This window comes from Daldinia loculata, assembly GCF_022478755.1.
Source record: "Daldinia loculata strain CBS 113971 unplaced genomic scaffold F4817scaffold_77, whole genome shotgun sequence".
NCBI classification, from domain to species: Eukaryota; Fungi; Ascomycota; class Sordariomycetes; order Xylariales; family Hypoxylaceae; genus Daldinia; species Daldinia loculata.
The window spans coordinates 3,193-69,613 of NW_026054931.1; the positions used below are offsets into that span (position 1 = coordinate 3,193).

The following is a 66,421-nucleotide window of genomic DNA, read 5'->3' on the forward strand; positions in this document are numbered from 1 at the left end:
AACAATAAGTTTAAAATTTATAAAAAATTAATATTTATTAATTTAATAATAATATTATATTATATAATTATATAAGATTTTATTATTAAATTATTAAAAATATTATTAAAAAATATAATATAATTTATTAAAAAATTTAATTATTTTAATATAATAATAATTATTACTTATAAATTTAATAAAAAAATAATATTTATTTTAAATTATATAATTTATAAAATAAATTAATAAGTATTATTAATATTATAATTTTTTTTATTTTATAATTAAAAATTATTTATAAAAATAATATTTAATAAAAATTTAAAATTTATATTAAAATTTTAACAAACTTTATTTATAAAATTAAAAATAAAATTGGTAATATTAATTAATTATTATTTATAAACGGATAAATAAATTAAAAAAAAAAATTAAAATATTAAAATAATTATAAAATATTATTATATTATATTTTAAAAATTATAAATTAATATTATTTTAATTTTATAATATAATTTTAATAATACAAAATTATTAATATTATAATATAATTTAAATAAAATTATATACGGATTTAAATTAAAAATTATAATTTTAATAATAAAATTATTAAATAATTTTATTAATTTTAATATTTTAAAAAAATTATATTAAAAAAAAATAAAAGTTATAATAAATTTTATTACGGTTAATATAAAAATAAAATATCATAAAATTTACAAATTAATTAATTAAAAGGTTAAAAATATGGTATATTTTAAATTATATAAAAAATATAATCTTTTAAAAAAACCTTTAAAAAAATAATTTATTTAATAAGTTAATTTGTTAATAATATTAAAATGTATTAAAAATTTAATATATAAATTAAATATTTTTAATTATTAAAAAATATATAAGGTTATATTAATAATTTAATTTTATAAAGTTTTGTAAAAAACGGATTTATATAATAAATAAAAACCTTAAATTAAATATATTATAGTTAAAAATAATAATAATAAATAGTTATTTTATAAAATTAAAATTTTTTTAAAAAAATAAATAAATAAATAAAATATATTAATATTAAAATATTTTATGCAATAAAAAAAATACGTTCCAATATACGATTAATAATATATTAAAAAATTATTAATATAAAATATAATAAAATTAATCGATTAATTTAATAAAATAAATAAATTAATATTAAAAAAATTAAAATTATGTAAAAAAATTAATAAAAATGAAAATAAAAAATAAAAATTAATAAAAAAAATATTAAAAATAAACGTTAAGGTAAAATTAAATATTAAACCAATAATATTATTATTAATATAATTATTAACTATACCGTTATAATTATTAATTATATTATTTCAATTAATTATATTAATAATAATATCTTTAATTTTAAAAATTAAAATAATATAATTTTTAAAATTAAGTTTAAATGCGGATAAATAGAATAAAATTAATTTTAATATAAATAAACGGAATAAAATTAAATTTGATATAAATAAATAAAATAAAATTAAATTTAATATAAATAAACAAAATAAAATTAATTTTAATATTTAATTAATTTAAAATTTAAAATTTAAATTAAAATATTAATTTAAAATTTAATTTCTAAATTAAAATAAAAGCGGTTATATAATTAATTTAAAAAATTAAAATTTATTAAATAATTATAAAAGAAATTTTTTTTATTAATATTATTAAAAATATATTTTTTTTTTATATTAACTTTTAAATTTTATATAATAAAATTATTATTTAAAAAATATTAATATTATTAATATTATAATTTTAAAAATATAATCTTTATATTATAAATTTATATATTTTTTTTCAATTATATTTTAAATTTTAATAATAAAATTATTATATTTATAATTATATTTTAACCATATTATTAATTAATATAAATTTTAAAATTAAAATATTTAAAATTAAAATATTTTAAAAATTTAATTGGGATAAATATTAGTTTAATTTAATAATAATTTAAAATATTATTAATTTAAATAATATTAAAATATTAAAATAATATAAAGAATTATTATCTAAAAAAATACGCCATTAAAAGCAAATAATTATATTGTTAAAATAAACAATTTTTAATTAAAATACTTATTTTATAAATGCTTTTATTTTAAAAGAAAATAAATTAAAGACTTGGAAATATATTAAATTAAAATAATATATATTATAAAACCAAAAAAATGGTTTAATTTAAAAAAAGTTATTAATATATTAATAAAATTTAATTTTTACAGTTAATTAAATAATAATTTACTGTACTGTAAAATAATGTTAAAATTGTAAAAAATTTACACAATTAAATTAAAAAATAATTAAAATTTTAAATAATATAAAAAAATCTTATTATATATTCCAATTAAAAAATATTTTAAAATTATATAAATAAATAAGAATTTTTTATTAAAATTTAATAAATTATTAAATAATATTATAAAAATATTACTAATATTAAAATTAATATAAATTATATAATTTTTAAAATATTAAAAAATTCTTACATTTTAATAATAAATAAAAAAATGGAAAAAAATATTAAAAATATAATTATATAAAAACGCGGTAAAATTTATATTTAATATTTATAATTTTAATACCTTTATATTTATTATTAAAAACAATAAAAAAATTAATAATAAAAATATTATAATAAATAATAAAAATAATAAAATTAAAAATGTAAAAACGTAAATAAAAAATATTAAAAACATTATTAATAATATATTAAAAAAGATTTTATAAAATTAATAATAAATAAAATAAATATATATAAATTAAACCAAAAAATTAAATAAATTTAAAAAAGTTTTTAATTTTTTACGTAAATAATTAAATAGTTTAAAATATAAAATTTTTTAATAAAAAAAAATATTTAATAATTTATAAAAATTATATAATTAATAAAAACATTAAATAAAATATAAAAATATAATTAATTAAAATAAATAATATATAACTTAAAAAAATTAAAAAAAATAAAATATTAATTATATTTATAATTATATCGAAAAAGTTAAAATTATTATTAAAAAAATTTAAAAATTATAAATTAATAATTAAAAAAAATAAAATTAAAAATGTTAAAATATAAATAACATTTATAAATACATTAAAAAAACAGTTATAAATCTTTTTATAACAATTTTAATTTAATAAAAAACTTTAAAATATAATAAATTAACATAATAAAATATAATAAATTAACATAATAAAATATAATAAATTAATAATGTAATAAATATAATAAATTAATAATATAATAAAAAAATATAATATATTTATAATAAATTAAATTAATAAAAACGTTAAAAATTTTTTTATAAAAAAATTATTAATAAATATTATTATTATAATAATTTATATAAATTATTAAATAAATTACCATATTTATTTTATTTATACGTTAATTATATCATTAAAATAATTTACGAAAAAAATTTTTTTTTTTTTTTTTAATTTATTAAATTTTATATTAAATAAAACCTTACATTAATTATGTTTTTTTTAAAAGATTTAAATAAAAGTTTATAATATTATTAAAGTAAACGTTAAAAAGGGTAAAGTATTACCGGATACGTACCCCGTTTTTGCAATATTAGCCCTAACCTTATTTGTATAAACGAAATGTTCAATTGGCGCGTTATACACGAGCCATTTTTCGACCTTACCCTCCCTGTATCCCTATTGATTTTTTGGTTTTGCTACAGTCACCGCTCTGGTCAACCGTAGTACTACCGTAATTCGTACAAACAATTTAGCTCCCAGTGCACTGGGTCCGTTTTCAGTTTCCTGAGTTTTGTTGAACGGATTCCTCCGCCGTCTTACTTCATTTTTGGACTGAGATCTTATCATGTAGAAGAGACTACCGATATTCTTTTTCGGAACGTTTTACCATGGCGGCCATCAAATTCTAACTCGGCCCGTTTTGTTTTGTATGTATTATCGTCAACCCCGTCGCATTCTATCGCATTCTACCGCGTCCCGAGGCTACCGAGGCTCGTCTCTTGTTACATACCAGCTACCTAGGCTGTCTACTACTTTATATACATACATACATACCCACCTCCGGACACGGTAGACTTTGCGCGAACATAAGACAACGCAAACCTAATATGTTAACGGTTACTAGCAAACGGAGACGAGTCCCTTAGGAGAACTCTAAACAAAACCCACAATACATAATAGAATTTGACTCTAAAGTGACGATACGCAAACCGCCTTTGCCATTTCTACTTGTCCACATAGAGGTATGTTCTATTTTGAGTTTAGTTAACGACGGGAGCGATACTCGGACGTTATATCACCAGTCATGGCGGACAGCAAGCCTGAAAGCCCTCGGCCTCAGGAGCCTCACAGCAGCCCTCGCAGCTCCAAGCTGCCGCGCCTGGGACAGAGGCGCCATCAAGATCAAACTCAAACAGCAGATTCTGATCCTAAGCTAGGTTACGAGAGGAATAACCCAACAAACGGTCCTACGCACGATTTTAAATCTGCATACAGTAAAGAGCGGAAACCTAGAAGAATTTCTGCTTCATCGAGCATTGTATGTCCGCCCCTGCCGTTAGATATACTACCGAGAGAAGGTATTAATCGAGATTCCTTCCCTCTTAGCCGATCCACGACTGCCTTAACTTCTCCAGTCCTCGTACTCCACCTCTCACGACCAAGACTACAACCGGCAAAGTCCACACACCTCGTGTAGCCAGCGACAGTACCCCTCACCCATCTTCTTCGGGCAATTCGAGCTCTTCATATAAGGATTCACTTAGCGCCGCTGGAGCTGTCTTGCCTGGTCCAAGCCCTGCCACATCTCATATTCCTAGGGCCTTCGCTTCTCAGGCGAGCCCGCCACACCAGGTCTCGAGAGGTAAAGATCCCAAAGCGAGAAACATTCCCAATATGGATAACACTTTGAAGAAAGAAAGGCCTGCCAACGGGAGGACCAGTACGAAGGACGACGCCCCGGGAGCCGAGCCGACTAGACTAGAGCCTCAGAAAGTAAATAGCGAAGACGAGGCGCAATCCGACAGTAAGGACGAGTCTGAGGAGAAATATAGTTCTTCAGGTGTTGATAGGAGTATTTATTCCACGGAAGAAGGCTACGAAACCCCAGTTAATGGCTTAGAAACTACCGCAGATGGAGATAAGACAGACGGAGCCAGTTATGCTTCTGCCCTTAAATTTGGGCTGAACGGGCAAGACATAGACATTGTACCACATGGGCGCGGTCTTAACCCGCAAGATGACGATGATTCGTATCCTGAGCTGGATGATCTAACGATGGACGAAATTTATCCGCCTCCAAGGCCAAGCGCCAACGGAGGGATCCGGTGGGCTCCGTGGAACGTTCCATGGAAACGCAGAATGCAGACACTTGTTGTGCTCATGCACTGCATGTGTATCGCCATAACGGTTTCCATCTTCTTCGCGCTGTGCGGTAATCCCTTTGCTTGGCCATTGCTGCTTGTATACCTTCTACATGTGTTGAGCTCGAAGGCTGCTACGGATGGATCGTTGAGATACCGATCCGAATGGTTCCGCAAAAGCTACATGTGGCATCTCTTCGCGGACTACTTCCCAGCCAAGCTTCATAAAACTCACGATCTACCGCCCACTCGGAAGTATATCTTTGGCTACCACCCACATGGTATTATCTCCCATGGCGCGATGGCGGCTTTCGGCACCGAGGCTCTAGGCTTCTCTAAGAAATTTCCCGGTATCACGAACAGTGTTCTAACATTGGACTCGAACTTCCGCATTCCACTGTATCGCGAGTATATCCTAGCCTTAGGGTTACGATCAGTTTCGAAAGAATCCATTGTCAACATCCTGACAAAAGGCGGCCCGAATGGAGAGGGCATGGGCCGCGCCGTCACCATTGTTATCGGTGGCGCTCGGGAGTCTCTTGAAGCGCAACCAGGTCAGATGCGTTTGATCCTAAAGGAGCGCAAGGGCTTCGTCAGGATTGCCGTTAGAACCGGCGCGGACCTGGTACCCGTGCTCGCATTTGGTGAAAACAACCTATACGACCAACTACATCCTAAGGAGCACCCACTCGTACACAAACTGCAGATGTTTGTCCTAAAGGTGTGGAAATTCACCCTGCCATTCTTACACGGACGAGGTATTTTCAATTATGATGTAGGCTTGATGCCGTACCGCCGCCCGTTGAACGTGGTGGTCGGAGCTCCGATCAAAGTTACGCAGTCGGCCGTTGTGGACCAGGCGGAGGTCGACCGACTGCATGATCAGTACATTACCGAGCTAGAGAAGCTGTGGGACCAATACAAGGACAGGTTTGCTCCCGATAGGAAGGAAGAGATGCAAATATTATCTTAGAGCAGTCTTACTATACTTCCATGGAACTTTTCTTTTTCTTTAGTTCCCTTTGTATTACATGTATGGTTAAACAAAGGCGTATAGGTCTACTCGTCGAGTAAAACTTAGGATGGTGGGGGAAGGATAATTATCATTGCTTTTAGGAGACTCGCCTTCGGTATACGAAGCAAGCGGGTTTAAGTGTAATTCTAACTATTAGATTACCTAAAATAGCGTTGTCTAATCCGTAGTTCTTCACAATATGAGGGGACTATACTTGTTTAGGTATTCTACGCTGTATTAACTACGCTAAGACCATACAATTTAAAATAGTTTACTAATAGAAGATGTTTGTATCATACGGATATTCGTTTAATCCTATGTATGACAGGTGTGACAATAGCACGTAAGGGCGTCTCGAGGTTGCGTCGGGAGTCATGGACGTATGCAAGCTAGGAGGTCACAATTTCAAGTTGGTGATCAATTACCTTAATTTTCTGGAATATCATGAGGGGTGCATGAGCATCGCGATGTTCACAGTCTATGTAATAGTCAAATACATGTCTAAGATCTTAAGCGTGGATGAGCAGGATGAGATCAAGATCGCGGGTGCCCTTTTAAGTTGGAATCGCCACGCGGATTGGAGGTTTACATAACCCCGGATTTGCTCGGCGCCCCACACACCGTGCATAGGTACATAAGATGTCGGTCCCCATATTTTTAACGGTGAGAGTTCAATTGCAAGGGTCGAAGCAATGCTGGCTTTTGGATGTTTACTTGGCGTTCCAACGTGGCGCCAGGGGAAATTGATCTGTCGTACGGGTTATGTATGAGCACGAGGGAGAAGATTTTGGTTTGAAGTAGTTGTTCAAACAGTCAATTGCTCTTTTAAATCGACGTGTAGGTAATAATATATGATTCATGATCATTTGAGTATATGAATTGTAAGATGTCAGAAATGAACACATAGGATCTAGACAGTATTATGTCTACCTAATATTTAGGTACAGTGTACACAAAGCATTGTACATCGTGTACCTAATATGTATATGAGCGACCCCCATATTTCACCTTTGAGGCTGCTGTGCATAATACATACATGTACACAATACCACGGATCCGATTTTAGGTAGTCGCTACATATAGCTCATCCCCAAAAGACTCCACGACTTGTTCAATCGCAACACCAACTGATCAACTTTCGGTTGCTTCTTCGTTTAGGTATTATTTGAGTCGCCAAGTCCTTGTCATTAGATATAAAATAAAAAAGGGGGGTTCAATTGGGGACCAATTCGAGTTTTATGCGTCCAAAGTTGGCCGACGCTAAGCAAAGTTGCGGTTAGCTTCACGAGACTAGGGGTCCCTTCCAGGGGGGGTTCCGCACAATGATGCTTGCAGTTGCTTGCTGCTTTTGGTTTAGGTATCTCTAATCTGAGGCGTATCACTTTCGAGTCTCTGCCGTACACTGACTTTATTATTGACTTTATTATTCACATCCACATAAAATATGTCTACTCCTTTGTCCAATAATCTTACTTCCCAAAGACGTATATCCAGTCTTCCTTCACCGTCTCATCCCGCCACCCTATCCGTTAAAAGCGTATTCACTCCTAATTCTACGAACCCCGACTTATCCAATCCCTCGTCAGCATCATCCGCTACCACTAGCTTTAAGGTAGACTGGTCGTCTGATGGTGCTAACCATTCTTCCTCCAACCCTACCGGTCGCCGTCTCGAGGATATCGAGATGGATTCCATAGCTCCCCAAGGCCATCGCCGCCGCCGAAGTACCCTTACCGCCAACCCTAACATCCCTCAGCCCTCTACTTCGCGAACTCCACGGACACGTTCCACCAGCGCTAAGAGACCAGGGGAGCTGGAAGGCAAAATCTCCGAAGAGGATCAACGTCGGGACGCGTCAAGATCGGATAGCAAGGAAGACGACAGTTTATCTGAAGAAGACCTGCACGATGACGAGGAAACGGGTCTAACAAAGAAAGATAAGCGGAGGAAACAAGCCAAGCGACGGCGCAATACGAGGTTAGACCAGAGAATTGCGCGGGACAAGATTACAGACGAGGAGCGAAAAGAGGCAGACCAGGACGTATTCAAGAAATTAGTCGTCAATGGTGTTCTAATTGGGCTCTGGTATCTATTCTCGCTTTCGATCTCTTTAGTAAGTCAATTGCTATTTTTCATAAGGTGTCTTCAGACTACGAATCGTATAATTGCTAACAGAGCTCTGTTTTATAGTACAACAAATGGATGTTCGATTCAGGCCAACTCAATTTTGCATTCCCCTTATTTACAACAGCAGTGCACATGCTCGTGCAATTTTCCCTTGCGAGTTTAGTATTATACTTTATACCTTCCCTACGACCTAACAATGGCCAACATAATTCCGACCTGGGCCGATCGAGACACGAGTCCGAGCCTGAACGTCCTATTATGACTAAAATGTTTTATTTGACGAGAATTGGGCCGTGTGGCGCGGCAACTGGGTTAGATATTGGACTTGGAAACACATCCCTAAAGTTCATTACCCTTACATTTTACAGTAGGTACTGATGTGTGTTTTATAATAAGAACCTCGAAGCTAATATACCTATAGCCATGTGCAAATCTTCTTCCCTAGCCTTCGTATTACTCTTCGCCTTTGTTTTCCGCCTCGAAAGTCCCACGTGGAAGCTAGTTGGTATCATCGCAACCATGACAGCCGGTGTGGTAATGATGGTAGCAGGAGAGATCGAGTTCCAACTAGGAGGATTTATCCTCGTAATATCCGCCGCCTTTTTCTCCGGCTTCCGCTGGGGTCTAACGCAGATCCTCCTACTTCGAAACCCCGCCACGTCAAACCCGTTCTCAAGCATCTTCTTCCTTGCGCCGGTCATGTTCGCCACGCTGATAGTAATCGCGGTACCGGTAGAAGGTTTCTTCGAGCTGATAGAGGGGTTGAAGGTGCTAGCCAATGAATGGGGTGCTCTCAGAACACCTCTTATCCTCCTCTTCCCAGGAACGATCGCTTTCTTGATGACTGCTAGCGAATTTGCTCTGCTGCAGCGAAGCAGCGTAGTTACGCTTTCTATTGCCGGTATCTTCAAAGAGGTGGTCACTATTTCGGCAGCAGCATTAGTTTTTGACGATAAGCTTACGCCCATAAACATCTCGGGTCTTGTCGTGACTATCTGTGCTATTGGCGCATACAACTGGATCAAGCTGTCCAAGATGCGCAACGACGCCCGAATGGAAGCACATAACCGAGGCTACCAGCAAGCGCAATCAGGTTCATCGAGCGAGTTTGAACGCGGAAGTGATTCCGACGAGGAAGAGACGGGACTTCTAGCTCATGAAGAAGCGAGCGGCATCGAAGATAGCCTACTTGCAGCCGACGGGGATATAATACCGAATGCAGGTCCCTCCAGCTCGACGGAACCCCATCGGACTGAACGTTCTCGGGAAGATTGATTATCGCATGCTACATTTCATTTGTATAAGGTTCATTAACAGAATAGAAGCATAGGAATTATGGCGCAACTTGTACATCTATGTGGGATTTAGCATGCTCGAATGCGGCGGTTAAACAGTAAGACTGTACGCACGAGAGAAGGGCCTGTGGGACAAGTGAGCCAGTCGCCTGAAAAGTAGGAGGCCGAACACTGCATTAGCAGGAGTAGCAATGGGCCCTTAGTAAAGGGGCAGGCTCGCGCATTTTTCTACTAAATAGGTAGAAATCAACCGATCAACCGACCAACCGATGGGCCAGTTGGGCAGAAGCAGGCAAATCTCCTACATTCAAAACTTGAAGAAGTAGGAGAAAAGGGGAGCAGAACAAGGCTAGTGTGAGCAATGAGCAGACATATTAACAAGATACCCCATTGCAAATATAGAGAAGAACGATACATCCTATTATATAGACACAGGCGCTTGTTTAGTAGGTTACAGAATGTGTAGAGATAAGTTTTATAGAAACATCACCTAGTTATACCTAATGTACGGATATATAAGTTGGCTTAGGCTGGCATCATAGGTGATTAATGTGTGGAATTGGGCACTAGCACAGGATCAAAATTGTAGCAAGACTCAATACTATATATCATATCACAACGTGCGAGGTACAACAAGTACGAATTGGTGTTCTATCATGTTTTATTAGTATAATATGCTCCTTGGTATCTAGAAACGAATTTTCTGATCCAGTCTGCGCGTCTTGAACGCCTGGTATTAAAGCATGCTAAGCGTGATAACATAATGATTACCTAGACACCCAATGCAGGTGTAGGCATCAGCAGGGTATATACATATTCCTCCCCTCACTCAACCCAATATCTTCAACCCGCCCTTCGTCTTCTGGCCCGGCTTATGCACACCGGTCGGCACGGGACCAAGATGGGTTTCGAGGCCGTCGTCGCGCTTCCCACCACCACCGCCACCAGAACCGTTACCGCCGCGGTTCTTATTCTTGTTCTTGTTCTTGCCGTTCTTGTTCCAGCGGTTGTTGTCCTTGGCGACGGTGGGCTTGATCTCGGTGGTGCTCTTGCGCACGACGACCGGGTGGCTCTGGATGTACTTGCCGTTCATCTCCTTGGCTGCTTGGAAGAACTCGTCTGGGTCGCTGAAGGATACGAAGCCGTATCCTTTGGATTTGGACGTTACTTTGTCACGGATTACGCGCGCTTTTTGCAGGGATTTCCACTGTGAGAATGCTTTGTAGAGAGATTCGTCGGTTGTCTCGCCTGCTAGGTTGCCGACGAAGAGGCGTAGGTGAGAGGGGTCCCATTCGAGGAGCGTGTCGTCAGACCATTTCTGTCCACCGCCTGATCGCACGACCGTCTTCTTCTTCTCGCCGTTCGTTGCTGAAGCAGCCGCTGCTGATGCGGCGGCGGCACTGGCACTCGGTTCCGCGGCGTACGTCGTCGTCGTCGCGCTGTTGGCGTAGCCTGCTCGTCCTCCAGACCCTGCTGCTGACGCTCCTGCCGTTGCTGGTGCACCAGCACCCCCTTCCTTGGTGGGATCTTTCACATATGCGCTCTGCCACTGCGCGATCTGCGCTGCCATATCCGGGTCATAGTCGTCGCTCTTCGCCTGGTTGGGAGCCGGGAAGGGGTTGCGGATCTGGGGGGCGGCGGCATACGAGGTCGCGGCGGTGGTGCCGGCGGCTACCTGCGGCGCGCTGTAGTAGCTCTGCTGGTAGCCCTGCTGCTGCTGCTGCTGCTGGTGCTGCTGGCCGGGGTACGAGTACGGATTCGCTGCTGCTGCTGCTGCTGGCTGCGATTGGTGTTGGTAGCCGCCGGTCACGGGGCCCGGGCGCGCGTACGGCTGGTACGAGGAGCCATACTGGCTTCTGGCGGGGGCGGGAGCGCTAGCATATGTCGGCGCGCTGGAGTATGCGGGAGGCGCGTAGGGGCCGGGGCTCGGGGAGTGGGTTGGCGCGGGCGAGAAGGCTGGCTTGAAGCCGGAGAAGCGCGAGGGGGGCGGACGCGGGGGGAGCGAATTGCTGGAGCCTGGAGGAGGCGGATAGGACATGATGAACTTTGCTGTGCGCCCGAGAGGTGTGGTGTGTGTGTGTGTTTCGGGTGCAACACGTACCTACGAGTCCGGATATAGCCTGGACTCTTCTTCCTGCTTCTTGGATACCGAGGTAACCTGGAGCTTTTACCGCTCTGGTTTCGTGGGTTGGGTTGGGTTGGGTTGGGGACGAGTGTCGAAGAGTTATAAATACGTGCGCGCTCGAATTATTAAAAGGGTGATGTGCGTTATGCGTGTGAACTTGACGCTGGTGTGGTGACGGTGTGAAAATTACGGGTTGATGGGATTCTATCGACGTGATTCTATGGAGTGCAGCCCGATTCGAAGTACTCGATCCCAGATTCCAAGGTTGAAGTCTCTTTGATTTGTGGCGCATTAAATGTGGCGGGGCACCGTTGTTTATACATAGTACACAGCCACGTACCTCTAGCTCCCATATCCACAGATCCACTTACATGGACCAGTCATTGGGTCTTGTCCCAACAGAATGCCGTGACTTTCTATTGTTGACATCTAATAGTTACATACCTACCTTGGTAGTTCATTCATAAGCAGAGCAGCTACAATAATACTTCTTACTGCTACCTATTATACTAAACCTTAGAGGCAGCTCTCCCAGAAATAGGTTTGAAGAACTAGGGCGGGAACAGATTATTGGTTCATACTTAGGTTCGTACACACATAAATGGTCCAAACAATAAGGTAACTTACACCTTGAGTTTGTTCAGCTAATAACCTACTCTTAACGTCTTGTCATGCCATCCCATGTTAGGTTTCACACAATATGTACCGAGGTATAGAAAGTAACATTTGGACTTTGAAGGAGATGGTCTAACCCGACTCTCGTTCAAAGCTGCTACCTAGAGACATTGATTTGTTATACTTTACCTAACTAGGTATTCTTTACATTCTACCTTCTCATTTCGACATTTATCATCAACACTATATTCATATTCCCTCCCGCCTTATCTCTCAACTTTCGGTCGAATGCCCTGACTGCCAAGATGGCAATTCACCTGATAAGGCCGCTAAGCATAATAATCAAGAGGGCCGGCAATCCGCATAAAGGGCCGAGAATTTAGAAGGTTCCCCTGATTGGCCCAAGGTCATTAATCTATTGCCCGATTCTCCCCCATGAGACATTTTGTTGTAGCCTCGCAGTCATGAGTGGGATTTGGTGTCAATCCTGGTTAACTCGTCTAGCCTGCGTTCCACCGCAACTACTCTCGGTCGTTTGTTGCGCCGCTTCGTAGACCATCCCCAAGCCCCGATAACTAAAAACCAATTAGTGAGATTGGGGACATATATACGAAATTGCCACAGCTTGGATTGACGTCTATTAAACAGCATGTCTTTACATTAAATTATTTCTTGGACCCGTCTCCGAGATCTCTGCAAAGGGGCATTATTTGCTATAAGTGACTGGGGCTATAATACCTTCCGGTACTCCCGTGTTTCGACATTGCCATTGTCTCATAATGATACAGAGTCAGCAGGCTGTTTTGTGAGTATTCGGTTGCTAAGCATTGTCATAAGCACAGGGGACCCATTATGGAATTCGATCTAGTAGTTTCTTATACATAGGTAGCTGACGATGGAGCGGCTATCCAAGAACAAGTACAAGCAAATTTCTCAACCTTGTTGGACCGAGAGTTCAGCCTGATAGACGGTCTTACACGAGGATGGCTCAACAAGTATATTGCCATCTAATCCATTATTGCATATAGATAGTATCGTACATACGTAGGTAGGTAGGTTAGTTCAATAAAACCCGATGTGGATCCAGGCTCATCAATGACCAAGCATTTGGTCCGTCCCCCGGTGGATTTACGAAACGGCGTTAAGGTCTCACGGGGGGGATCTGAATCAACCAAGATCGACATGAGGCGTATCCCATGTTAGAGAAGAACGAAGTGGCATGTTGTTGTTTTTTAATTGCCTCTAACTAGGTAGATTATTGCTGTCACAAAAAGCAAATCGGTAAGTATTACTGTGCAATATCTACTACATGCAAGTAATTCTCACGATCCGTAATCGGTGATAGGCGAGGGACAAACTATGCGAACCGACGGGTAGCGGATAATGGAAAAGAAGGGTCCTCAGTAAAAAACCCGTGCCTTCCGGGAATTCTTTGATTGATGGGATGCAAGTGCTGTCCTGTCATCTTCAGCTAACCTAGGCATTATGCAGTAGCTTAAACCTACATGTTGGCTAAGACGGGGTTATAGGCCGGTTGTAGATACCTACGTAAGGTATTTCAATAACAAAATTCCCTCCCCTCCTACCCTCTTTTCTCCTGGGCACCACTTTCTTACTTACCCCTCCATCACATCCACTTTCAAACCCACTTTTCCTGACGAACTCCATCATAGAAAAGTAACCTCCCTCCCGCGACCGCCTGTAGTTTACAGTTTACAATTAATTCTTTATATTCCCGCTTCTCCATCTGTGCTTTTAGCAAATAACTTCATCTCTCTACCATTGAGTTACCAATATCGCTGCAATCATGTCTGGTGCCGTGTAAGTCCAAAATATACCTCTCTGTCTTACCTTGGCGATGATGATTACTCTTTTACCCCGCCATCAAAAAATCATCACCCCGCCGACTCCCATCTTTCTTTCATCCCAACAAATTGAGTGCCTTCGCGACCTATGTAACTGAAATAACTCTTCGGGGCCTCTAGGGCTCGTCTTGCCAACATAACCAGTTCTCTGGGAGGCCCAAGGCGAGCTTCTTTCATTATATTATTATCTACGAATTCGTCGCAAATCGCTTCGTTGAAGCCATGCTAACCATTCTAAAAGCGCTGATTTGGGCCTCATTGGCTTGGCCGTCATGTACGTTTATCCCAATCCCCCCCACCCCTCAAACCCCTTAGTAAGCTCTGGAGATATTCATCTGTCATAGGGGTCAGAACTTGATTCTGAACATGGCCGACCACGGCTTCACCGTCTGCGCTTACAACCGAACCGTCTCCAAGGTAGATGCGTTCTTGGCAAACGAGGCCAAGGGCAAGTCTGTCGTTGGTGCTCACTCCAACGAGGAGTTCATCTCCAAGCTAAAGAAGCCCCGCCGTGTCATGCTGCTGGTACAGGCTGGCAAGCCTGTCGACGACTGGATCGAGACCCTACTCCCTCTCTTAGAGAAGGGAGACGTCATCATTGACGGCGGAAACTCTCACTTCCCCGACTCAAACCGACGAACTAAATACCTCGCAGCCAAGGGTATCCGATTCGTCGGTTCTGGTGTCTCCGGTGGCGAGGAAGGTGCCCGATATGGCCCTTCGCTGATGCCGGGTGGTAACGAGGAGGCGTGGCCCTACATCAAAGATATCTTCCAAAGCATTGCTGCTAAGAGCGACAACGAGGCATGCTGTGAGTGGGTTGGTGACGAGGGTGCTGGCCACTACGTCAAGATGGTGCACAATGGTATCGAGTATGGTGATATGCAACTGATTTGCGAGGTTTGTTGCCCTTATACCCATTGTCACCTATATTTCATGCATCTCGAAACAGCTAAACTAATTCCACTAGGCCTACGATATCATGAAGCGTGGTCTTGGATTAAGCAACAAGGAGATCGGTGATGTTTTGGCCAAGTGGAACAAGGGCGTTCTAGACTCGTTCTTGATCGAAATCACCCGTGACATCATGTACTTCAACGATGAGGACGGAACGCCGCTAGTTGAGAAGATCCTGGACCAGGCCGGTCAGAAGGGTACTGGCAAGTGGACTGCCATCAACGCTCTGGACCTCGGAATGCCCGTTACCCTGATCGCTGAGGCTGTGCTTGCCCGTTGTCTGTCTTCAATCAAGGCCGAGCGAGTCAAGGCTTCGACCAAGCTTCAATACGTCGGTCGCACAACCAAGTTCGAGGGCAGCAAGGAGCAATTCCTTGATGACCTTGAGCAGGCTCTGTACGCTTCCAAGATCATCTCATATGCTCAAGGTTTTATGCTGATGCAAGAGGTATGTCATATTATCCGTTTATATCCCTCCCTAAGCGTGCAGACGTTTCTGACTGTAATTAGGCCGCGAAAGAGTACAAGTGGAAGCTTAACAAGCCTTCGATTGCCTTGATGTGGAGAGGTGGTTGCATCATCCGCTCTGTCTTCCTGAAGGACATTACTGCTGCTTACCGAAACGACCCTGATCTCGAAAACCTGCTATTCGACGACTTCTTCAACAAGGCCATCCACAAGGCCCAGCCCGGCTGGAGAGACGTGGTTGCTAAGGCTGCCGTTCTCGGAATCCCAACCCCTGCCTTCTCTACTGCGCTATCGTGGTTTGACGGATACCGCACCAAGGACCTGCCCGCCAACCTTCTCCAGGCCCAGCGTGACTACTTCGGAGCACACACCTTCCAGGTTAAGCCTGAGTTTGCCAACGATAAGTACCCGGCAGGCCAATATATCCACGTTAACTGGACTGGTCGGGGAGGTAACGTGTCGGCTTCCACATACCAAGCATAAATGATGGTATCCATGTGAGCGAATATGAGCGCGCTTACCAATGGTAAGTATGGCGTATAGGCAAGGTCATTCTCAATGGATGGAAAAAGGAATGAATTAAACCGAGCATGCTATGACATGACATGACATAGTCAACCTACCAAGTTTAGAAGAATGAAATAAATATCTGAATTAATGGCAAATTCCAATTTCCATGTACTTGGAAAAATAAATATTTTAGACTATATGTCCGCAAAGCAACTTGTGGGAACGACTTATAGGTGACACCGTGAAATGCAGTTGATAACATGAGCTGTTGGGCTAGGTTAGGTACCCAGGTACCTACGTACATGTAGGCTAAATGCACGTGATTTTTAGATGTCGGAGATGGTTGGCTCGAGCCACATTTATTTGTAGCGCGTGTAGACCCACAAGCTACCACTCATCAAGCCTCAGGCGTACTTCGTACCTGTAACAAATTCCCCCCAAGGAAAGTCGAGCTCTTGTCGTCGCGCATCTTCGCGATCATCAAATCGAAACTTTCGCGCGCAGCCTTGTCATCGCGAATCCCCCCTTGCGCCTCGCGCTCTGCTATTCTTACCACAACTTCAAATAGATTATACCGGACCCATCTATTTACCTCCAATAATTCCGGTATTAATCAATTGAGTGTGATAGTCAAATTTATCTCGCTCAAACGACAATGTCAGCAATGGGTGACCCCAGTTACGGGGTCCATAGAGACTTGGTATTTTTTTATTTGCGATCGCGTATCGTTACAATTGCTTGCTAATATAGACATGTTTAGCTCCCACATGTGCATCTCATTTCGACATACAGATACACCCTCAAAGCCCGAGTTGAACCCTCCGAAGTGACCAGTTGGTTGATGCAAGCTCCCAAGATCGCCCGCGACACCGCACCGTTCTTTTGGACCTATCTCGATCGGCCCGAGAATGGAAATGTCTTCTTAACGTGGCAGCCGTTACAGCAGATGGGTGTAAACTTCGCCAGCGATGGTTTCATCTGGCCTCCCCAGGAACAATACTTACAGCAGGACGTGGGAAACGGTGTGGTATGACATATCTTGAATTCTGAGCTGTGAGCTCATGCTAACTAAGCTGTGTAGATCCTCGAGATGTATTATCACAAAGCCGGATTTGCCTATGGAGAGCCATACGCGTCACATTCGAGACGCCGCTTCCGCCTCATTCCTCCTAATATCCACAACCCGAATGCTCCTCAGGTTGATCCTAGTCTATGGATAGTTCACTACGGTCCCGTCGATAACAACGAGCGTATTCCCCATCAGATGATCCCGCGCGATCCTCGGGTTCAATCTATCCTAGAGACTCGCGCTTACCTGCAGCGATGTGGTCAGATTCAACGAAAGGAGTTCATCCTCAGCGACCGGGTGAACTGGCCTCAGATCGCCTGGCCAAGAGAACCGTCAAGGCAGCCCATGTTCGCAGGCCCCCGCGGGGTTCCGCAGGCAATGGCATATCCCGCTCACCCCCCTACGGCTGGCGCACCACCATCAAAACGAGCGCGGACTGGTCAAGCTGCACAAGGCCAAGTAGCTTCCGCCATACCTGCTATTTCCCAGCAAGAAGGCGTGTATGACGATGAAGAAGATACCTCTCGTGGCGACATGTTTGACCATCTTACACCACGTGAAGTTAGTTTAGCTCGCTATCGGCAGAACCACGAGTGGATGGAAGAGATACTGTCATCCCCATACAGAATGGGCCAGATTGGGTTTTCAGATCTTGGGCTAGGTCTCAAAGGAGAGCTTTCGGATTTAACTGATGGTATTTTTGAGGCTCATAGTTTTAATGCAACCACACAGACCCTTTCTAAGCCTACCGCAACTCAGTTCGATCCGGAGAAGGCTGCTGAGTTTCGCAAGCGAGTTAATGATCGGCTTCGTTCTACGCAGGCAGAGATTGAGAAGATGAAAGCAGACCACGCCAAAAAGGTGGCCAAGTTTAAGCACAACTCACTCCTTACCGTTGCCGAAAGGGAATTGCGATCAGCTCTAGATGAGCCGGGTTCTGATGTACTACAACTTGAGAGGAGAGTCGAAGAAGGCGAAGACGACTCAAATCGCTGGCCCTCTAAGCATAATAAGAAGGTTGATGAGATCGTATCTCAGGTTGAAGCGCACCTAGGCCGTCGAGCAGAGGTCATATACGAACTGAGGAGAATACAAGACGGTGGTTATCAAGAGCCAGCTCCGGAGCCGACGCCTCAGATAACCTCGGGTCCAGGTCCTGTTCTTGGAGAGCCTCAGAACGGCGGGACAAATGGTAGCGGTGCAATGTCTCGCCAACCATCACACGCAGGGTCTCAGCATAGTGGATTCACTATGGGAGATCATGATATCGACATGGGCGGCGGAACTGCTGCCGGCCTCCTTGACCAAATACATACTGGAACAGGAGTCTCGTCTACCTCCACGCCAATGAATAACTTCCCGACCCCCCAAGCTCAGGCCTCGGGCGTCCATTCCCGCGTTACTACACCAGCAAACCTGAACGCCCCTTCGCCTCTACACCCTAACCAGACGGACAGCACGGGGGATGTAAACATGAGCGGCGTCGTCGATCCGTCAACCGGAACCGCTCCTGACCAAGGTACAGGGAGTGGTGACTGGGTGGTAGTCCCCAAAGCCGGTGCTATTCCAGACGGCACCGCGGGTGCAACACCTACCAATAATCCACCGAGGACCGCAGGCGCTCTGAGTAAGCAAGCATCAGCAACAGGAACCCCTTCAGCAGGGTTCGATGGTGACCAGAACGACTTCAGCTCATTAGATGATTTGAATACGGCGGGAGATGCATTAGCAGGCTTTAGCGAGACGCCTGGGGACCTCGGTGAGGGTTTGGATATGGAAATGGAAGACTCAGCGTTTGGTGACGCTTTCCATGGCGTGGATACGCAGCAGGGGGGAGGCACGCCGGCTGAAGGTAACATCTAGGAAGTGCTGTACGGTGGTATTCCCTTTCCTCCTGAAGATGAAAACTATTGAGGATGAGAAAGAGAAAGAAGAATAGCCTGGCGTAATTCTAAGACGTTGTGGCAATTCGAAGCGAATTAATATTAGGCCCATTACCTCTGAAGGCCTCAAATTACGATAGCAAGAAGACTCCCGGGGGACAGATATGGTTTAAGGGCGTTGGACGGTCTCACTGGTAAATTTTTTGCTTATCAAAGGCTTAAATCCCAAAGGGGGGACTCAACCTAAGTGTAGTATTTTTTGATGTACGATTACATTCGTAAACTCGTCTTCCGCACTGGGGAATGAGTTTGAAAGAATATGGACTGCATCTTACTTTTTTTTGAGCTTAGTGACATCAATTCGAGCAAGTTGTATTGGAAATCATGGCTTATGAAGACTATTACAATAAGATGTTATAGTGATCTGGCATCGCAGCGCGTAACCTGTAAGATCTACTGGATATCGCATCGCGGTGGTCCTCTCAGCTCTGTAGGGTATGATGTAATTTAAAGGCAACTCCTATAAATGGCAATATATCTCTTAAAGATATCCATCCCGTATTAGAGGCTTCGGTAACCCCAAGCGAGACTTGAAGTTGATTTTAGGCTTACTTGCTTGGTGGTGCAGGTTTCAGAACCAGCAGGGTTTCGTCTCAAAGTCCCAGAGCTAAGACCTCGACGGAGACCCTTCTAACCCTCATTTGACATGATTTTATTTGCGGAAAAAGAAGCGTTAAGGCTGAAGTAGGCTATCGATTCCCGGATGCTCTCCAGTTCCGAGCTCCCGTCACTATCAGGGGCCCGTTGGGCACGGCCCCTTTTGAGCCGCGTTTCCTGGTATCGCATCGTCGGATCCCTCGTCCCATATCGAGCACTTCGATTGGTGAATGTCTTGCTTAATTAATGCTTTCCTTGTGTATACGGTATGTCGCATCGACTTGCTAACTTGATGTGTAGATGCTGGCAAGAAGTAACGGGTGGTTTCTACTTGACTCGTCTGGAATTTCTCTGCTTTCGTGCCGGTATCTCGATGTCGGACCTTAGTAGTCTTTCACCTCGTGGCTCTCCGTCGTAAGCTCTGACCTAAGTTCGGCCTAAGGGCGCCCCTGGGACGTGATTATAGTATACTATGCTTGAATTAGGTTCACTGCTATAATTAATATGCCTATACCTCGGCTTAAACGAGGTGCCGTGATGACTACTAGTGTTATTAGGGTATATGCCAAGACATGTCAAGCTATGGGATGATGTCTCAAGCTCAGGCAACTATCTGAAAATCACGGAGGGTTGCGTGGTATGTCATGGCATTATATAGCTACATATCGTCTAACCACATGGTAAATGGTGCTCACCTCCCATCCAGATCTCTGTTCATAGTTCTCTTTCCTTCTCGCCTGTTATCCTTTCCTTCCCTTCCTATAGTCACTCCTTAATGCTTCGCCTGCTGGTCAGCTTGTACTGTTGAGCAGTATTTACGTTCTTTTTACATAGTTAGTTTATTCTTCGTACATATAATACGCGGCTAGAGGTAATAGGAAATGAGGAAATCAGATCTAGTCACAGCTCTTGCTGTTATACTTGGTGCTGCCTTCAATGGAGTACTTGCTACCCCAGCCCCTATTTTTCAGCAGGATCAAAATTTCCCTACTTCTAACCACCCAAGTACGGTGCCATCTTCCTCCAGTGGCCAACTTCAACAATTGCCAAATGTTAGAGGGGATAAGGGATCCGGCACGAATGCCGATGTGAAAGGTGGTTATGGGCCTGAAGCAGTATCCTCCGAGGGATTAGTACAGATCCCTGGCGCACCAGTGACTGCTGGTCAGTTAGTCGCTCTCCCCGGGCTAGAAGAGTCAACAGCTGCCGGTGAGACCGCTACGAGTAGTGCGGCTGTTGAGTCCTTAGCAGCCGGAACTACTTCTAGTACCACACTTGGGACAACGACGGATGCTGGGGTAGAGATATCCTCAAGTACAGCGGTACTTGAGACGTCAAAGGTGAGTCCTTTACTCATAGCCAGACACTCCAAGCTGCAGCCCCTAACCTTTTATAGGTCATCGTGGCTTCATCTTCGTCAAGCTCCGCAGTGCTAGTCGGAAGCGTCCAGAGCTTTCAAATCATGCCTACCGCAACTGCTACTTCTTCCGCGGCTATCAACGTCGGGGTCGTAGCAAACTCGAGCACGCTAGCGGTAGTTTTCAGCTCTGCTTCTATCCAAAGCTTTCGCATCATTAGTGCCGATGTGTCGGCGACAGTTACATCACCGATCTTCGCGAATGTGTCTACTTCGGCCCTTGTGGTCAATGTTCCTGGAGCTGTTGCCACTTCGAGGTTCGGGGGTTTCTCTAACACCACTGTCACTGCGGCTACTACTGGGGCAGTAGCCACGAATATAGATCTTCCTCCTGGATCTGTACCAACTGGGCTCGTCGCATTGCCTACCGGCGGTGCAGTAACATCTGGAAGTCTCCAGTCTCTGTTGGGATCTGAAGGCACCGAAACCGCCGGGGTCCAGCAGTCGCTTTCCGGCGCCTTGGGCAGTTCGAGCGGCCTCAGCTCTAGCGTTACTGCTATCGAAGCACGTCCTACCGAAGCGACGAGCGAATTGCGAGAGCTCCCTAGTGTGCAAACCACGCTGGGCTCACTGGTGCCAATAACCTCTGAGGTTGCGAGCTCCACGGCGGTAGCAGCAGCTAGTGGTGTATCAACGAATAACACTTTACCATCATTCAGTCTAAGCGCCGCAGCGGTACCGAAGGCGGATGCGATAACTGCGATGCTGGTTGTGGGAGTTACGGAGATGTTGGCTGTGCTCTTTATGTAAGTAGCGTAAGATGTAGTAGATTAATATATTACGGTATTTCTCTGCAGCATTAAGATTTCAGTGAAGAAATCATGTGCGGGCTTACACGTAAGATTATTGCACTCACCCAGCGCCTGATGTGCTTATTTGGCTGCAGGGTGAGAATTCGCCTTGGGTCTCAATAGGAGGCCTAGCTTGGGCTGAGTAGCCTGCAGCTTTCGTGTAACCCAAGTGCACACAATACCAACATCTAAGCCCCTAGCCCTCTTTCCCTCTTATTCTATGAGTGTCGTTATGTAAATATCATTTAGTCTATTTTTCGTTCAAGAATGGTTCGTTTTCTTATAGTCCCGAGAAGGATATGATGAGACATGAGCAACATGGTAGAAGACAACGATGACACTTACATTGGTTCTTCTGTTTCGGGGACCAAGCGCTCCTCGGAAGCCGTAGGTCAATGGGGAGAATCTAGCGTTGACTCGACTACGACAGTTCTATATCCCCATAAGAAAACACGACCGACTCACGGACCGGGCGTACCAGGGACCGTCTCAAATCAACATATTTATGCTAATAGTGTAGATAACAACATCGGTGCGGAAATCTACGGGATTAATGGCTTCGGGGATGAAAGGCAGATACAACTGGAAATCGAGACTCGAGACAGTACCTTTTCCACAACATGCTCCACCGTACCTTGCGATGTTACCAAAGGTGATCTTGTCGTGATTGGGAAAAGCCTCGAGGTAGCCTCGTATGACACTTGCTTTGGAATGGTAGGTAAGACAGCCACGTTGAACAGACCATGCATTAACGAGAACGTCAGGTTATCCTTGAAGGTTTCCAACTTAAGGATAAATTTATCACGGGGAAAGAATCAAAAGACGTGAAACTTGAAGTAAGCGGTACTATGGTAATAGTTCGAGACGAGAATTCGAACTCGTATGGAGGGCTTCTCGATCAGATATCGGCCCAAATCTTGGTTAACCTGGTGAAGAGTTACGATGTGAAACTCAAAGCATCATTGAAAACCTCCAAAACCATCGAGGTACTTATATACGGGCAATTTGAACAAGGTGACGCAATCGGGAATATGCTCCTAGAGCAGGATTGCTTCCTTCAACAACCGGATTCGTATGATATCTTTCGACCATACCATAATCCCCAATGCTTTTCGTACTCCAAGAAAGAAGATAATCATTTTCAAGGAGACCCCGAAACGTCCCCATCGCGATATACCATTCTGGACAAAAGCGACAAAAGTAAAGCCACCGAGTTGCTAGACTGCGCGACTGGGCCCACCAACTTCAGGAGGGTACAAACCTCAAGGGTTATTACTACAGAACTAAAGCCGTAAGTATTCGAATATATTTGGAATAATGGCGTGAACTGAGAAGCAGCCAGGTATCAAAGTAAAGCGCTCGCTATGATGATGGAGAAGGAGTCGGGAGATATTCGTAATGCGGAGTTCCCTTCTGTTTGGGTTGAAAAGACTGATGCGACGTCTTCTTCCTTTAGGTTTGGAAGCTAACTAGCACCCGTTTGGCATGTTACTTATTCTGCACAGATTCTATAATACGGTGACTCAAAGACACGCTACCGGAGAGCCGAAGCTCTGCCTTGGCGGTCTTCTTGCAGATGTGAGAACTCACTCCGTAGCTTGTTGAGCTTTACTGATATACTTCAAGGAAATGGGGCTCGGAAAAACGCTTACGACCCTAGCCCTCATCGCAACATCTCTAAATAATGAAAACAGGAATGACCATTGTCAGGGGCCCTGTATAAATCTGATAGTTTGCCCCGTGTCAAGTAAGTACTAGCAGTTACAGCTCGTTAGACTGCTTTTACTAAAGTAGCCTAGCTATTACTTGTTGGCAAGGCCAGATAGAAAGGTATGCATCGCGCTGATAGTTGCTATCAACTCCGATCTAACTATATCAAAGACATTTTAAGAAAGGGTCCCTAAGCTATAGCATCTATCATGGGTCGTCGAGAGACAAGGTTGCCGCAACTCTCAAAAGAGTCGATATCGTCTTTACGACATATGAGACTCTCAGGGCCGAATTGCCAGGTGGAAATGCCTCGATTGGGCGGTCTGGGCTTCTCTATGGCATTGACTGGCATCGTGTTGTTCTCGATGAGGGTAAGCAGCGATTGCCACCACTAATTTTGTTTTACTGAAAGGCTTTATAGCACATATCGTGAGAAACCGTGCTTCAAAGATATTTCAGGCGGTGAGGATGCTCAAAGCCAAACATCGTTGGTGTTTGACGGGCACGCCTATCCAGAATCGCTTAGAGGACCTAGGTGCTCTTGTCGAATTTCTAAGGGTCGATCCGTTCAATGATCCCGATATATTTAAACACACATTCTTGGCCCCGATCTATAAAGAACAACAAGGTGGATGGGGGCGACTTAGGTCACTAATAAAATCAATCGCCCTCCGCCGAACGAAAGCAGCAGTTTACACCGATCTTAGTCTCCCTCCACGGAGAGATCTCATCCATTATGTTCACTTGAATGATGAAGAGCAAACACTCTACAACTTGGTCAAAAGGGGGTTCGCGCTAGCCATTGAGTCAGGAGGAGCAATCATGAATACATTTCAATTTATTCTCCGGCTTCGGCAGATTTGTAACCACGGTAGCGACTTGCTTCCTGGAGATCTGCAAGATTGGCTTAAAGATGCTACCTATCCTCAATCTCAGGGGTGCGAAATTTGTGGCAAGATTTTTGACCATGAAGACGAATCGTCTTATCATGTATTTTCATGTTTCCATCAGGTATGTCAGGTATGCCACCAAAGCAGCAGTGTCTACGATGATAGTAGTTATTTCACCTGCCCTCTGTGCAATGACACTACCATAGAGGGAGATGATAACATAAGATCGGCGAAAGGCTCTAAAATTCAACCACCGAGATATCACCCTTCATCAAAAGTGAAGGCTCTGCTGCAAAACCTGCAAAACGATCATACAGTAGCAATTGCATCTAACCAGCGACCAGCGAAGAGGTAAGCTACCTTCAAATATATTTCCAGTTTAACGGAGTTGACCAAACATAGCATCATATTCTCGACATGGACAGGCATGTTGGATCTTATTGGCAGAGCGCTATCGTTGAACTCTTTTACGTACCAAAGGCTTGATGGCAGTAAGAGTCTGGCGCAGAGACGCTATGCACTTGAAGAGTTCCGCACCAATCAGAAGTGCACTATATTGCTCGCTTCACTGGGAAGTGCTGCGGTCGGGTAGGCTACATATAAGAACTTGACCCCTATACAAATATATAATAGGTCTCGCGATTAACTAACTTACCGATAGACTTGATCTAACTATGGCTATCCGCGTGCACATAATGGAACCTGGATGGAATCCCTTGATAGAACAGCAAGCCATGGACCGCGTCTATCGTTTAGGACAAGAGAACGAAGTTATAACCACGCGCTATATTGTGTCTGGCTCGGATTCGGTCGAACAGGCAAGTCTGAAATGGACAAAGATGGACCTTGCTAATAGAGGCTACATAGTATATTCTACAAAGGCAGTCATGGAAGACGAATCTCATTGCCTCTTCCCTAGACGATTCTGCGGCTAACCGGGACGAGGCGAGAACCATACTACAGGTCAGTTATGGAAAAATATAGGAAATCTTCCGGGCTTTACAAGCAAGACTAACAGATGTAGGATATCAAATGTACAATTCTATCTAAGAGCGATTAAATTATCTTCTAGTTGGCGTCAATGCCTAACTAATACATGTATAATATAATATAGTCCAAAATAACAGAAGGGAGTTACATCCGCCCAAAATCAAATTATTACTTCCATTACTTCGTTAAACCCTCAGACCTTACGCTCGCTTTTTCCTTCCAGACGGGGTTATAGCAAGGTCCTCACCTGCCTGGATTCTGCGAACAACTTCTTTATCCAAAGCATTTCTCGATCGTCGCCATCTTTCTGCCCACCCCTTTCATGTGAAGATCTAGCCCTTCTACCGTTGCACCGTGCTTTAAAAGTAGCTTCACTAACTCGGCACCGTTTTCGTTTCCTATATAAATTGCGTGAAACAATAGGCTCCTTCCCTTCTTACTATGACTTTCTATAAGGTGGCTTGCATTCGGGTTACCTCCGTTTTCCAGACAGATCCTAACAGCAACAGCGCACCCACTCTCTACGGCTTGCCTAACACCTCGAACATATGCTTCGGGCCAAATGATGTGCTGTTTTATTTCGTTAAAACGCCCCATCGCTTCATCGGGGGTATATAAACCAATTCGAGGACTACTGAAGATCATTCCTGGTTCATCAATTTGCTCAGGGAACTCAACCTGACATTCGTGGATTAAACAAGTTATCAGTTTTGGATTCCAAGTTCTTAACGCATGAACGTATCCGGAAAGTTTCGGCTGTCTCGCGAGTGGTTTTCTGACGGACTCGAATGCATCTACCTCATATAAACTAGGTGAGGTTTCTGACATATTTAGTCCATGAGAGAGCAAGAGCTTGATGTTTGGGACGTTTTCTGCCTCTAATGCCGCTGTCAATGCCAACGGATATTTCGACAAATCGAGCCACGGCTGGTCAAGTAGACAGGAGAAAGTATTTGAGGAAGCTTTCGAGGAAGCTTCACATATAAGCCGGTCCCATGTATATTTCGAGAAAGTAGTTTCTTGTACTCCAATCAGCATCTCTTCGAATATTTGCCGCTGATCTAGTATCACTGCACTCCAAAGGATATTGAATAGATCATCTGACGGTTGAATGGGTAACGCGCCAGGGCCTGCGTGATTCCTCTCGAGGGTCCCTGAGGGATGTGCTGCGCGCGTGTGCCTATCAAACTCTGTTGCGTCATGGAAACCTATCTCTGAAAATAGACAGTTTTCCACAGGGCATTTGTGTGAGCGTTTGTGAATTTCCAAGTGTCGATCTCTGGCTTGTTTCGACTCAAATCCACTTTGGTATGCGTAGCAAAAATATTGATCACAATGATATATCTTCGTCCCGTAAAGATGATTTAGATGATCGCAACGACAGTCGGGTATATGGTTCGGCCCCTGACATATCATGCTTTCTATGGCTTGCCGAAGTCTTCGCCGAGCTAAGAAGATCTGGAGAGGATCGCTGATTGAGAAACCTATAATGTTTAGGGGATAATATTAGCATCGCTAATATAAGCTTTATACCATATCCTTACCATCTCGGTTAGTTAACCCAAGCCGGGCTTGTGTATGAGAGTACGCTACGGTTGAGAGAAAGACATGAAGCTCGGGTACATCGGCTAAATCCTTGAATGTGCGAATAAAACGGGTTGGGATATGGTCACTATTGGTGGGAGCGGTGCCTCGGACCTTGTGGAGTTGTCTTAGAGTTGTGACGAGAGAAATTTCTATATCTAGATCCCGACTCTGTAAGTATGTCTTAAGATGCTCTAGAAACGCCACCGACGTGTATTCAAACATAACATAATCGCCGCTCATAATTCGCCTCTGGATATCGTTCTGTACTTCCGGCCGAGAATAGAATAACGGATCCAACGACGAGAATGACAGGTACGTTGCGCAGAGTAGAGTGGCATTGAGATGTGCTTCAGTGAGGTTCAGGTAAATACCGCTTTGTTCGTGGAGAAGGTATCTAAATCAAATTAACAATCTTGTAAAGCAGGGACCTAAGATGTGACCCTTACTCTTTAGCGGAAAAGTGAACAAACCGAATAAACCCTCCATGAACCTCAATAATCGGACCGCATGCCCTACAAATATCGCGGAATTCCTTGCGCCCCTTGGTGAAATCAGGCTTTCCGGGCTCTACAGCTAGTATCTGTAGTATCTCCTCTTCTCTCAGGGGCCTTTGGGCGCAAGCTATCCATTGTAATATAGCACGCACAACATCACGGAGAGCCTGTGTAAGTCCACTCTTAATCCTATCAAGGAGGCGGCCATAACTATAAGACCATTAGCAGTCCGTGAGTGTCCGTGAAACTATGCCGAGTTCTTCCCACTTACGCTTGGTCTAGCCCATCTGGGAGACTTTCCATCTGCATCTCGATGTCGTAGAGAGTCCCCTGATCTTTCACCATCTGCAGGACTAATTTAGCGTAGATGAACATTCCTAGTATCTGTTAGTACTAAATATCATTTCGTCTCAAAGAGAAACTTTCCATCTGATTTCTCCGTAATGGTTTCTAATGCTTCTCTGATTCTGATGCACGTTTGATCGTCTGCTCCATATCTCTTCTTCTCATCAATAATGCAACTAGTAAGCCTACGAGTCTCTTCGAACTGATAAGTTTTTATACCAACTATTTACCCTGTAATTACCTCAGAAATAAGCTACCCCATCATATACTATTAGGTATATGCTGCGTTTAGATAGATAATAAGATTAGCTATGTATGTAGCAAACATATACCTTCAGTATCTCTTAGGGTGAGGAATAGGGGAAATAGGGGTAATAGGTACTTAGATACTTGGGTACTTGCGATAAGATAAGAGAAAAGAATATTGACTTTCCACTCTAACCATTAAATGCCCATAACGTGATTTATCCTATCGTGTTCTTCAACACTTATCATCTATATCATAGGATTAATGAGTGTAGCATGGTTGGGAGCAACGCGGCCACGCTCTCTGGCGCCGGTATTGGCCCGTCTTAGCCCTCCAACAGAAAACCTATCATGGTATACCCGCCGTTTCTCAGGGTCGCAGCGACGCCCGCTATCTTCCCGGCCTCTCCTCACACTCGCCATTGAGTCCTCATGCGATGACACGTGTGTCACATTGCTGGAGAAAGACCATGGCGCTGGCCGTGGAGCAGCGCGCCTCCTCTTCGACAAGAAGATCACGTCTGATAACCGGCAGTTTCGAGGCGTGCGCCCTATAACGGCTGTTGCGTCGCATACCCAACACCTTGCGGGGATGGTGAGGGAAGCTATGCGCGCGCTTCCTGACGCAGGTGTGATGGAAACGAGAGACGAGGCTACGAGCGGAGACGTAGTTTGGGTCGATGGTCGGCCGCGCAGGAAACCCGATTTTGTCACGGTCACACGCGGCCCGGGCATGATGTCGAACCTATCGACGGGTCTCAACACGGCTAAGGGACTCGCCGTCGCTTGGGGTGTACCGCTGCTAGCCGTTCACCATATGCAGGCGCACGCGCTGACGCCGCGACTAGTCAGCGCTCTCGAGGCTGGAAAGCGGAAAAGAGCGCAGAAGGAGGGGCAGACACAAATAGGAGAACAGGATAAACCGCCAAGTCGAGATCAAACCCCTGAGCAAGTCTTAACTCCAGCCTTCCCCTTCCTCTCCCTCCTAGTCTCAGGCGGCCACTCCCTCCTCGTCCTATCCCGCTCCCTCACCAACCACTCCATCCTCGCCGAAGCCCAAAACATCGCCATCGGGGACATGCTCGACAAATGCGCGCGAGACATCATCCCCGCCTCCGAACTCGCCGCCAGCAACGGCGTCATGTACGCCGCGCACCTCGAGCGCTTCGCTTTTCCAAACGGCCCGTCCGACTACGCGTACACCCCACCCCCCACACGCGCGGAAGAGATCAAGATCTATGATCCCGGGTTCGGCTGGAAATTAACTCCGCCGCTCTCCGAGTCGGTCGACATGTCGTTTGAGTTCGCGGGGCTGAACGGACAGGTCATCAAGGTTATGCTGGAGAACCCGGATATGGAGCTTGCGGAGCGCCGGCTTATTGCTCAGCATACGATGCGGCTTGCTTTTGAGCATTTGGCGAGCCGGTTATTGCTTGCGCTTTCTAAGAGCGGGGTAGCATATGAGGGGAAGGGGAAGGGGGAGGATAGTACGCTGCTGCGCGATGTCCGCACGCTTGTCGTGGCTGGTGGTGTTGCAAGTAATCGTTACCTGATGCATATTCTACGCGGGATATTGGATGTCCGTGGCTACAGCCATATCGAACTTGTATGCCCGCCGCTACCGCTATGCACTGATAATGGCGCCATGATAGCGTGGACCGGTATGGAGATGTACGAAGCAGGCTGGCGGAGCGAGCTAGACGTCCTTGCTATCAAGAAGTGGCCTCTTGATCCGAATTCTGAGGATGGTGGTATTCTAGGAGTCCCGGGTTGGAAGAATGTCGAAGAGACAAAATCATGATACCCCTTTAGAGAGAAGTTTACATATGATCGGGGGAAAGCGGACCATCTTGTACGAATACTATCTGTACTATATTGCATAGCATGGTATTATAGCATACACTGGAGTTAGGCTATCTAGGGAAAGCAATGCGAATCTAGTTGTAGAAAGGGGGCAGAAGGTCTTGACTCCTTAATTGTTGTACATTTACGCAGCGGACCCTAGGTAGTGACCCGGGGGAATTCGCTGAGATGGTTAGGTACCGAGATAGTCTATCAAGCTCTGTTTTGCACTTCCCCCCTTTCTCCCTTACGACATGCCAGCTGATGCTCCCTGATATCATCCAGCATGCCCTTCGTAATAATTCATCCCTAACCAAAACCTTGATTTAGTCCAGGGAGCTGGTAACGTTGGTAAACTCGCCCTTCTCTAACTTCGTCTTCCAGAATATCGGGTTCGTGTCGCTGAAGCCATGTTTGACCCAACCCTCTTCCTTGACGTGGTAAAGGTTAATGAAACCACCTGAGTACGCATCTCGGTGCGTAGCGGCCAGGATACTCCGGCGGCCTAGTTCTAGAGCGTCCTCCTCGCTCAAATCGTAGCGGTACTCCGCATCGAGTACACCGTAGGCGAATGTCTGACCGGAGCCAACACAGAATAGGTTTCCGGCAAGTCGGGTTCCGTCGGAGTCGATATAGTAGAGAGCGGGGCCCTCTTCCTTGGTGACACCGGCACACATGGTTCCCATAGACAGGCCCATGCCCTTGTATTGATAGACGAGGTTGGCGAGGATCTTGGAGGCTGCGGCGACGCTGATGCGGCGCTTGTGACGCAGCTCGTGTAGGCGGCACTGCATGCCTAGCCAGGCGAGCCAGTACTGGCAGTCGGCGGCACCACCGGCCATAGTGCCCAACAGGCAGTTGTTAATCTCGATGACCTTCTTGACGGTCTGCGAGGCGATCCAGTTGCCGGCCGTAGCTCGAGAATCTGTCGCTACGATGATACCGCCCTGGAATCGGAAAGCGAGGGTCGTTGTACCGTGAGCGATCTTGATAGGGCAGTCGGGGTTTGAGCGGTCGTCTGTTGCTGCGCGGAGCCATGCTGAGGGCTGGATTTTTTTCAAGATCGATTAGCTTTGTTTGCTTTTACTTTCGCTTTCTCTTCTCTCCTCCATTAAAAGCTAGGCATATTTATAGGATACCACTTACTTGGGCTACAGGCGGCATGGCGAATTTGAGAGATAGGCCCGGGGCGACATCGTTCTGGAGGTCTTCTTGCTCTTCGTCTGCGAAGGTCTCATTCTGGAAAGCAGTCGGGCGACTGTACCTGGCTACGAGGGTATCCATGGCCAATATCTAGACGAGGCAGTAGTATCCGGGACGGGTGCTAGATGTAATTAGAAAAGTCGAACTGATGTTGGTTTTGTTACAATCGGGATGGATGTGTAGAAGAGCGCAGGGCAGCGAAATGATTGACGTCTGGTCTAAAGCTCAAGGCAGCTGGCCTCACGCGTCGTTACTTTAGGTTAGGTACTTTAGGTACCTTCCAGTGCTCTTCCTAGATGGTCCAAGCTCCTACTGTAGGTACCTATGTACCTCTTTTCATCCCACATTCAATTAGATAATCGAACATTACATAATCTCATTCATCTTAGATACACGTACCGAGATACATACTGAAATACTGAAATAACCTTAGCATCTACAACTACGAGATCATTCCTCAATCTATCCAGTACCTAGGCCACAAGACTCTCATTTACATCAAATCCAATCATGAATTAAGAAATCTTTATAAAATAATCAACATAAGCAACACATCCATAAGTGACCCAAACCCGCACTTATACAAATTAACAATCAAAAACTTCAAAGGAATAATAATAAGATATGGCCGCGCTCACTACAATTGAATACAGGTTACAGCTATATACTCGTAGAGAAGATAGGGACGGCCGTTAGAATGAGATAAATGAAATGTATAGGCATCTATGTTAGCCAGGCGTGGACTGCCTGTCGTCTTTATACACCGTTTCGTGGCCACATTATGCCATGGTACACCGTTGGTGTGGTCAACTTTTTCTCTGTCGTCTCGAATAGATACTACTAGGTGTGGACTTTACTTCTAAATCTGTATCCTATCCCCCCATACCCATCTTTCACCGCCACTCCCCGGGCCATTATTTCCCATCCCGTCCGTAACTTAGTAATTTAGTACACGGAAGGTCCGCGAGACCCAGAATATCCATTCTGTTGCCCGTAGCTGTCACCATACCCGCCCCCTACGTTCGGTTGTTGCCCGGCAGGAGCCGCACTTCGGTCTTGACCTCTCATCGGTATGCTGGGCGTTAAGGGTCTGCTGGTGTACGAAAGGCTTAATGGTGAGTAGGTATCGGATGGCTCGACTGCGACGCCGATATATGGATCCGGTGAAGGGGAACGGCGGTCGAGCAGCTGCTTGGAGTCTGATACAGAATTGGTGTATGTAATGGTGATTCTAGTCTCATTGGTCTTTGAGCGATCCAGGAGTAGCGAGTTACGTGCGTCCAGAGGCGTCAAGGTGTCCATATCACGCTGGTATTGCTCTGTAATCTCTGTTAGAATGCTGTTCCTAGTTTCACGTTCTGGGGAAGGGTGGTATTGTTTAACTTACCCATCTCCTTTCTGCGCTTGCGGTGAGGGTTCGGCTTGAAGCAGGCTACAATCGCATTCCATGCGATGAGGATTGCGAGAGTTCCTGCAAGACCCGATTGGATGGCAATCAGGGCGACACCGGCAACTGTCTGCGTGGTTTGGGCGATGCCGAATTCTTCGACGAAGAGGAGAACGCAGACGATTGAAAGAACACGCACAACGGCAATAGCAATGTTGATGACATTACCAGATTTCCGCTCGAATGGTCTACTCCAGATCAACAAGGCTAACATTGACCCTTCGACGATTAAGAGACAAATCGACTGCGCCATACCATGACCATCGGTGGCGGCGAGGACGCAACCCTTAGCGAACATATAGACAATAACTGGTACGAAGATCCACCAGTAGTCTTTTTTATACGATTCGTAGAAGAGGGAGTACTTAACCCAGTGCTCCTTATCCTCGTAGAGGCCCGACGTGTCTCCCTCGCTGTTCTTGAGCTTATGCGCGATACTCCAGATCCTCCAGGAGAAGAAAGCTAGAATGGCAGTAAATAGGATAAGAGTAACAGCGGCAAGTGCCTGGGCTGCCCAGGAATCCCCATGTGTGAATTGGAACACACAATATAGAACCCAGATGCTGTAGAGAACCAGAATGAGGGACGTGATGGCACGAGCAATCGAACCCCAATAATGCTTGCGGAAGCCAGTCAAAGACTCGGGAAAGTGGCCATATAGGGACCAAGCCTCGAGGATAACCTTCACCAACAAGATACCGACAACAATAACAGCAACGACGATGGCGACAATCAATAAAAGCGTCATAAACGTGTTAGACTGTGGTACAGACAATTGCTGGACGTATCCTTGAATACCCGAGACAGCTGCACGGATCGTCGCTTCGGTACTTGACGGTGTTTCTGCGTCGGTGCCCGTTGCGCTAACCGACGCTTCGGCATCACGAATAGCAAGGTGAACCACTTCTGCCACGGAACGACCGAAGAGCGAACCCTTCCCGCTCGCGGTTGTGCCATCGGGGTAGACAAGAGTAGCGTTCTGAAGGAATTCAACACTGTCCCTGGTTAAGTTTCCACCCGTCATTCCTCGAAAGTTGTCGATAGAGACTTGCATTTGTCTCCATGGGATGATACCCGTTGAGAAACCGAAGTTCTTCGTGAAGCTACGGTAAACCTGTGGCGTCTGGACCGACATCATGCCGTTCATCGCGAAACCTTGGAAAATGCCGAACATCTCCATGAAACTCGGGCTCATAGTACCTCCAGCTCCGCCAGCCGCACCAGCTCCTCCCGCTGCACTGATAGCTCCAGCACCACCCAGCAACAGAGCTGCTCCCGCCACACCGGCGGCGATATACGAGACTGCGGGCACATCGGTCGTCTTGCCATTCGTTATTTGCGCCTGGATACAGGCAACTTCTTCTCCGCTATCTAAGGTCTTAAGCTTTAGCGTCGCCTGAGCTGCTATGTCAGGTACCTGGAAAGCAACAGCAGGAATGACACCAGCATACTGCGAAGGTATCGCCTGAGTACCTCTTGCAGTAAAGACACCGGCCGGAGCTGTTCTTCTGTTAGCATTATAACTTCGAAAAATAAAATAAAGTAAAATAAAATAAAAGATAAAAATAAGAAATCGACGAGGCTCGATAAGCATACCAGGACACAATGCATCGACGTATGTGGTCTCATTGCAAGGATTAAAGGCGTTTGTGTAAACATCTTGCCCGTACGCGCTCAGGGAGAGCCATGCCGTTACATTTTGCCGTTTGTCGCTCGTGCCTACAATATCGAAAGACACGATCTTGTCGGCATTATTATAAGAAATTTCTACTGTTTGGACCCTAATGCTGCTATTCTCCTCGCAATTGTTGAATCCGCTCGTCGTCAAAACATCGCTGCTCAGGACTCCGCTGGCAAGTGCCGTCGCCCATATGGCCGCTCGCCGGATATTCCACCTCGAATTCGATATCGCCATGCTGATCGGATTTTGTCTATATCGTAGAATAACCCAAGGAAATCGTGAGCCCACTGGGAAATGGAAACTGTTCGTTATCTATATGTATGTTGCCTGTGTAGACGCCTGCCCAGCTGTGTATAAAAAACAATCGCTAGATGCTGCCTGGTATACCACGGCGTAGATAGCCGTTTTGACGAGCCTATTAAAAATCTGTATCGCTTGCAAAAATGAACCGGATCGAAGAAAAGGCGTCCGTCCGGGGTATGGGATGACTGGTGATTTGTTGGATGGATAACCGTCTTAGGAGTTTAATGTAGTTACATAGAAATGATGTACGATAAACAGCACAATACCAAGGAGATGGTCTTGTTGCCTAAAGGAAAAGCATGCAAACAAAAGATGGCCAAGGATCAACCCGTGGCAAGAATAGAAAATCGGCAACAAGACGTTCTCCGAAGAAAGAGTGAAAGGATAGCAGGACCCAGGACCGTTCCTAGATATGGAAGACGAACGGGCCTGGGACGCGTTGTCAACGATGACGAGAAGGTTGACGATAGTATGTGAGAGAGAGTCGGCGTCGGCGCATATATGAAACGAGTTCTTACTTGGACCAGTAAACGAGTGTGGGTGAAAAACAATCACTAAAAGACAACTTTGAAAGCAGAAGGTTGTATAAGGCGCCAAAAAGGAAAGACTGTGGAAGGTCAAAGCAGGTTGGTTGGTGAGAGGAAGCCAAGCTTAGAAGATGGCAGATGCACCTCCGTCTAGAACCCCTGATGAGATCTCTGCTTGATGAAAAGAAGGGACCGTTGACTGGCTGCGCGTATACCCCCTGTCCAAGTTGAACATTCGAGGCCAATACCCCAGTCTAGCTACCCCTGTCGGAGCCATCGTCGTGGAGCCCGGCGCAAAAGGTGCGACAGGGGGTTTGAAGAGGCTAGGTCAAGATAATCCATATGAAACCCGACCTCCTTGGCAGATTATTGGATGCCCAGCAAGCTCCACGGCCGACTAAGCCGGATTTAGGAGCTTGATGTTCAGCCATCTTGGAATTTCGAAACATGGCGAGAAGAAATTGGTAAATGAGTAGCGCTGCGCTCTCTCAAACGACTGTCGTAATCTAGCAACCAGGCCGACGTGGCGGTCCGTCGACTACGCAAACATACATTTAGTTAGGTGTCTGTATAAAAAGCATGTATCTAGTATATAGTGGTTATCAAAAGGAAGCAAGAGATATTTGTGCATTAGTTTGTATGCAGAACATTAATAAAGTAAGTAATACGTACATATGTAAGTAGGTACATATGTAGGTAGGTAGGTACATATGTAGGTAGTGCTAGGTACCTAGGCATGATTATAGAGGGGCTCATTTACTCGACCAAGAACAAAGTAATTCCAGTTTGAGATTGAGACGAAGAATTTGGTTGGTCAAAAAAGGAAAAGCCAAGGGAGGAAATTAAAGTCATTGGCCAGAGAATTGCTTGTGAGAATGAACCGCCACCAGGGGGAGGTTGTCAGCGCAGGGGGGTTTTCAACTTCGGCTTCCAGAATTCCAAGCCACGTTCAAAACAGGGAGTTATTCTATTACATAGTGCTCAAAATACGATGTCTTACGTACGTAGTGCAAATAGTGCAATACGCATAAAGAAAGGGGAAAATACTCTTTCCAAGTTTTTATTCTTTTCTTCATCTTCGTCTCGGGGTTATGTATTCCGTATAAGTTGAGTCCAACACGAGAATGATCTACAATTATGTTTCCTTTCTTTAATTTTAGAATTAACTCACTCCGGGATCTTGATATACGTATAGGCTCATCTTATTATTGAACCCTTGCGATTTAATACATACCTAACCTAGTATGACGACGAACCGTCTATCCTGGACCTGGCCATATGGGAGGGACATGGATACCTATTGAGAACATAATTTAATGTTATTATGCAATGTCTTCAACACCAACACCGTGTCGCACGATCATGTCCGAAGGGAGCGTCAAAAGAATCCAACAGCCTACCACTTTATATATATTCTTAGAGCAACGCCTTCATATATTCGAGTCATTATTCCTTTAATATGTATCTGATCCTTTTACAACCTGCTCACTGCAAGAGGCGTCTTATGAAACGGCGCAGTTATTAAACTACTAGATTAAGGCTAGCTACACTAGTTAGCCGGACCGCTAGAGGCGCTATTACAGGAGTAGTGAATACATATAATAACTGCAATCCCCCACAGGAACCAACGTGGGTCCTAAATCAGACAGATTCAAGTTTAATCACTGTCATGTTTAAGCTTAAGTTTTCAGGATGGAAACATAATATCAGTCGACATATTGAAATTAATGTTACTATTATTTCTGAGTCGTCGTAACTCGAAAAGACAGACCTCCTGAAGCTAGCAAAGTTCTCATATATTTGAGACGCAAGGGAGAATCGTATCTTTCACGAATGAATACTCTGAGTACGGATTACGTATTTAGATAAAGTAGGTTGCGGCTGGTGGGTAAGCTATGAAATTGATAATAAGAATGGCTCGTAACATATGAGACCCGCCTGTCTAGATAATGTACAGAGGCCTCCAGCCTTCGCAAAAGTTTTTGACATACCAAAATCTTGAGCAAACCCATATTCAAAGGTATGAATCGAGGTATCTGAATTGTGAATGAAACGTCTATTGAAAATATAGAAGAAAACACGCCAAACCACCCGACCCCAATGACACGAAAGAAAAGAAAAGCGCTTCTCATCAGGTCAGACATTTGTGTGCAATTCCGCTGTCATATATCTTAAAAGGTTCATCAATAGTCCATCCATCCATCCATCATATCATATCGTACTGAACGACATCCGTAAATCTTTTCTAGCACTAGACGCAGCCCAAATAAAACAAGGACAACTTTCGTCCAACTATGCGTGTTCCACAAATATAAGATATAACGTAGGATGAGTGATAATCTAGAAAAGATAGTCTAGTAGCCATTTGGGCGACTAGACTTCAGCCAGAAGATGAAAATACATAAGTATTGCCCAAATAACGCCGTATAACGTCGTAAGTTTCGCATGGAATTTTTCGTAATACACCCAAGATCATCTTAGGGCATCTTACAAACTCCAGCTTGGGGGTATCCGCTATAAGGAGGCATTGTGAAGTATATTACAAAACAGGGATGGATTCATCATTCACGAGTTGTAAAAGTTGTTTTGGCCTTGATGAGGTGAGTGGTGATAAGGCGAAACGGAGCCTCCGTGGTTGGAATACTGCTCGGCCGGTTGGATATTACCAGCTGCAAGGTTGCTATAGCATAAAGACCCGGCAGGCTCTTGGATTCCTAGAGGGTTAAGGTCGAACTGAGGAAATGGTTCTAAACCTTCTTGCTGAGATTGTAAATTCACGTAGGCACTTGGAGGCTGGTCGTATGACGATATTGTGGTGACGGGTACCGTATGGTACGGAGGTTGGGGTGGTTGAGGGTTGTTATAATTGGGCATCATCATACTAGGCCCCGGATTGGGCGTCATTTCGTTATACGACCGTGCTATCGAGTGTGGGTTGTAGTAGTCACTTTGTAGGGGGTTTTGTACGGGCATCCGGACTACGTTATAATTGAAGTCGTCTTGGGAATACCCCGCCGGCCCTGTTAGCATTGGAACGGAAACCGGCGTGTTGCCGCTCTCTGGACTAAAGCTTGGAGGTTCCTGTTTTACTGGGGGTATTGGAAAACTAGGGCGCGGCTGGTCCTGTACGGGGCTGATGATTGTATCTGCGTCCAGTTCTTTCCTGGCGACGACTTCTAAGACGGGAAGGCTGAGGTGCTCCATATGTTTTGCTAAGTGAACCGTAAGTTTTTTCCAAGTCGGGAATGTCTTTCGACAGAACCGACAAGGCTCGTTAGATGGCTTATCTGACGTGTCAACATGGCACGACTCTACTCTCGACCACGTGCGGTCACCACCACCGGCCTTCTTGATGGCAGCTTTCGTCTTGATTTTTGGCTCTGCGAACTTATGCTCACGAACGAGATGCTGTAAGAAATTGTCACGTCTGTAGCAGATGTGTCGGCAGTCGTCAACGTCGCATGTCCACCACTCGAGATGACGATGACCTTCATTTTCATGACGGACCCAGTCTGCTTTTCTTTTGAACATCTTAGGATTGGGGCATTTCTCCCAGGTGCATGTGAACGGTTGAACATCCTCGTGGACGTGCTTGGTCCAGTCAGAAGGTTTCTGGAACTTTTTACTCGTGAAACACAGTTGGCACTCAAACTCTGCTGGGAGGGACGAAGTCGGAGGCATAGGGATACCTTGCGGGAAACTTTCCGAGCTAATACCGCCTTCGAGTGGCGTGGTGTCGCCGTCGGAAGAATCTGGTCGAGCCGATAGGGGGTCAAGACCTCGCTCGTTGCCTCTGCCATCTAAGGGAACAGCTGACCCACCAAGATCAATGCATTGTGTTCCACTATGACACTTTTGCTGTCGAACCTGATTTAGATGCTTGATTTTAGCGGTCTGAAGTTGCTTATAGCGTATAACCATCTGATGCGCAATACGGTCGGCTAGCCATCCATTCTCCCTCGGAAGACCAGGATTTTGATCAAATACATGTTCTCGGAAACCCGCGAAAGTTGGTTCGATGTGTTTCGATTTGTTCGACTCGGTCTTTATGTCCGCGTCGTCAAACCCTTCATCATCTTCATCTTCATCGTCGTCGTCATCCTGTTCTATTGTCGACCGCGTCCCCGCTAGTGCAGCAACTGGTGGACCACCTTGCTTTTTCAACATCTCCACGAGATTTGGGTGTGAGAAGTATTCCGGGTTAGAACTCTTCGGAAGCTCCGTCTTACTCCTCGGCCTCCTGAGAGTATTTTTGACGGAGGGTATACTGAGAGCTCCAAATGAACTCTTCGGCGAAGTCACCGATGCACTAATTGAACCGCTCCGAACGTGAGCTGTCCCGATTGAAGCGGCTCCTGTAGCCATTCCGAACAATGCGGTATTTAAACTAGGAGGCTGCTTCTTAGTAATCCCCCAACTAGAGGTACGCGGCGGCGGCGCCAACGTATCTTTAGACTCTCGACGTTCACGTTCTCCAACATCCTCTGGTGGCACTTCACTAGCATTGCTTCCTTTACGCTTCAATAACTGGCTGGTGCTAGGTTTCCGTACAAGGCTGGGAATTCTCTTCATGAAACTTGGCCGACGACTGTGTCCACTAATGGACAGTTTCTTGAAGAAATTTCCGCTGAGAATTTCCTCCATGTCCACGATGCTAGGTAGGCTTCGCCGGCGTGTCCCCCAGGTGGCTGCTCTCGAGACAATTGAGTCGGTATCCTGGCATTGCCGGTTAAACCTTTCGATAGCAGCTTGCGATGTTGCAGGCTGATACTGGGTGCCGGATTGAATAGCATGAATTGTCGGCGCATCCCCCCAGGTAGGGAACTGTCGCATCATATCAATATCAGTGTGCGTAATAGGCCCACCAGGTCCGTCGACATTAAAATACGTCTGATTATGAATGTACTTGTTCTCAGTTGTATCTCCTAGAGGAATTTCGGTGGAAGGTATATTATCATCTCCCGAACCCCGTCCGCCAGCAAGCCTTTCCAGACTATCCGGGACGTCGCTCGGGTTACCAGCCGATCGGGAGACCCATTCGAAAACCTCTTTATTCTTCTCTGCGCGTTCCCTTTGGGTGGCTTGCTGATTAGGACTTGGGGTCTCCTCGGAAGGACGGTTTCCTGGAGCAAGGCCTCGATATCCTCCGGCAGACTGTGGTAACCAGTTACCCTGTGCATCTCGTGACACTGTGGTCTCCTGGGTATTTTCGCCAGCCAAATCTCCGGCCAAGTTTTGTGAAACGTGCACAGTCTGAGGGCTTTCGGCGCCCGCGATAAAGGACCTCTCTACACCTTGTATTGGAGTTTCTGCATCCCGATTCCACATGGAAACGGTAACGCGGGGACTTTGGGTAGCCATAGCAAGCGTAGTTAGCGCAAGGCTATCATCACTCGAGAAACTACCGTCGTTGGTATCAGGTGTTAGCTGAGGCGCGGATTGATTCGAATCGATGGAGCTGGTAAAGGGCTGAACTTGATTTGCGAAATGCTGAGATTCAGTGGAATTCGCCAAGCCAGCACTGGCGTCTATACTACCACCGAAAGTTGCTGTCGATGGTACGGCAGGCGTCTGATGAGGACTCAGAGGATATATAGCATCTCTAGTGACACAGTTTTGGATGGGTATATGGGCTATGGGTTCCTGAATACCGTCGAACCCTTCGAGGAATTGAGGCAATGTATCCTGGGTGTCGTTGAAGTCAACCCCAAGAAATGGGTCATCAAATTCGCTACTAAACTCGCTCGGCTGGTAGAAGTCGGTAGAGACGGTGTCCGCGGGGGTGTTGAGATTAGCTATAGGGGAGGCGGAGTTACTATGAACGTGGGAGGAATACGGCGACAATAGATGAGACTCAACAGGCGTGACGGGGCACTTCTGGTTATGATTGTATTTGTAGTTGTAGCTATGGTGAGCGTCGCGGCGGGGTTGCTGTGTGCGATCATTGAGGTGATCGCGAAGGTCGAGCGACGCAGGCGAAACTGTGTATCCCGCACTCATGGTCATAGCTGGGATTAGGATATGTGGGCGATCCAAGGTTAGTATATATTAGGATAACGTATAATACTGGAACCGCGCAGCTCTTGATAGACGTCGTCAAGGGGAAACCATGTTCCTCCTATACTATAAGCAGCGGGCGCGACAATTGTGAAGATGGCTGAGCCAGAGCCTTGCGATCTCAATGCGACGAATGTCTTCAGGATCAACTATCTTTAGCTATTTCACGGGATAATTGACGATATACGGAAAAGAAAAGGTATGATATCTAGGATGACGGATCTAGTTCTCGATTGAATATCAAAAGACTTGATTTAGAAATTAGAAGAGGATCTAGTAGAGTCGTTGGTTACAATGCTGGGAGGGATGTTAAGTCGGCAAGCCGATACTGCGGCGGCGGCGCTTAAGGTGAGTGGAGTTGAACGGAAATCGGCGCCAAAATGGAAATACCCCCAGCTTAGCGCGACCTCTTTTCTCCGCCCAAGACAATCTGATCGAAACCTGTGCCGACGGATTTGCAAGGGGGCCGTGCAAAGTACAAGGGGAGCCAGGGGGGAGAGGGGGAGATGACAGAAACTGGTGATCGATGGCTTAAGAGTTTAGTATTTCAGTGGACGAGGGGAACTGTAGACTGGAGACTAGAGACAGAATACGGATAAAGGGGCAGAGAAGTTGAAAGATGGAGGATGAGGTGACCTGAGATGGGCAGTACACTTGTCTATGTCGATGGGCAAAGAGGTAGACAAGGCAATTTTCTCGCGAATCGATACATTGATGATAGGGCTCGCGCACTACTGCGGCTCCCCTTCGAAAGTATCTTGCGCCATTTGATTGGGTCCCTGTCCGTCACTTTGTCATCGCCAGCCCGTCGAGGCGTTCTGCCTATTGAGTGAGCAGGGGTTGTAAGGCACTCTTCGCTTCCTTCTCAGCCCCGAATAAGTCCAGGGCACCCCACTTGTGAGCCCACCATGTTGCATAGATGGCATATAGATGGCATAGATGTGTGTACACTCGACCAAACGAGATCGCAAGGCACTTCAGATGACAGGCGGGTACTATGCAGGTGAGGCTTGTTGTAAGTCAAACTGCAAAATGATGACATTTGCTGACCCGTACTGCCGTGACCAATTCATACATATGGCGGTGCTCTGAGGAGTTTGTGGCAGTAACTAAAACATACCAACTAAACCATACCGAGATCTAAGACGGGCCATTTCCCTCGAGATTCTAGGTTGGTAGACATGATGATAAACGTATACAGGTGCTACACGTCTAGAATGCGGGAGCCGAATCAAGATGCTATCCCCTGTTGCTCTAGCCGTATCGTGGATTCTGATTGGGGGGGAAAATCGGATATTCTCTAACTGCTGTCTCGATCCTCTCATTAGGAGAGACAGTGGTTAGTGAATGCTACTGTAGCACGAGCCGATATAAATATGGTCCGCTAGCTAAAACGCGAACTTCCACGGTTGGTGGTATAGCAGACATGTTCTTATCGCAATTATACCGTCTTAGTGGGCTTGGAGGAAATGGAAGAACTTCTTCGGGTTCCTTCAGCGTATATGGTCAATTGAATATGATTAATTGATGTCCCTGCCTCGATAGCCTGCAGTAGCGTGAAATCCATGGCGGTCTATTGAGTGTAGAATGCAGAGGGTATAGCACAGCCACGACTGCGCTGGCATATCTACCTAGAGGTAGAAAAGTGTGTAACAGGGTCAGGCAGAAGTGACCACAAAAATCATTGCCAGGGAGCCGTCTTCGACGTGTATGTAGAAGCGAGCATCACGGACGTGGGGACTGAGTTCATCAAGATTCCAAAGTCTTCGAAGTATAGTACTAGGTATGTACGGGATCTGGGACGTGGTTTGTGTCAAACGATAGAGATGTAACGATGCAAGCGCGTAAGTGTATAAGGAAACCAAGGAAACGGAATAAGCTGCCATGCTGGTATTAAGTCGGTGTTAAGTTACCTAAGTTAGTAATAAGCAAGTCTGCTCCCCAACAGTTAATGTTGAAGAACGGCACAGCGCCGGATCTGATGTTTTTAACCGCGCAACCGCGATGCAACACGGCCGTTTATAGAGAACTAATCTCTGCATCTTTAACTTGCGTGCTAAGTTTGCGGGTATCGCTGTGCCGCAAAGGTTGCATCATTTGCGTATCAAACCCGTTAGGATTTTGGTTTAAAATCCAACAAGTTCCAAATTCGAAAAGCAGCAAGCAAATAACCGGAAAGAGTCACGTGCTCGTTCTATGGCTTCCCGTAGTTCCCGTCCCAATCCGTACCTCTTGTGGAAATATGTATGGAGGTGGGGGGCTTACATAGGTACACTAGTACCCTCCCCCCTTCCCCCCGCAACAACACCATTCGCCATCCTTAGGCAAGTCTCAACCGCCTAACCTTTTTACGTGCCCTTCTCATGTACCATCGACGTCACATAACCACCATATCATAATGCGCGTTTATTAAGATAAAAATAAAGATAAATCCAAGTTATACTAGGAAATATGTTTCAGGTAAGTTGGCTCATTCCTCTTGCTACCTTAAGAGAGATGCATGCCTGTCTCCCAATATGCAGGAAGATATTCTTACTAGCATCGCCCTAAAATAACAATGTAATCCCACGCGACGCTTCCCCTAATATATCATTACCCTGATATATCATATCATTGCATGTACGTAACCAGTTAGGTATTGACTTGCCATGTTCTAGCCAAATCCAGAAGATCGTCTTCATCTTCGAATGCACCGCGCCCGTTCGGTCATTCTCACAACCCAAGAGTACGTCAAACACTCCTAAATCCCTTGAGTTGGGGCTCAACTCTACCCGCATAGATACCTTATACGGCAGGTCTCAGTATTATGTAGCTACTCACATTAGAAAACCCGACTGCGGGTATGAGCCTCACGTGTACTTTGTAGACGCCGGAAACTCATAACTAACTCGCAATTCTTCGCTCCGCACAGGCTGGTAGAGATCCGAGCTGCTCAGAGGACCTTTGAAGGGGCTTATATGCGGACCGCTCTCTCGCAGTTCAGCTTTGCTCTAATCATACTCAAGATCTTCACCTCGGAATTTTACGCCATAGGCGCTCTCTTCGCCGTTTATGGTGCGGCAGTCTTACTATGCTCCGTATATCGTCGGTACCAGGGTAACACGCAGTTTTTTACCTTGACCGCTAACGATGGCGAGGTGAAAAACAAGTTCCGCACCAGCGGTAATAGCGTCCTGCTCCTTACCTTTCTAAGTATCGGGGCTTATGTTGGTCTAATGGTTCTAACTTGGCAACTGGAAGGGTGAAGAATGATGACTAGAAACCTACAAAGTCTCAAAGCTCGAAACGGAACCCTGCATCATCTGCTGGCTATCATTTCCAATACGTTTCCAGGATTAGTAACGCCTCTTAAAGTAGATAGTCGCCGGTCTTTGGTCTTTTCGGTGGGAGTATGCTAGACCGAGGTGTTGTACAATGGTGTAGGTAACGTCAGCTTACGCAACTATTATGGTAGAGCACACGGCATATAAAATAATGGAGCATCCAGACGGGATATTTATTGTGCATCTAAGACATCATAGGCACGATGACGCCGAAGAGAGCTCGCGCTGTATTGCTGTGTAACGAGTAACGAGTAATCTCGCCAAACTCCCAGACATATCCAGGTTGTGTTACTGGTTATGGCCTTTACATCCCGGGCCAATGCCAGTTGTGTGGTAATAAATGTATATACAGTCGGATAATAATCTTTTGCGATGTTTGTAGGCGAAGTATGCTCTATTAATGTTCCATTTGGTATGTTTTGACATGACGATCCGTCTAATTGACATATTCACATTCAAGGCAAAATCCCGGCGAATGTTTCAAGCAGTTATCTAGGTACTGAGAGTTTTGATACTCCCAATTGAGTACATATATATATAGTAGGTAAGGGTCCAGGAAGCCAAATAACACACTCGCACTTTTATCACCAAGAGCCCAAAGAAAACAAAACGCTCCAGCCTCAGAAATACCCATCTCCCCCCATCCGAAAGCCGTTTTTGCGAGATCCGCCCTTCGCGAATTTTTCCAGTTGCCTAGGCCATACTATATATACCTAGGTAGGTAGGTAGCTAACGAAGAGGGGAGCAATCGACAAATAACAACAACGTTAGATATTAGAGCGAGACATGCTCTTTGGCATTCCGTAAAAAGGTAAAGCCTTCGCCCAGCCCTAGGCGCCTCCTCCGACCCTAGGATCCGTAACAAGCAGCTTACGAGTCACGCCAGTGAACTGAGTACATGCTCCGAGCCGGAAGTTATCAAAGGACAACCGGACGGGAAGCCGCATCGGTTACCGAGTACCCATTACCGGCAGCGCAAGGGTTGGCTGAGGCCTTATTGTGATGGCCTACCCTCCGTGTCCTGCTCAAACGCGAAAAGCCAATCGCTTCCCTCTGGTTCTTCCAGCTTCCCATATAAAAGATTCCTTTACCCATAACAGAAGATATGTTCTTCTTGTATCATATCCCTACATCAATTGGCATGTCCCAGCAAATTCCGTGGGTTAGCGAGAGAACGATATGCTTGCCCGGTAGTCCAATATGTCCTTCGAAAACAGCTGCGCTTCACCCGTGCGGAAAGTCGACAACGAAACATTAGTAGGTAATTTCTTTTCTATCGGCCAATTAATGCTTTAAACCGCCGTTTACGTATATCCAAGGATGGTGTGTATATTGCTTGGTTAGTTGAGGCCGATATGACAGTAGAATGAATTCTTCGATGAGTCCCCGTCAAAGGGTTAATTACCGTTGACTCGGTCACACATGGTGTATATCTGTCGATCCCACCGTGCTATGAATATGCCACATAGGTATCCTTGCACCGGAGCGAGACCCGTTGCTCAGCCCCTTTCCGATTCGCATATTTTCCTTTATATTCCCGTCCCTTTCCTCTTTTATCCAGGCATTCTTCACATTTCAAAATAGGAACTGTCGATTTCGTCCACCAACACACAAAAGGGAATTTTAAATGGTTTAGGTTATATGAGAAACTCAATTCCAGACGACGGCAGAATGCAATGCTGCGGTGGGAAATACGCGGCCAAAAGATTGCGAGTGGTCTGACACTCCGCACCATGCCCCGATCGAGTTCTAGTCATCGTTGGCTGTAGTAGACGCCTCCGATTTGAGAGGGGTCTTCGCTAGACGAGACATGTGCCCCGGCGGGATGGTCACGGTTCTCATACCATCCATCATAGTCTTCGTTGGGTCTAGAGTATTCGTATTGCTGCTGCCATACATCGTATGCTAGATGCGGCGTGGCACCAGCTGAAAGAGACCCCTGAGCGGCTAAGCTCGCTTCTGGCATGATGTTGGTCGCGATCGGTGATTGCACCCGATCGTATGGTCTTGTCGACGAAGAATCAAATTGTTCGGATTGGTGGCTGTTGAATGACATCGATCTCGCGCCCGATGGATACGGATGCCATGTGTCATCGGTATTCATTCTATTTATCCCGAGTGAATTGGCCGGCCATGTCGATAGTGATGGAGTCGTTGCGTGGGAGGTATATTGGGAGAATCCCGTAGTCTCGGGCACACCGTGGGGAAAACTCGTCCAAGGGGTGTTCGTGGCCCCCGACGTCGTCTCGGCGCCGGCATCCGCATCAGTCGACATCCAACCACTTGCCACTTGCCCATAGCTAAAGGACCGACTGCTAGGTGTAGTCGATGGAACTTCTCTACTTGTTAGCAAACGGCTTATAGCCGTAGGGCCTCAAAGAAAGATTCATATTACACATACTCCCAACAGAATAAGTCTCATCTTCACCAGTTTCTACTGGGTGTTGTCCTATATTTGGCACCGATGGTATTGCTGTAAGCTGGTGGTAGGCCGGATTCGATTGCCCTTCCACGATATGACCTATTGCCGTTGCGGGAGATGTGGTGGGTGACGCAGGGTTAGATCCAATTGAAACTCTTCTTGGCCGATGTGTCATCGTATGTGGTTGTGGTTGTGGATTTACTGCAGTATATACGCAGTCCTTTTTGAGATTGATGCAACTCTCACATCGGTTTAGGAGATCTTTTACCTCAGGCTTTTTACACCTGATCTTCCTTTTCCGGCAATGTCCTATACCGAATTGCACTTTAACACTCATACGAACCTTCCCTTGAGCTGGCCACTACTTGGCGCGATACCACTTACCACATGCGACCGTTGATCGATGGTAGCCGAGCCTATTCCTCCTTCTCTCGTTGGGATGATCAAGTAGGCCATGATCGGCTTCGTTTGCTCCCTGCGGTCTCAAGTTAGGAGTCGAGACGGGTCTTTTCAGCTTATATTTTTCAGATGGGGTTCTCTGTTGTATGGCAGGGAGGGGGGGAGGAGGATCTAGTTGCTCTGGGCTAATTGTAGAGAAGGTAGGGGAGGGGGTGAAAGCGGAGGTGTGGGCTAGGTTGGATGCTGATAAGTCTTACCTCTTGGGCGGAACTTGTCCGTGTTAGATGTCTACCCATGTAGGTAGCTTGTGGCGCATCCATCTCAGAGTCCTCGTGTGAGGACGCGGAATGACAAGACATAATACTTATCGTGAATCTGGACGGGCCGAGGATATGTTATATGCTTAAGTAGCTACGAACCCTTCAGATATATCTGTGCTGAAGAGATTATCGGCGGATACTTACCTTCAACGGGACTCTCCAACATGAGAAGCTAACGAGTAAGCCGCTTTGAGCAACCCTTCTCTTTGGATTGGGGGCGGCCGGCTTCTGCACTGTGGCTTTCCACCCGCCAAGTATATTAACGGTGGATGGTAGATGGCAGCCTTCGACAGGTTTCGATTCGAGCTTCTTAATCACTCTTCGGGACCGCCATAAACCGAAATATGGTAACAATGGCTAACAGAATACGGTGGAGAGGAAATAAGGGACGGGCCAATCGAGTTCGTAAAATTTCTTGTGGTCTTGGAGCCAGATAGGCAATCCGACCATAAAAGCAACCTAGACCTCATCCAAGAACCGCCGCGTCAGTGTTGCTTAATAGAGCATGTAAAGTGCGTGGTAGGACAACGCATATAGACGTCCACACCTTGTCACCTGCCTATGCCTAGAGGGAACCCCTTAGGTTGGGAACAAGGGTCCAACAGATATCTAGATCGGGAAGCTTGGTCCTCACGGGTCCGATTCTGGCACCTGAGACTCCTGTACATATAGACCAAATGGGTATCCTCGGCAGTGCCTAGACTCTAGAGTATCAGTTGCAACACACAACCTAACGTCCTATCTCCAGGATAGAAAGGGAGCAGTCGGTTGAGCTGTAGCCAAGGATTGTGATTCTCTTGCAGCATTTGCGTTTAGCCTTATGGTAAGCCTAGGAGATTCTGAGGATCTCACCGGGTCGATAGGGATTAACGAAGATGTGACTGGGAGGACGGATATAGCTGAACGCCACGCCACCCTTTTGAAGCTAGAGCTATGACCGGACGTACGTGAGCACGGCCCACGGCTTCTAGAAATTTCACCACAAGGGACGGCCTAGGTTTCCCAGGCTAGGAAAGTTAGCAAAATTTTCGTTGTTTTTACGCTAGAAGGGGTGTGATAGTCTGAGTCCGGCACCGGCAACAACCATGAAAGAAGATCTGTCTGGGGCAGATGCTGAGCATATATCAGAAACTATGAGCTGCCGGTGAGTGGCTGGAGGATCAGGACGATCTGCGTGCAGGAGAGGGACAGGATCTAAGCTATAAGATATGCAGGCGAGCTCGCTACCTGTTTTTCCTGTAACGAAAGAATGGCATGAAGAGATGCTGGGGCTAAAATTGATGACGAGAGCAGGAAAAGAAAAGAGATAATTTAATACGCCTATATCGACCCACGCATGATCAAAAAAAAGAATATCAAATTCTAACTGAGATACTGGCAAAAAGCGGCGCTATCTGGAACTTGGAGTTGTCAATCCCTATTATCCTTTCGCTTCGATGTCAAATATGAGGCAGATACCATCTCATAATCCACTAGTTAGCTTTCTCTACTTCAACCTTCGACATTGGATCAGACAACCCTGTATCCAAGGGGATTAACCGACTCGCTATGCGTCAGAAGTGCCTCCGACGAGCATAGATTGCTATTCGTATGATGTAAGACTATTTGAATTATACGAATATTCCCATAATAGCCAATAAGTACTTTCCATAGGCTGTAGCTCTAAAGTTAAGGGGGGAGTGCAATGCACGTGTAAAAATGCACTAGGGCGTTAAGGAACGGATACGCAGTGCGCCGAGAGAGCTATGCCACAGTTGACCCGAAGAGTAGATATCTTATACGCTAGATCTCTTAACAAGTATGTAGGTATATGGATTGAGCGAAGCGCAGATCTGCAATAAGAGAAGCAACATGCTATTCAAGCCGTAACATCACGACGGAGCGGTTGAACCAGTTTTCTGGGACCATGCAAACGGCATTCTAGGATTAGGAGGGGGATAACAGGGATTACCGGGAGTAGCCAGTTCTCTCCGAACCCGTAATCGTTCTTGGTTGTAATTTTTTTTCTTATTTTTCTTCTTTTCTTCCCCTTTCCATATAGCAACCATCTACAGCATCCTCGTCTAGATCTAGCGAGCTAGGTATGTGGTTGCTTTAGGTTGCTGCCCTGTGCTTTTCTGCATGTAATCCTTGTCCCCGGCACTAGAAAGGCAGCAAACCACGAATGGAACGATGGCCTGAAAGTAGTGACACCCTCTTGTTACATAAGAGCCAATGCCATCACTCTAAACTGACTTGCACTACGATACAGTTACCAACTCTGCTTTAGTCGCTAATGTGAAATAGAGGCCAATAGCCTTAAGGGAGTGCAGGGAGACAGTTAGTAGGACGGATCTTAGGTCAAAATCAGGGGAAACCCCCAAACCGTTAGGGCTGACTCGGACGTGCAAAATGCATTTTCGCAACGGCGGCTATAGTTACAGCCATGCCGTTGTGACTCTGGTACGTTCCTAATATTCTTCACTAGTAACTTCAACCGTCTGGTTTTTGAGTCTCAAGTTTGTTTTTTTTTTACGCCGAATCTTTTTATGTCACATTAAATGCTGCTACGAATTAACCTCACGATGACGTTACCCCTGAAAACCATGGGGGGGTACTTTAGCTATGCTGGGATGACATCGCACGTTCGATCATCCAACTTAAGATGATCACGACGATACTAATACATAGATATGTCTCATTACTAAAATTCCTTATCTCTATAAGAGACATCCAAAAGACATTTTTAAGCCATCTAATCTATACTGACGCACGATCGTAGACGTAAAAAAATATTGCTTTTATGTTAAGTCAGGTTAATACTAGCTCCTATCAATTCCAGCAGCCCGGTAAAATAGCTGGTGAAGATTTGGGGAAGCAAGGGGAGATCAGGATCTTAGTCTTTCGGATAATGTAACGCTATAAAATACAACAGCACGAGTTAATATTGCAGCAGTCCGGATGCACATAGGTCCAATCTATTTACATCACTCCCTCATTGTTAACCTCCTTTTGATACGCTGCAGAAATAGCCTCTCAGGTTTTCTTATTCACTTGAACTAAAGTGCGGCTTAAATTGTAGAGAGCCTCTTTCCCCTTTGCCCAGGTTCATAATAACCCGTTTGCCGAAGCTAACAATATTTCCAGAGAACCTGTAGGCATAAGCCTTTCAGCCGAACAAGATAGGATGAATCTGCTTCCTTCGCGGAAGATCTGTTTTATTCATGCTTTAGACTAGCATTACACCTTCGCAGTAGCTGTCGATCAAAAATGATGTGCGACTGGGATCGGGAGACTTACATCGTTAGACCTATGACTAGGTGATAGCCTTCATATTCCTGCGGTAAAATGAACCAAGACACACTATTGACTGGCGCTTATTTATCAAGCTGTTTACAAGTCTGTGGCTTTGAGTAAATCAAACTTAACCTGGAGTTGAACAAGCCCATAGGTACACTAGAAAATTATTTTATCTTTACCATTTACCATGGTCTCGGGAACTTTTTGGAATATCGACAGGGGTTTCACTTAGGGCGAGGTAAAGATACAATAGAAACTGCTTTCCATCATGTACATTAGGTACACCACCTAAGTACGTTTCCCTTACAACGCCTTCACTTTCTTCTCTTAGGTGGCTTAAATGGCCGTTATAACGTCTTAGACTTAGGCCGAAATAGCCAATAAGATGAATTGTAATTCTCAAATGGGGTGACATTACATATGCAACGTCAGAACAGAGAAGGATCTAGTCTAGGAGCGGGCCGAAATCTGAGCCTGGAGTTTACCTTTATCGGTTTCGCTGTCGACTTGATAGGCTGACGCAGCTGACCTCGGACTACATATGATATGCATCTTATGAGGTGCATAGAGCCACGTTAGGAAATCAGAATTCATGCTTGAAAGCCGAAGACCAATCCCCGACTCATTCCCTAATGCAATGTACCAGGTTGACCGTCCACTCATCGCGAGTTGCAGGGATTGTTCTTACGCCATCCGCACAAGCCCAGAGGGTTTTTATTTTATTTTATTTTTTTCCATCTATACGATCGTTGTGATTCCTCATGTTTCATCACCAGGCACGCCAACCACAACCCCAGTACTCTTTTCTTATCATGCTCTAGTAGCGCCCGGAGACGCAATGCATTGTTTAGCCTTAAGCCATCGCCTTCTCCATTTACACAGTAGCTCTCTCTCAGTGGCCGAAGGTACCCAGCAGGACAAACTTGACTGATCACATGTCCACCGGCTCGGGTCCGTACCCCACCACATGCATTGTGAAGTTGTAAATCTTGATACATGAGAAGGGCGTCTGGAGGTTCTTGACTCAACTTTCCCGGGGCCGACGGGAGTTTCGAGAGACTTTTCATGTCAGCAATAACCATCACTCGGTCTATGAGTCCAACTAACCGCATATTCGATTACTGTTCTTTTGTTTGATCTCCTTTTAGCCAGAATACCACAAAAGCTCAATTCCTCTTGGACTCATATATCTGCTACCCCTAACGTTCGGGAAATCGGTGAGCGGCCCGGCGTTGGCTTTTCTTATGCGCTCATTATACAGGAAGAATGCCTCTTCAATATCGTCGTCTCGCTTCTTTGGCCAGTTGCCATTGGCGGATTAGACAAGAGACATAATATAGTGTTGCTCTTAGTAGACTATAGATTATGCATAATCTTAGCGCCTAAGATCTTTACTAGGATTAAGGGAGAATGTTCCCATGTCAAAACTCTTCAGTAAAAAAAAAATTAAGGCTGATTAGACCAATAGAGATCAGTATATCGCTGATCTCGGTGTTATTTACAAGTAGCGTTAACAAGGACATATTAACTATTTCGCCGCCTCGCTTTACACGTCGACATCTCCCAAAGTAACTCCGCTCTTCTCGATATGGTCGTATCATAGCAGCAATCCCATTAGTACGGGTAACCGGCTTGTAAATCGGGGTGAATTGACAAACCTAATATTCCGTGTCACATAAGGCGCCGGAGTGGTCAGGGTTTTCCTCTGAAAGAAAACATGCCGAGCAGAAAATGGTACATTTTACTTCCTTGTCCACAGTAAGCTTTAGAAGCCTTCTGTCTCGCTACCTCGGTGTTCTTCAACTAGACAGACGAGGTGACAAAGTCTCTCTCTGAAACTTGCGTATAGAACGCTATCGAACGAATCGCAGGTTACGATCAGGGTTACTGAACGGGGTGGAGCGCATCCTGAACATACAGTACGAATTCATCGAATCGCTTCTGGTAACATCTACACCTATCGGTGAAAATCCTAAGTTGTGAAATCCCCCTTATGCCTAGATCGAAGTCGATTCAGCTTGGATTTACAAGCCAATGTCTTGGGTTTGTTGGAGATGTACCATGAGCCTCTTGCTCTGGACTTACGCGGCTCCGATGGCCACGTGTAAAGCGGCAATATCTTACATGCACGGCGTGGCTTTCGTCCATACCAAGCGCTTAAGATTGATATGTTATGATAAATCCACACTTGGTATCTAGGTAGGTAGGTAGCCATGTGAAGCCCACCTCCTTCTACTCACTATGTCTTCTATAAGCATTCTCTAACATCAGAAAGCTCTGGGCGATCTCTAGGATTCCCAATTGGTAGCGAAAGGTGAGATCTCGTTGCACCCCCACCATTCTGCATGGTGGAGAATAGGTGCCGGTGGCTTTCTCCAGTCAGTGCGAAAAAAGCACTGATGTATCCCACGGGTCTGAACCTGGTATGACTAGAGAGACATGGCGCTTAAAGTCTTATTTTTCATCACTTTCCAAGATTTGGTCAATATAACTCTACGATCCATGGCCCCCTTGCAATAACTAGCAGGAGCACGAGCATGAGCTTACCGTAGTTATGGCTAGAAAGAGAAAGAATACGAAACCGTGGCCGAAGACATGAGTATTAGGGGTTCTAGGCTACATGGTTAGACCATTAGTCTCATCAATTAGAACGCTCGCTGGTTGACTCAAAAAGCAGTCTCCATCACGTTCCATAAGCTATTTATATTAGTACGATGTGAAAATTGAAGGAACATTTAGGTAACTTCAGTACCTAAGGTAATGCAATTGGAAAGATGAATGGTTTGAACTCTTACCAAGTAACGTAAGGAAAGTTTATATTCCAGTTCCAAAATATGTTTAGTGGGTGGTTGCCGCTCGGCCTCTCTCTTTAAGCACGCTCCTAAATTCCAGCCCCTGATATGGCTACACCCCCTAGCAAAAGCTAGACTTAATCCTACTAGACCATGTACCCGACCCGAATAAGCCCGATCTTGTATACGATGAGATCTTATTACATATCGAGTGCAGGTAAGATCCACTCCGAATCGCTATTTGAAAACGACACGTCAAGTATTATAAACTCATCTGAGATTGAACTACCTACTAATATGGTCATAGACTCTTTACTCTAACTGTCTAGGTAATATTAGGGTAAAACTTATAGTAGCATAGCTACCTAGTAGGTACCTACCTAGTTATTCCCTAAAATGAGACAATATAGGTACTTAGGTACCTAGTTACCAATAGAGAAGCTGTATATGTTAGAATACGAGTGATTTATAACGATGTAATACAGCATAAACCATAAACCAACGACGATATTAATCTATCTAATTATCTAATACTATAACGAGCGTAGGGGAGTTTAAGAAGTAAGTAGATGTGATAGATGGTAGTACCAGACATTGTCTCAACTACGAGTGAGTGGTTGGTATAAATTTATGAGATAATGTTGCGATGAGAATCTTATATATAAGATGCTTTAAAGTTTATTTGGCTTAAGTTAACTTCTTTTATAACTTTCACACTTACCTAAGGTATCTATATGAGGTAGTTAGAAGTTTGATGGAAATTAATTCTCTATTGCGTCTTCTATGTTAGGTAAGGGGCCTGCCTATTGTATATGAGTGCGCACAGTAAGAGGACAAGACAGCCTCGAGCAAGGTAGGAATAATGGTTACTTTCTTAACCCATATCCCTTCTAAAGGTAGAGGAGAGGGGAATGCGCCTTATAAAAGCCTGCTACTTAGCAGTTAACCCCTTTTAGTACCCCTATCTCTCAGCAGTTTACGCCGAGCAACACAGGCCCGCTGGTCTTTACCCACCCCATACATTTCATTCAAACTCTACGCATTACCTCAATAAAATAACATAACTAGTACTCATCATAGAATGCGCAAGGATTTCGAGAAGTTGAGCGTTATTAAAATAACCTTAAATACCTTAGGTGGTAGGTAGGTAGGTTATGTCCCGGTGTTAGAAAGGTGTTGAAGAAGAACTCCTATTCTTACGTTATGAAACCTGCGAAAATAAACGGGCTCCGTTAGAAGCGCAGATATAATATACAATATTAAAAGTTAATATCTTTAATATGGCATAAGGGATATATTTAAATAATACTGAACTACTACCAGTACTGGCACATATTCCCCAGAGGCTTCAAAGAGCTCCTACCTCGGCATGAATGGAACTCCCCTATATATATCACGCTAAACAACCTTAGAACTCATACCTATAGTCACTAAATGGGTAAATGCTATCCAGTTTCTATGCCGCCTCCCCTAATCATAAATCCCAATCTACATCCGCTTTTGAGTAGCGAAAAGGCCAGGCCCATCGGAAATGTCACTTGATAGATGATTATTCTTGGCTTGTTTTTTGATATTTTGACCAAGAAGAAATGTCTTTCAAGTTCGCGGTCTATCTACCCGTCGTGAACTATTGATAGCTCCAGTTTTAGCATGGCGTGTGACCTTCTGGTAGGTTTTGAATAGGCCGTCTTAGGTTCTTCAAGCTCGGCTCCTTTCATCCGTGCTACGCGGCTGTAACATCACGCGAGACGATCGAGGTCCTAGGTAATATATTCTTAGAGGCAGCTATAAACTCATTGAAAGTACCTAGTTCAACCGCTAAAGAAACATAGCCGCATCGTGAACCACTATTAATAAGGCTTCCCTTCCAACCAGAGATATGAAACCCTTAAATAGGAAAGAGTAGCCGCGATTTGCAAGATGAAAATGGTCATGAAAGACTAAAGGGGTATAGCATCGTGTTCTTAGACCTATGAAAGGAATATTGTGTATCCAAATTACCTTAAACGGATACTTGAAAACAGGGCAACTACCGTGTTTACCGGGTCTGTCGTCAATATGGTCCGACCACAACTTAGTACTATACGGTTACTCCCAATATTGCGACATGTCCTGCATTCTGCGTCCAGTCTTATTTGAACTAAAAAGAGGGGCATCGTCATCTGATTACTGTACTTTCGAACATTGTGGCATCTCATACGAAGGGATCACCTCCGGTGCCCCGGCTCCGGCTCCGGCTCCGGCTACACAAAGTAGGATTGCCAGACTAGCGCTCTATAGATGCGTCATCGTACTACGGAAATATAAGCAATCTGCCGTATCTAAATTTGTCGGCTCAAGGTAATGCCAATCGTGAATTTTGCCGTCGCGGATGTCGTTGGGGTAAGGTAAAATAATAATAATAAAAATCACTGCGGCGCAGCTTATCAACCATAGAGAATAGAGTATAAAGCGAGATATCGGGGAATACAGCGGAAGGATTTGAGATAGTTCAACGTTTGGCAAATCAAACGCTCGAAAGGAGCGTGCATGAAAACTGCGTAACTCTGTTTACCTTGCGCCTCATCCTTGTATTGCTACCCGCCGCATCTAGCGATCTAATACTTCGATGCTACGTTATCTTCCGCACGTATTGCCTAGCTACCTCCTATGTAGGTAGCTTCTGAGCCATCATCTAATATAGATAGATAGATCAGGTACCGTCTCGAGTCTGACAAATGGGGCGAAGAGTTCAACTATCCTCCAGGAACGTGTCACGGCGAAGTCTCTATGCCTCTGCTATCTTCAACTTTCTATTCGGGGCTACACCGAGGGCGTCATATATGCAATAGCATCCTTCCCGGGCGGAAAAGGATGCATTACTTGCGCGGGTGGACCCCCGTAGATATTGGTTACCTTAGGTACCTCCTATATATAATAAGGTCTTTTTCGCGGGGTGCGCATATTGATTGCATGCCTACACAGCACCGCCAGGGCGGAAACGAGATGTAATCCTGCAAATCTATTGGGCTTCGGAATAGATGGCTTGGGATCTGACATAATATGCGCCACTGTGCAATAAACACCACCGATTGCCGATATTTTAAGCATTGCATACCTCACGGCTAGATGGAAAACTATTGAAAGCAACAGCAAGTAGCGGGATACTGAATATAACCGTAGTTACTAGGGGTAAAGGAGTTAAAATTGCTGTGGCTTTTATTGACACTCGGTATGACGAGCAAGAGCTCGTAGTCGCTGTCCGGATATGTAGGCCCTTGATATGGGGTTGGTGTGTTAAGAGCAAAAGACTCAGTCAGACCAGTTAAAATCAAAGGCAACATTACGATATCTATTAATAATGCGTGTGATACTAGTAATGTTCCTAGCTAAGGTCCTCCCTCCTTTTTTAAACCCGAGGATCGTGTTGAAATGGTGTGCACACCCTTTGTAGCTGTGATGAGTAACGCAACTGGAATCAAGGAGAAAAGGGGATAGATCTGTCCGGATTCATAGACGGTCAAAAACATTCTCACGTCCTAACTAGATACGTGTGTCACTATATAACCCCTTGACCTGATCACGGACACGCCAAAACACTCCATTACTCCAACTAATCAACCAAGTAATATGAGTGCCGGACAAAGATAGCACGCGTACAAGGAAACCTGACAATACTTCTCCAGGAAATATAAGCGCCTAGGAAACCAACTCTAGCCAATCGCCTCATATTTTACTTCACAGTAGCGAGACCGTGGATCAAGTCATGCATCGCAAGCGGATTTACCCTTGGTGTGGCTTCAGGGGCTGATGTGAAATGGTGCAGGGCAGGGCGTGGGCGTGGAACCTCTCGTACATCGGGGAAGTTACTCGTTGTGTAATTAACGGGAAGGTCGAAGGCGAAGGCTTCGGCTCGCGGTGAGCGAACAGTCGTCTGGGTCGAGTGTGCCCAATCCTGATCATCTTCGAGAAATGTAGTGCGTAGGAAATCCAGAAAAGTGTCAACATCTTGTTTCGTCGACATAGCCCCGAGACTTGCACGTACGATACTGTATAACCGTGATGTATTAGTATACGGCAGCAAACAAGAGCTTGCGCGAGGGAGGGTAAGACGAAAGGTCAGTTGTAGCGTACCCTGTAGGAAGCCTATGGATGATGCTTATGCCATGTGAGCCACAATGGTGTCCAGCCGATAGAGCACGCTCCGTCATCCACGGTTCATAGCCAAGAGCTGTGAATATGCCACCAGGATTGCAGACACCTAGTAGGATTAGCTGAACTGACTAACACCGGGCGTACCAACGTCAGGGGTTATAAATAAACTTACCTCCGGACCTTATGTAGATGCCCGCAGAATTGGCAGAACGCTCAACATCAGAGTAAGGAACATGATGCCCACTCGCCCGTAAGACGTTGAAAGCAATGGCGGATCCTTGCTTTGTCGAATCTTCGAAGTCGCTATTTTCGTTATAGATACGGCAAAGTGGCCGGCCGTTGGAGTGGCGTAAAGTGAGCAGACCTCGGAACAATCTAGAGATGAGGTAGGAAGCATGATCCGAAATTCGGCTCATTGAACCATATAGTCTCTTGTGCACGTCAATAGCCTCGCCTAGCGCGAGAATGTTGTGGAACGGTAGGGTCCCGTCTTCGAGGCCTTCGTGGAGCTTATAGGTGGGCGCTTGGAGACCTTTTGACCGATGCCAATTCTCGCCGAATACGCCAACCATGGAAACGGTCCCTCCACCGAAATACTTCCTTAGAGTCAGAATGTGTCCTGACTCCCTTCGAACGACCAATGCCCCGATATCTGGAAAGCCAAAGATTTTATATAGGGACAGACAAGTGAAGTCCGGCGCCTGGTTAACATCCCGAAAGATGTTTTCCATAGGATATGTCATAGCTAGTGCTGCAGCATCGAGAAGAGAGTAAGTGTTCTGTAAGGATTCTGATTGGCGCAGAATCCCCGGCCATGATAGTGGCAGCCTTCTACCAGACATGTTGGACTGTCCAGGATAGGCGAACAACCCCAGCCCACCAAGGTGGTGGCGGTTAAGGTAACTTGACTCAGGGGAACGGAGCCAACGCTCTACTTCCTGATCATTCTGGAAGCAGTAAGATTGCCCGTATGTAAGTTCCCTGACCCCTACAATGCTTGTATGCGCATCTTTATGATACCCATACCAGAACCTCCGGTCGCTGGTCTTCTCAGAGAGATCCCTGAAGCAATCAGCGACGAGCTTGATAGCTGCAGTGGCGTTTGCCACGAAAATCAGGTCGAAGTGCTCCGGACTTGCGCCGAGGAAGTTAAGTGTCTTCTCCCGAACCTGATCAACAACATCACCGGAAAGCTTAGCTGGTGAGTTCTCCGAGTGCGGATTTCCGTATAAGTTGGTGATCATTTTTGCGCAAAACGAATCGACAGTAGATTTCGCATATATAGTAGATCCACTATGGTCTAGATAGACTCCTGTATATACCTAGGTAAGTTGGGGCACGGATAATCCCAACAGAAAACGTACCATCATTCATATGAGGATACTCCTTTTGACGCAACGCTTCCACGTCACTGTTATACCCTTTCGACATGGTAAGGAGTGGCATTGGTTACTTAATATAGGCTGATAGGTGCTTAAACTTTGTTGATATACCGGGGAAAATGCTTGAAGATGAAGAGAGAAGACACTTAGGATTATAAGTATTCTCAAGATTGTAGCAATGAAGAGTTCCCATGCCAATGTTTGTATTGCGTCTTCCTAAGGGCCATCATCCAACAACACCAGTTCTAGACGGAGCATCTTATACTCAACCGCTCAACCACTCAACCTCCACCTCCACCTCCTCTTCCGCCACTCATGGGGTCCATAGCGGGAAGCATGGGTAGGGAGCGTGGGGTGATATCCGCCCTACATCTTCTCGTCGAGAAAGGTCAGCAACGGAATGGTGGCGCGGCGTGCGAGAGCGACTCTGGTGTCGACCATTGGCTGTATGCCATGCTGGAAACTGGAAGAGCCTAGCACAAGCGGATGACCGGACGACAGACATCTTGGCGAGTCGATAAGGAAACAGTAGGCGCAGCACATCGTACGCTAGGGAGCGCGATCTAGTGACACATCGTAGCTGTAGACGGTTCCCTCAGGGATACTTGACGTACATCTGATGATGAGAGACTTGTAGAGATTATTGGATCCTCGATTTGGTCTGACACACCTGACCTTTTCCCTTTTAGGAGCGACGATGCCGATACGTACCAGATTTCGTCTCCAAAAGTAGCTCTCTCTGGATGCTACTAGGTAGTTCGCATACTTGCAGAATTTTCCCGGGGAGAAACGTTGGTGAGAGAAGTATAGTTTGATGTCTTCCTTGACGAGGTTTGGAGAAGGACGGTTGGCGTAAGCTAGTGGACCCTACGCACCTTGACCAAAAGTGTAAGAGGCGCAAGTGTCAGATGCAAAAGGGATAGAGAAGGCCGTATGATTGGGACGTTTCGCTTGAGCAATGCAGTCGGCTTCGCGATGTGGAGCCATGGCGTACTGGGTGCGGTACTGGATGTGTACTCGATAAGGCTACTTTCTAATTGCCGTTCGTCTGTGATGGGAAAAGCTTGAGTTGGGACGATGTCCAAATTGGCCTCAGAACTTAGGCACTGAAGAGGCTCTGGCGGAACAAAACAGGCCTACCGATCGCGGCAGAGTCATGTAAGTATGCAGACACCATTATCACTTACAAGGGTCGTCTAAGACACGAAAGACATGGGTTCAGATAGGAAGTCATCCTATTTGGCGGTAGTTCCGCCGTTCTGTCCTCTTTCATGCGTCTGGATAGGTCGAGCGCCTCTTTCAGGCAAGCGTTGCGGGGAGAACAACGAGTGCAACGGCCTCGGTATCTGAACCAACTCCAGCCCAATCATCACAGAGGGGGTGGTATGCCTGCCGCGAAGTTACGGCCAAGAGCTGCGAGCAGTTGTACTCGAGGCGGGTTAGCTGCAGCTGTCATCGACCTCTCGAATCGATCCCCAACCCTAGTTTGCCTTGTATGCCTGTATGCTTGTATGCCGTGAGGGAGTATTCGAGGTACGTAGTGTTCTGTAGTGTGAAGAGGAGAGTAGATCCCTGCTGCTTTGCGAGAAAGTGGTCGCCGACCTCAGAACTGGAGGGTGTGCGTCATAGGGCACAACTTTCTGCAAGTCCTACAAGTTCTGCAAGTATATGCGTCTAGACTCGAGAGACCCCTGGACATCTCACTCTGCACAGATACAAGCAGATACAATCTCATCTCGTATGGAAAGAGTCTTGCGGAGAACATAATGAGTTAGAACCGATCAGTTTAAACGACGGACTGCGACGGATAGGAGTCGACATGGAGTTGGAGGAATAACCAAAAAAGATCGAGGCGGTTTGATGATGGCCCCAATGCTAAGCCCGCCAAGGCCATGGATCTGGTAACAAATAGTGTTATTAATTGCCATATATCCTTGCTGTTCATCATTCATCATTGTATCATTGTTGCTGACCCAACTACCAACTACTAACAAGCCCCAAGTCGGTAGTGTAATGGTACCTCAGATTCGAGAGAGTCCCAGGAACGCAAACCGCAAGCCGCAAGCCGTAAGCCGTAAGCCAGCCTCCAAATCATTGGGGAACTTGTTTATGTTGTTTCTTTAGGAAGACTCCCTTCTTTTTTTCTTGTCATTCCCAGGTCATGCAGCCCCCCGGGGATCACCAATTTGACAACTCTATAATACAAACCCCTTGACAATATTTGCCCACGAGGCTCGATTCACACCTAACTCTAACCAATGACAGAGCCTAACAAGATCCGCGCTGAACCAGCTACAACCATGAAAGCTCTAAGCGCCTATCGCAATCTGAGACTTAACATTTTTGTTCCGTTTTAAGCTCCGGAGCGTCGCATACTTTTCAATGAACTGCCGTCGGGTCACGCACCTATGTATCTCCAATACGCTCTCCAATACGCCCTAACTTGACTGACTTGACTGGCTTGACTGATTTTTAACATGCTAGTGTCGTGATAGGCGGACAAATCTTGAACTCTTCGGGCGAATCGAGCTATCTGTGGCTGAGTTGGGTTCGTTATTCAGAAGCTTAGCCTCGATTTGCGCTGCAGGTGTGTTGCATCAATCCAGCTGCAATGAAACGAAGGTTCTGTTAATCATAGACTACATCTCGCATTTGCTTTCTTACACAAATACACCCTCAAACTAATCCCGTACTTGGTCAGCTCTAATTTCTAAACGATGTACCTTCGTGTCGCCGCATATTCAAACCCGATAGCGCACCCTCTTCGGAAACACGGATGAAAAATATGTAATGTCTAAGGGTGCAGCCGGGATTTGTCGAGCCCTGTCGTGATGATTCCGCGCGTATAACGGACTTTAAGTTGTAGCCCGAGCAGAGAGCTCTTTGTAACTAGCTGACATCACCTGTTTCTCCCCCTCTCACTCTCACTCTCAGCTGCTGAACTTGCGCCGTATCCAAGTTAGGCCTCCCATTGACAAGTCTATTGACGAAGAGACCATGTCAACTATGAATCTATAGGCATTGATCTATTATCAGACTATCTTTTGTCAGTCTGCCCCCAAATATTCAGGTCAGTTACCCCAGACCAGACCACGTATTCGGGAATGGATATCACAACCCTCGCACGAATCCCCGAGTGGACCTCGGCGATATAATCGCAACATTCAGCATAGATCTAATCACTACGAAGATCTAAATCATGATAGCATGTCTCATTGGAGACCTCACCCGGGTCCTGACAGCTGCAGACCTACCCTCCTAATCAGCTTACCCCGGCTCATACCGCGCATTGCATTAGGGTCAGATCTCCTGCGTCCTCGCGGGCTGGAAAGCCTGGGATAGCGTCCCGTATGTAAGGAGGAAGGCTAGACCCTTAGGAATGGGCTGCATCCGCACTAGATCTGTGTGTGTCTGAAGGACGCACCCGGTCTTGGCGAGCACAACATCATGTGTGAATGCGAAGATCTCCCATTTTCGGACGAACGATGCCTATCACAGACTGATCCGATAAGTCATATCCATTTTTGGAACTGCTAGTCGATAAGCTGTTTGCCTGGAGGCCTATCAGAGGTCGGGAAACGGTTCCTGGACCACCCAGACTAAAGGCCGGCCTTTCTTGCATAGGTAGGACTCGTACAGCCTCCCCTACGTCGTTCTACCCGGGCCTCGTGGCAATAAATACAACCCACATTCACCTTATTCTTAGACCCATGCGATTCAGGTGAGGGCGTGCTCAGCCTTGCAGACGACCAGCTAGCTGCTATCCCTAGGGCGCCACCTATGGCGACTTCGAATTCATACAAGTATCAGTACACACACCACACTGAAGCTGAAAGCCACGCGCTAAATTCTCCTAGCCAATGATAGGGAATATATCATTAGGCACGAATATATGTATATCATATTCTCTCTACATGTATAGTATCACAAGTAAACTTAAGAAAACAGAATAATACTACTAGCTAATATCTACAACTGTAGGAGGCACTGATACGAACGAGCAAGATCACAGGAGAGTTCCCGATGGGCAAGCGACTTAAACGTATACTTCAATAGAATAATAACAATAATACCACCCCAACCTATTATAGTGAAGACTTTTCAGGCCTCCTCATCATTTGACGGGAACCAAATCGGATACGTTGGTGGCCAAGGGTGGCGAATACCTTACGTTACGAGCAGCTTCCCTTCATTCATAGATCATTTACTAATTGTTTACGGCGCTTAGAGGTGTCATTGAGAGCAAGTCTAAGCGCGAGACATCGTACCTCCAACCCTTTAAGTATGAGCTGAAACATTCATGTCGGTATTGCACCGGTAAGCCACGTTTATAGACTCGCAGCTGATTTGCAGATCAAGGCCAATTGCAGATATATGATGAGTTTGGGGTCTTATGTGAGGTATGTTTGTCAATAAATAAACGAGACAATGAGATGTTTCTCTATGGTAGCTTGCTGGGCTATTCCGAGTTGGTAACTGATATCACTATCTATCCCTTGAGTTGTGTACGTATGGATGGATTGGTGATATCTGGTTGGTCTGGTCTGGTCTGGTCTGGTCTGACCGTCGTATTAGCATGACGAGGCCGTTCGTGCTACACATTCTTAGATATAAGAGCGAATAGGCTTGCCCCGTGAAGTTACTAGACGAATAGACCAACACGATCACGGCCCGAAATGTGGAGTACACCGGATATCTACCCCCGGACCGACACGCTTGTCTTAGTTCTTCAACTGGTCTTGATTTAGTTTGAGTCATTGATATCTTCCCTCTCTAAGACGGAGGGGGCCACGGAGTTCTCATTCGTCCCCGTGACCTTCAGGCTCTTATGTCTCCAAGTGAAAGAGCACCTAGCGTGGATCGTCAAGGTCTACCCTATCCGAAACTTGAATATTGAGTGATCGACAGGCGCTTTAGTTTGACGATAGGTATGGTAACTGAGTAGATACTTGTAAAACTTGGGGTCGAGAATAGTAGCGTCGTTATCCGATACTACAACGCCATCGACGCAATAAGAACCAACTTTACTAAGTAAGATTGCGAAAGATATCTCGATGTATAAACTATGGCGTATTTCTAAGCATCCTAACGATACTTAGTCTCTCTAGCATAAGTAGGCCTATATCTGATCGACACTATAGTCTCTTTAGTATCTATCTGAGGTAAAGTTGTCATATCTCAGATTTAAAAGTGACAGTGTCTTATGCAGTGACCGGAACGTATGGCTTTCGGGATACTACCTAATGATTATTATGTTCGGATAGCTGCTTAATGGCGCCTCTCTAGGCACTCCATAGAGGTTTGATAGGGCGTCGATGGTCATGCTCTCACTTCCCCCTTGCTAGTGGCACGATTAGGGAACTACTATTGAGATTAGCACATCTCCTTGTTGCTTTGGATTCTCATTTGCTCAGATGCAAATAATATTTTAAGATAGTAGGATTCAATCATATCGTATCACTCCTCTTCGAACTAACACTCTGGTTAAGAGCCCAATATCCACAGTATAGTGTTGAATAAGGCGAGTGATGCGATCAATGCAATGTATATGCAAGGAATGGGGGAAAAAATATTGTTAGACTAGGTAATATTTACTATGGAATGTTTTCTCGCCGGCCGTGAGCATCATACGCGTATAATGAAATTATCTCTCATCCCATCAGTTCTTTTAATATTAGAGGATGTCAAGATATCGTTGGATATTAGTTCCCAAAAATCAACCACCATCCCCGTAACGCCAATCCATGCAAATTAAATTTCAACTGCGGTCGACTCCGAAGTAAACCTCAGTTGATAATAATTAATTGAATCTAATATGCTTGTTGTGTCTTATAGCAGAGCGAGGAAGCCTGCAACAACAGGAGCGATGGCTAGGTTCTTGACGACGTCCAGCACACTGCCTGCATTAGTGATAGGAATACTCGGCGAGGCAGTAGGCGCGGGCGTGGTCTTGGTAACGCTACCGGTGCCAGTAGGGTACGGTACGGTGGTGTTCGAGCCGAGCACGGAGAAGTTTGCGCAAGAGATACGGGTCTTGTTTGCGAAGTGGAATACTACGCTTCGGTTGCCGAAGTACGAGCCGGCACCCTCGCTCAGGGACGTGTACGGGTCGTGATACTTGGCAGTGAACGGCTCTGAGCTTTGGATCTTTCCATATTTCCCGCTTAGGTCTCCCTGTTGGCACGACGCTGGACGTGCCGAGTCGCAAGAGGGGGTTTCGCCTCGGATATATTGGTCAAGGTGGCCAAGCGTGCTGGTACAGTTGCCGTCTTCTGGGACAGGGGCGACGTGGATGTGGTAGACTTAACGAAGGTTAGTTGATATACAAGAGAAACATTTACGGAGGAAGACATACTAAACGGCCCACCCTCCTGAGGCAAGTTCGAGAACGATACTTCATAGTCGACACCTTCGCCGTTTGCACCGGACTTGGCCACGACGGAGCCCCTTACATTACCATTAAGGCTTCCTTTCCAGAATGCCTCTTCTGGTAATGTAGCAACGGCTGTTTTTCCGATGGGGTTGCCAGTAGTTACAGCGGCATCACCTAGTTGCTAATAAAGTAAGTTAACACCAACGTCCTAGAACTATACATCACTATAAATTGAAACTTACGCCGGTAACGTTGTCCTGGGCTAAGACACCAGAAGCACCAATGGTAGCGAGCGAGATAATATTAGACACACGCATTTTGCCGAGGTATGAGTATGCGATAGTAGATTATGATAGAGTTTCGGTTGTTCGAGTCTCGTCACAATTTGTGGTTTGCGTATCAGGTAGCTTATTGATGTTGTGGCCTCCAAAGGATGGTGTAGCTTGGGAATTTATTTGGAAACTACTGGGGAAACCGTGTGTATTTATTTGCGCAGAGCTTTTGTG

General features: G+C 45.2%; 16 protein-coding genes across 16 annotated transcripts in view; 8 read left to right on the forward strand and 8 right to left on the reverse strand.

Annotated features, from left to right (window-relative positions):
• Positions 1-4,318: 4,318 nt before the first annotated feature.
• Positions 4,319-6,676, forward strand: F4817DRAFT_368861 (DAGAT-domain-containing protein; the record flags this gene model as incomplete). The annotated part of the gene is made up of 2 exons (XM_049307286.1): positions 4,319-4,552; positions 4,621-6,676. The coding sequence occupies 2 exons, from the start codon at positions 4,319-4,321 to the stop codon at positions 6,346-6,348; spliced, it is 1,962 nt and encodes a 653-aa protein (XP_049154634.1). The 3' UTR covers positions 6,349-6,676.
• A 1,398-nt stretch (positions 6,677-8,074) lies between these two features.
• F4817DRAFT_361867 (TPT-domain-containing protein) lies at positions 8,075-9,792 on the forward strand (the record flags this gene model as incomplete). Its single annotated transcript, XM_049306459.1, has 3 exons — positions 8,075-8,503; positions 8,581-8,884; positions 8,939-9,792. 3 exons carry the CDS (start codon positions 8,075-8,077, stop codon positions 9,790-9,792), a joined length of 1,587 nt encoding a protein of 528 aa, XP_049154635.1.
• Positions 9,793-10,457: 665 nt separating this feature from the next.
• Positions 10,458-12,205, reverse strand: F4817DRAFT_351401 (RNA-binding domain-containing protein). The gene has a single exon (XM_049305077.1). The coding sequence runs from the start codon at positions 11,848-11,850 to the stop codon at positions 10,642-10,644; it is 1,209 nt and encodes a 402-aa protein (XP_049154636.1). The 5' UTR covers positions 11,851-12,205; the 3' UTR covers positions 10,458-10,641.
• Positions 12,206-14,359: 2,154 nt separating this feature from the next.
• On the forward strand, positions 14,360-16,325 carry F4817DRAFT_320289 (decarboxylating 6-phosphogluconate dehydrogenase; the record flags this gene model as incomplete). Its single annotated transcript, XM_049301166.1, has 5 exons — positions 14,360-14,373; positions 14,659-14,691; positions 14,762-15,317; positions 15,388-15,822; positions 15,885-16,325. 5 exons carry the CDS (start codon positions 14,360-14,362, stop codon positions 16,323-16,325), a joined length of 1,479 nt encoding a protein of 492 aa, XP_049154637.1.
• A 443-nt stretch (positions 16,326-16,768) lies between these two features.
• On the forward strand, positions 16,769-19,454 carry F4817DRAFT_274269 (DUF1750-domain-containing protein). The gene is made up of 3 exons (XM_049299472.1): positions 16,769-17,052; positions 17,113-17,379; positions 17,434-19,454. The coding sequence occupies exons 1-3, from the start codon at positions 17,008-17,010 to the stop codon at positions 19,282-19,284; spliced, it is 2,163 nt and encodes a 720-aa protein (XP_049154638.1). The 5' UTR covers positions 16,769-17,007; the 3' UTR covers positions 19,285-19,454.
• Positions 19,455-20,597: 1,143 nt separating this feature from the next.
• On the forward strand, positions 20,598-22,235 carry F4817DRAFT_274278 (uncharacterized protein). Its single transcript, XM_049299473.1, has 2 exons — positions 20,598-21,301; positions 21,358-22,235. Exons 1-2 carry the CDS (start codon positions 20,843-20,845, stop codon positions 22,126-22,128), a joined length of 1,230 nt encoding a protein of 409 aa, XP_049154639.1. The 5' UTR covers positions 20,598-20,842; the 3' UTR covers positions 22,129-22,235.
• A 252-nt stretch (positions 22,236-22,487) lies between these two features.
• F4817DRAFT_361871 (SNF2 family N-terminal domain-containing protein) lies at positions 22,488-25,753 on the forward strand (the record flags this gene model as incomplete). Its single annotated transcript, XM_049306460.1, has 11 exons — positions 22,488-22,883; positions 22,934-23,460; positions 23,512-23,625; positions 23,675-23,747; positions 23,796-23,916; positions 23,969-23,999; positions 24,051-24,250; positions 24,301-25,120; positions 25,172-25,357; positions 25,431-25,587; positions 25,637-25,753. 11 exons carry the CDS (start codon positions 22,488-22,490, stop codon positions 25,751-25,753), a joined length of 2,742 nt encoding a protein of 913 aa, XP_049154640.1.
• Positions 25,754-26,032: 279 nt separating this feature from the next.
• Positions 26,033-28,215, reverse strand: F4817DRAFT_320293 (uncharacterized protein; the record flags this gene model as incomplete). Its single annotated transcript, XM_049301167.1, has 4 exons — positions 26,033-27,243; positions 27,304-27,740; positions 27,793-28,050; positions 28,112-28,215. 4 exons carry the CDS (start codon positions 28,213-28,215, stop codon positions 26,033-26,035), a joined length of 2,010 nt encoding a protein of 669 aa, XP_049154641.1.
• Positions 28,137-30,416, forward strand: F4817DRAFT_274317 (glycoprotease family protein). Its single transcript, XM_049299474.1, has 2 exons — positions 28,137-28,213; positions 28,263-30,416. The coding sequence occupies exon 2, from the start codon at positions 28,697-28,699 to the stop codon at positions 30,230-30,232; it is 1,536 nt and encodes a 511-aa protein (XP_049154642.1). The 5' UTR covers positions 28,137-28,213; positions 28,263-28,696; the 3' UTR covers positions 30,233-30,416.
• On the reverse strand, positions 29,891-31,704 carry F4817DRAFT_351439 (proteasome component PRE2). Its single transcript, XM_049305078.1, has 2 exons — positions 31,420-31,704; positions 29,891-31,319 (listed from the first exon to the last, which is right to left on the reverse strand). Exons 1-2 carry the CDS (start codon positions 31,555-31,557, stop codon positions 30,600-30,602), a joined length of 858 nt encoding a protein of 285 aa, XP_049154643.1. The 5' UTR covers positions 31,558-31,704; the 3' UTR covers positions 29,891-30,599.
• Positions 31,705-32,272: 568 nt separating this feature from the next.
• F4817DRAFT_274330 (TRP-domain-containing protein) lies at positions 32,273-34,992 on the reverse strand. The gene is made up of 3 exons (XM_049299475.1): positions 34,520-34,992; positions 32,864-34,423; positions 32,273-32,795 (listed from the first exon to the last, which is right to left on the reverse strand). The coding sequence occupies exons 1-3, from the start codon at positions 34,836-34,838 to the stop codon at positions 32,422-32,424; spliced, it is 2,253 nt and encodes a 750-aa protein (XP_049154644.1). The 5' UTR covers positions 34,839-34,992; the 3' UTR covers positions 32,273-32,421.
• Positions 34,993-37,280: 2,288 nt separating this feature from the next.
• Positions 37,281-41,613, reverse strand: F4817DRAFT_274357 (uncharacterized protein). The gene has a single exon (XM_049299476.1). The coding sequence runs from the start codon at positions 41,438-41,440 to the stop codon at positions 38,000-38,002; it is 3,441 nt and encodes a 1,146-aa protein (XP_049154645.1). The 5' UTR covers positions 41,441-41,613; the 3' UTR covers positions 37,281-37,999.
• A 2,040-nt stretch (positions 41,614-43,653) lies between these two features.
• On the forward strand, positions 43,654-45,201 carry F4817DRAFT_351443 (uncharacterized protein). Its single transcript, XM_049305079.1, has 3 exons — positions 43,654-43,951; positions 44,149-44,216; positions 44,403-45,201. Exons 1-3 carry the CDS (start codon positions 43,943-43,945, stop codon positions 44,734-44,736), a joined length of 411 nt encoding a protein of 136 aa, XP_049154646.1. The 5' UTR covers positions 43,654-43,942; the 3' UTR covers positions 44,737-45,201.
• Positions 45,202-46,482: 1,281 nt separating this feature from the next.
• F4817DRAFT_274513 (uncharacterized protein) lies at positions 46,483-47,696 on the reverse strand. The gene is made up of 2 exons (XM_049299478.1): positions 47,216-47,696; positions 46,483-47,151 (listed from the first exon to the last, which is right to left on the reverse strand). Exons 1-2 carry the CDS (start codon positions 47,571-47,573, stop codon positions 46,568-46,570), a joined length of 942 nt encoding a protein of 313 aa, XP_049154647.1. The 5' UTR covers positions 47,574-47,696; the 3' UTR covers positions 46,483-46,567.
• Positions 47,697-57,543: 9,847 nt separating this feature from the next.
• Positions 57,544-59,730, reverse strand: F4817DRAFT_274613 (PLP-dependent transferase). The gene is made up of 4 exons (XM_049299479.1): positions 59,525-59,730; positions 58,333-59,472; positions 58,140-58,266; positions 57,544-58,054 (listed from the first exon to the last, which is right to left on the reverse strand). Exons 1-4 carry the CDS (start codon positions 59,604-59,606, stop codon positions 57,739-57,741), a joined length of 1,665 nt encoding a protein of 554 aa, XP_049154648.1. The 5' UTR covers positions 59,607-59,730; the 3' UTR covers positions 57,544-57,738.
• Positions 59,731-64,978: 5,248 nt separating this feature from the next.
• F4817DRAFT_351494 (superoxide dismutase) overlaps positions 64,979-66,421 on the reverse strand; it is a 1,803-nt gene continuing 360 nt past the window's right edge. Inside the window, exons 1-3 of the mRNA XM_049305080.1 lie at positions 66,158-66,421; positions 65,898-66,096; positions 64,979-65,844 (exon numbers count right to left, since the gene is read on the reverse strand). The exon at positions 66,158-66,421 is cut by the window's right edge and continues 360 nt beyond it. Coding sequence (XP_049154649.1) covers positions 65,372-65,844; positions 65,898-66,096; positions 66,158-66,232 — 747 coding nt within the window. The 5' untranslated portion in view covers positions 66,233-66,421 and the 3' untranslated portion in view covers positions 64,979-65,371. The remainder of the gene's footprint in view (positions 65,845-65,897; positions 66,097-66,157) is intronic.

Bases quoted from the DNA above. Each gene is read 5' to 3' on its own strand.
- F4817DRAFT_351443 (XM_049305079.1), top strand. The intron at 44,217-44,402 runs GTACGTCAAACA...CGCTCCGCACAG, and splicing joins GTCATTCTCACAACCCAAGA to GCTGGTAGAGATCCGAGCTG.
- F4817DRAFT_274278 (XM_049299473.1), top strand. From the start codon at position 20,843: ATGAGGAAATCAGATCTAGTCACAGCTCTTGCTGTTATACTTGGTGCT. The intron at 21,302-21,357 runs GTGAGTCCTTTA...AACCTTTTATAG, and splicing joins CGGTACTTGAGACGTCAAAG to GTCATCGTGGCTTCATCTTC.
- F4817DRAFT_351439 (XM_049305078.1), bottom strand. From the start codon at position 31,557: ATGGATACCCTCGTAGCCAGGTACAGTCGCCCGACTGCTTTCCAGAAT. The intron at 31,320-31,419 runs GTAAGTGGTATC...AAAAAAATCCAG, and splicing joins CCATGCCGCCTGTAGCCCAA to CCCTCAGCATGGCTCCGCGC.
- F4817DRAFT_274269 (XM_049299472.1), top strand. From the start codon at position 17,008: ATGTCAGCAATGGGTGACCCCAGTTACGGGGTCCATAGAGACTTG. The intron at 17,053-17,112 runs GTATTTTTTTAT...AGACATGTTTAG, and splicing joins ACGGGGTCCATAGAGACTTG to CTCCCACATGTGCATCTCAT. The intron at 17,380-17,433 runs GTATGACATATC...TAAGCTGTGTAG, and splicing joins AGGACGTGGGAAACGGTGTG to ATCCTCGAGATGTATTATCA.
- F4817DRAFT_274513 (XM_049299478.1), bottom strand. From the start codon at position 47,573: ATGAGTGTTAAAGTGCAATTCGGTATAGGACATTGCCGGAAAAGGAAG. The intron at 47,152-47,215 runs GTATGTGTAATA...TAACAAGTAGAG, and splicing joins TGAGACTTATTCTGTTGGGA to AAGTTCCATCGACTACACCT.
- F4817DRAFT_274330 (XM_049299475.1), bottom strand. From the start codon at position 34,838: ATGGCGATATCGAATTCGAGGTGGAATATCCGGCGAGCGGCCATATGG. The intron at 34,424-34,519 runs GTATGCTTATCG...ACAGAAGAACAG, and splicing joins CGTCGATGCATTGTGTCCTG to CTCCGGCCGGTGTCTTTACT. The intron at 32,796-32,863 runs GTAAGTTAAACA...CAGAGATTACAG, and splicing joins CAAGCGCAGAAAGGAGATGG to AGCAATACCAGCGTGATATG.
- F4817DRAFT_274317 (XM_049299474.1), top strand. From the start codon at position 28,697: ATGAGTGTAGCATGGTTGGGAGCAACGCGGCCACGCTCTCTGGCGCCG.
- F4817DRAFT_274357 (XM_049299476.1), bottom strand. From the start codon at position 41,440: ATGACCATGAGTGCGGGATACACAGTTTCGCCTGCGTCGCTCGACCTT.
- F4817DRAFT_351401 (XM_049305077.1), bottom strand. From the start codon at position 11,850: ATGTCCTATCCGCCTCCTCCAGGCTCCAGCAATTCGCTCCCCCCGCGT.
- F4817DRAFT_274613 (XM_049299479.1), bottom strand. From the start codon at position 59,606: ATGCCACTCCTTACCATGTCGAAAGGGTATAACAGTGACGTGGAAGCG. The intron at 59,473-59,524 runs GTACGTTTTCTG...AGGTATATACAG, and splicing joins GTATCCTCATATGAATGATG to GAGTCTATCTAGACCATAGT. The intron at 58,267-58,332 runs GTAAGTTTATTT...TAATCCTACTAG, and splicing joins CATCTACATAAGGTCCGGAG to GTGTCTGCAATCCTGGTGGC.